This window comes from Homalodisca vitripennis, chromosome X (genome assembly GCF_021130785.1).
Source record: "Homalodisca vitripennis isolate AUS2020 chromosome X, UT_GWSS_2.1, whole genome shotgun sequence".
Lineage (NCBI taxonomy): Eukaryota > Metazoa > Arthropoda > Insecta > Hemiptera > Cicadellidae > Homalodisca > Homalodisca vitripennis.
Window position 1 is genome coordinate 142,563,711 of NC_060215.1, and position 72,089 is coordinate 142,635,799.

The following is a 72,089-nucleotide window of genomic DNA, read 5'->3' on the forward strand; positions in this document are numbered from 1 at the left end:
GTTCTATTATCTAAGAATATGTTCAATAAAGATATATTCTATTCTATTCTATAATTCCAGTTCTGTCTTCCTCTTGGGAGCCAATCATACATTTTAATGTAACATGGCTCAGAGTCAAAATTTCCTTGCCTGCTCACAAATTACAATTTTTTGATAAAATAACAACAAATATTTGAATTAAATTAATAAATACACTACCAAATCATGTAAAACAAGCAAATTAAAAAAATCATCAAAGCTAAGAATGGTTTCTTAACCCTCTAAGTGGCAGGCGACGTCTGAGACGTTCTATTTACGCCGCCATGACGTGGCAAGCAACGTCTTAGAAGTCGCTTCACATTGCCGCTTATTGCTAGGCAACCGATAATTATTTTTACGCCTAGTTTGCACAGTTGCGTTCACCACTAAATTTCAAATACATTTCATATAGTATCATCAACATCATGATGAAATAATCAATGGTACTAACTGAAATAATCCTAAGTTTTCTCCCGCGGTCATTGGCAAAACTAGCTGAGTAGGCCTACGTGACTGTTTCGTTTCTCTTGGCTTGTACATATAGCTATATATTTTCTTTATTATTATAACATTGTCTATCTTTTTGGTTTGTAATAAATTTAGCATTGTTTTACGATCTTGTGTTAGTTTGTTTATTCACTGTTCCCTGGTACCAAATTTCATTTTCAAGTTTGATCACAAACAAAAAATAATAATTTACTGTAATAAACTGATCTGGTAGATCAGTAGAAAAACTCTTTCTCTTCAAAATAAAATATAGATTCTACAGCATTTTTTACCAGTTTCAACAAAACATTTAGCAAAAAAAATTTATTTTAATTTTTTTCATTTATTTTATTTATTTTTTTATAATTTTCAAACTTTTTCCTTTGGTATTTGTATGTAATTATTGTTTCTACCTTTGGTATATAATGGATTTTCTGTAACTATGTTTTTATTATTTTTTTACAAAGTGTCAAAGTTACATTTTTAGTTCGGTCAATCAACATTTTTTGGTTTTTCACATGATAAGTCCAATTCATGTTTCAAGAAATCATTTTATTTTGTCATAATATGAAAATTCAACTCTTTCTGAAGAATCCAGTATGCAACATGACTAGGTTAGAGTAAAAAATATATTTTTGGTGAATTTCTAAAAAATACTCTGCAAAGTGCCCAAAAAGAGCTTGCCACTGTGGAAGTTTAGCATTGCCACTTCTAGGGTTAAAGTGGAATTTTTTGTAGAACTAACAGTTTAAAAAGTTATATGTAAATTAGACTGGTCAAAATTTTTGATGTGTCGTTAATGATGCCGTGCATTTTTAATTTAATCTACAGTATTAAGTTAACCCGTTAAAGCCTGAATAATTTTTTTTAATTTTTACAAATATGTTGATATGTATAGTATCTACAAGTGCAATTTAGGCTATTAACACCATTTTTAGCGATATGAGTAGGCAGTAGTTGCAGAACGGGGGTGGTACAACAATGTACCGCTAAGCTTCTCGGCTACTGCCTTTTTACATAACTTAAATGTACACTCCTTTTATATTTTACTGTGATTAATTTAATTAACAATTGGACTATTGGTTAAAATAACTAACAAAACATTTAATAAAAAGTTTTTTTATTTGCAATTAAATGAGTTTAAACAATTTATGCTAAGACCATTATGCTAATTATGACATTATGCTAACAATCCATTGGTCTTATCTACAACATGGAATCAGTGCTTTTGTGCATTTCATTCCAAACTAAACTAAATCTTAGATAAACAAACTATTTACTTGCAATGAAACGGCTTGAAGCAATTGACACACAGACCAACATTACATTTAATACGTTGATTTTGGACCGTTTTTGTGCAATTCATTCCTTGACACCTTCTTCTCTCCCCATTGGTTGGCACAATCAGATGGTCCACACAATCGTAACAGATGGCGTCAGACACTGGGCAGCTGCTGTTACTGAATCTTGACGCACTTAGTGTTCGGTCGGGACCCTTAGGAAGAACTTTATAGTTGGTCAAGTACGTCTTCACAATTTCTCGCCTGAATTGTAGTAGTGAGATATTAGATCCTGTTGACCTCATTAGAACCCAAGCGTTGTGGGCTGCAGCATCTATCATCCAAGTAAAAATGCACCACCACCATTTCTTTCCTCAGATATTCACCCTATAATTGGACACTCCCTGGTCCATTCTGTCCACTCCCCCCATTGCTCTGTTGTACTTCATTATCAAGTTAGGATGTGTTTTTTATGAGTTTGAGAGTACCTGTCTACTTTTCCGACTGGTTCTACACTGTAACAATTGGAAGCCACAGTGACAACAGAATTGTCCATCCACCTTACAATAATCAAGTTTTCTTTCTTACATAAACATAGTCATAGTAACAGCGAGATTGCTTTTTCATGTCAGATGGTGTTGTTAGATTAAAGTCTTTGTTGTTTGATGTCAGGCTATTATTTCTAATTTTCTTTGTGCCTGTAGCAGTGTAGTTCATTGTCTTGAGGCAACTAAGCAAATTGATTCCTGTGAACAGATTGTAAAAAAATATATCAAATAGTAAGTACTTGTACTTATATGGCATTTCAAACATCATCTTGACAAGAGGAGCAGCAGATTTTCACAAAATATTTTCGTCATCTTGGTGCAAGCCAGGAATGTTCGTTTGATAAGGTTCAAAGTTTATAAGATATCCTTTAGAGGTGCACAGAGACCAAAGTTTGTACCCAAATCTAATCGGTTTCCCTTTTATAAATTGTATGCATCCATGCTTCTCATAATATTCAATCATCGACTCATCATAACTCAGCTCCGTGTTACCTTTATATTTGTCCAAAAATCTCTTCTTTAAAATATTTAACATAGACCTTAGCTTTGAGTAACGATCATTAGCGTCCAACTTAGAGTTATCAGCACAATGCAGGTAGCGCATTATGTAAAAGAACCTGTCTCTTCTCATAGCCTCAGATACAAAAGAATTTTTTACATCTAATTCATTTTCCCAATAGTTTCTTTTGCTTGGCACTTGGTTGTAGCCACTGAGAAGCAGAATTGCTAAGAAACACTTCATTTCTTCATGACTTACAGAAATGTTATTGTTGTTTTTTTGGCTGCTATAAGTAATACTTTCTTTTACCAACAATTCAATAATATCATTACAGAAAAATAATTCAAAAAGTTCAGTTGGTGTTTTATTGTTTAACTCACTATAATTTGGTTCAGGTTTCAACCTGTGAACGTTTTTTATATCTTTTTTCCCACTTCATGTCTTTTTTATGAATACCATCAAATTTTAGCTTGCTAGTAATAAATTCTGTGGGCAAAGAGAACAAATTAGAGGTTTTTCTCCGTTTTAGATTAGGGGTGGTGGTAGCTTCATCGGTAAGTCTACCGATTCCAGAGATCCTGCTAGATATTGGTTCTTCAGTGAGATCACAAGTTGTGCTAAGCCTAGGCATACCTTGCTCTTCGTCATGTTCATCCCCCATTCTTGTGCCATCAGCCAAAACTGCTTCTCCGAAGCCAGCTAACTGAGTTTTCGGCAAATTGTCTAGTTTACCCCATCATCCTCATCTGCAGAATCTTCTGCAGATGTATCCCCATCGACTTCAGGTGGTTGGATGAATATCGGTTATACAGAAGGAAGTTCATCGTTCTCTTCAAGTAGAGTTGTTATTTCAGCAACAGTCAATCTGTATCGAAACCAAAACCATATAATAGGTAGGCCTATAAGAATTAACCAATGTATAATCTATAGTCTATATCCAAAGTACAACAACACATAAATACCAAGAAATAAGATAATCAGGCCATTTAGATACGATTTTATTATATGCACACATTAATTTCGCAGATCAGGTTATTGTGTTGACATGGTAGTGTGTTGTCGTAGTGGTACAATAACGCACAATCTAGGTTATGTCTAGTGTATATGTCAGAAAACCACTACCATTTGTGTAAATTAGACATATGTCTACTACATATAGTACTTTGATGATTTGATGATATGTTATGTGGTACATTAATGTACCGCTAGGCTTTAATGGGTTAATAAAGACTGTTTGGAAATTGTTTACAACTTGTTGTCTTTTTTACCTTGTCGATACGACTCCGTCAAGTATCCTCAAACACCATCGATGCGATTACCAAACTTCCTAATTCTAGAGGTATAGCACTAATTTATTACAAATATCGATAAGGTAAACAAACTCTTTTAACAGACACAAAGTAATGTCGCAATAGTGATACGATAATACCACGGATACTTTCAGTTGGGACTTTGTGTCTACGATGTCCCATTTACAATAGTATTTCTTTTTTGATGTTCAACGTTTTAATTAATAATTCATCGTCAGCTGAGGTTGGACGGAACTGAATCTATTACAGTGTTGACTCTTGATAGACTGAAATTTCCAATACGCTCAATAGTTCTGTGCCGAACAGTCATCAGTACATTATGTAAAAGCCGAATCATGTCGTGGTTTGTATTTTTTAGATTAACTATGTTTTTTAGATGAGTTAAAAAAAATGTTATACCTTTGTTAGTTGAAGTGAACAACATTGTACATTATAAATAGAATTTTCTTTACTTACATGTTTGAAATACAGCTAACTTTTGGTGGTCCAACGTTTTCCAAGATGGTGGTCCAAGATTTCACTGTACTATAATTTCATACAGACAGACCTGAATGTGTCTTTCCTCCCTCTCACATGTTTCCCATCCTTCCATAGTTTGTTTGGCCACCTCTTTTTTTATTTGGCGTTTCAAAAGATGTGCCAGATTCTTCTACTTTTTTCCTCTCGCTTTTAATCCTTGTCACTGTCCTTTCTGAAACTCCAGTGGCAGCACTTACTCTCGCATTAACTTTCTTAACGTCAATCAAAAACCGGTCAGCATCGGCTTCGGCTTTCATAAATTTTGCTACATTAGATACTATTTCTCGAGTATGGGTCTTTTTAACCTTATTCACTAATTTTGAACTAAATAGTTCGTTGCCTTGATCAGCCATCACTAATTGCTAAAATAATACAACGTACCGTCGCCAGGGTGTCCAGCAGCCTTGAAAATCGGGAAGAGCAGGAATTATGCTTGAATTTTACCTGCCTTGAATAGGGCGGGAATTATGCTTGTATTTTGTAGAAAACCGGGAGTTTTGATTTTTTTTAGACAACGTATTTTTATAAATATCTTGAGCTAAAACAGTTTACTCCATCTAACCTTTGTTTCGTTTTCGTGCGATTCACGAACAAAAGGCACAGACGTGGACGTTACTCAGTGACGAGAGAAAGTAGATGTCGTCATGGGCTATAGGGGAGGGTTGTTAGTCATGGGCTGTACGATTGAAATTGTTGCGTTCGGAATGGTTGGATTGTTTAAATCGTTCGAACTCGAGATTCGATATATCGAGTTGAATTAACATAGTCTGCCGCTGCCGTTACTAATGCACGGCGCCTACTAACTGCGGTCGGCCCGGCCTTCTTGTAAAGTCGAAATACACGCAATCAAATGGACACCCGCCCACTGCGGCCGGCCCAGCACAGCCCAGCCCGGCCCGATCTTTTTGTAAAGTCGAAATACACGCAATCAAATTATGGCCTACTATGCACTTTTTCAATCTCATTTGCGTTATGGCATAACCCTATGGGGTAACTCTTGTAATTCCGAAAAAGTTTTTGTATGGCAAAAAAAAGCTCTTAGGATAATAAAAAATGTTGAACCTAGGGCGTCGTGTGTAGACATTTTTAAAGAACTAGAAGTAATGACCCTTTATAATTTATATATATATATATATATATATATATATATATATATATATATATATATATATTTATTGCTGTTTAATTAGTGTTAAAGAGAGTCTTGAGTTGTTTAAAGTACGGCAGGAAGTACATAGATATCCAACTAGATCAAATTATTTCTTAGAATTGCCTGAAATAAAATTAGAGAAAACCAATAGAAGTCACATTAAAATGAAACTTAAATTTTTTAACAAATTACCTAAAAAGGCATGGACTGTACCCCTGCAAAGTTTTAAAAAAATAACAGAAAGGTGGTTTAAACAAAATGTTTTTTATTCAGTGAATGATTTTTTGAACTGTGATATTAGTAGCCTAAGATTTTAAATTATTTATTCATTTATTTGTGATATTTTTAACTGTGTGTAGATTCAACTTTTAAACCTTACATTAAATTTAGTAAATAATTTATGTACATAGTTTAGTTTATTTATTGACTTTCATATTTATTCAATTGACTTACATGAAAAATATGTGCCTAATATGTATTTTTTAAGGTTTATATGCTGTGATCATTGTAAATAATTAGCTATGACTTTGTCAATTGCATTTCTATGGATTGCCTAACGACAATAAAAATCTTGAATCTTGACACCCGCCCACTGCGGCCGGCTCGGCTCAGCCCAGCCCGGCACAGCCCAGCCCAGAACCGGTCGCAGTGGCCGGGTTTCCATTTGATCGTATGCATTTTGACAGAGTATAAAAGTCCGGGCTGGGCGCCGTGCTTAACGCGAATGAAGATATTGAAGCAACAGTTCGATTATGTTCACATTGATGTGAAATTGACAGAATACAAAGAAATTTGGAAGTAACTCGCTCTCATTGCAGTCGCCAAAAATGGCGTCAGTGTAGTAGGTTTGACGAGAGATGGTAGTTATATATGCTTGATGTTAAAGTAATTTGTTTTCAGTGCCGGTCAGTTGTGGGTTAGTAGATAGTTATTGTGGATATTTGTCATTAAGTTTTGAACAAGTGTAAAGTAAGTTATATGCAATTTTACGTATTATAAAACTAATTTTATTCTTGTCTTTGGAAATAAATGTTTATTAGAATTTTCTTCCGTTCTCAACCCAAGAGTGGCTAAATAACCTACGCGACTATATATTGTATTTATAATATTCGCCTGTTGAAGAGGTTGCCCAATTCTTTGAAACATAGTGATGAATATTAAATTTTTCAATTTAAGGTAATTGTTTACATTAACATTCTCATTGAAAACGTGATCATGTGATCAATTATGGTGTACAATTGGATGCCTATAGGATTTATTTTAAATTTATTTGAGATATATAATTAATACAACACTTTTTTAGTAATCTAGTTGTTTATTTACCCTTGTTATACTATTAAGGCTTGTTATCATTTAACTTATTGCCTTCTTATTTGTTTAAATTAAACCGCGACTATAGCCTTGAATTTTATAATTTTAAACCTTGAAAACCTTGAAATGTGCTTGAATTTTAGATTTGGTCATCACTGGACACCCTGCTGAAAACAAAACAATCACAATTGTCAGACACTACTAAACAGAACGACGCAGCAGAAGAGAGACTGAACGAAACGAATGGAACCTGTGACGACAATTCTTCTTGTACTTCATTACAGACTTTTTGTAACTCTTCTATTGTAATTTGTTTTGTTTGTAAATTGTTCTTTAAGTCAACCTTTATCTCCAGTAGTTCAGATATCTTATTAGTCTGGCTCTTGACGACAGACTGCAAATCCTTTTTCTCAATTTCAGTTGTTCTGTACAATATTTCCAGTTACGACACTTGAGACTCGTAGCAAGTTATAGCACTAATTTTCTCAGAAAACTTGTCCAATTCAGCTTGTTGATTGCTGACTTTATTGTTGGAATCAATTAAAGCAGACTCCAAGGTACTATTATTACCTATGTAATGACACCATTCTAATCTCAAAGATTATGAATAAAGCATATTGTCTATTGTCTATTATTGGATGACACTTAAGTTCTTCTTCTAATGCAGCTTTTAAACTCCTTATTTCATTTTCTTTGTTCTTCTGGTCATGTACTGTAGGTGAATTAAAGAAATCTTTCAGGAATCCAGACGATGAAGCTGGTGATAAAGAGCCCCTTGAACTAACAGATAAAGCTCCCAAAGATAAAACGTATTGCTTCATATAAATTTAGTTTTGTGAATCTTCCATCTCCAATTTCTATCATCTTTTCAAAAAACCTTGTCAGGACTATTTGGTTAGTTGAATCAATGAAGTTACAATTTCTATTACAAATATCAGAAATCTTGCATTTGATGCAGACAGAGTACATTATCAATGATAAAATAATTAAATTATTTTCTTCACTTTCAAGATTTGGCAAATCTCCTGGCATACATTCTGGAAAATAATCTTTTATGAATGTGTTACTAAGCTCATCAATATTTTTGAAGCAAGGCACCTCACGTTTTTCTGATTCATATATTTTTATTATTAGGGATGACAGGAACACAGAATATTTTACACAAGACAAGCTCAGAAAAGACTCAAAATCTTCTTGAAAAGAATTTACCCATGATAAAATAACAGAACACCACTTCTTTTTCCATTTACAATGCATTTTTCACTCCATATCTTTTGGGTTGTTGTTCAAATAAATTGTCAATACTAAGTTATAGCTTAGCTCCAGTTATAGCTTGTCCAATTCAGCTTGTTGATCGCTGTCTTTATTGTTGGCATCAATTAAAGCAGACTCCAAGGTACTATTATTGGATGACAATCTTGATTTTCTTCTTGAGATATTTGCAAATTGTTTTTGGCAGTTCTTGTTTGTTTTGGGTTCTTCTTGTTGACCCTTAGACATTGTTCATCTTATCATTTAGAACAGCTTGCAGTAATGACAGTTGATTTTAAGCTGTTCTATGAGCTCCTGTTTTTCCATCAGCTGTAAATCAATAACAGACTGGCCAAGGTTTTCTTCACAATACCAAGTTATGGTTTTAGCTCAAAACCAACTACATTAATTAATAGTCCTAGAACAGATCATGAGTGGATGAAAAGTTTTGTTACATAAACTGCATTTTAAATAATTTAATCTTAACAACTAATTTAATGTTCAAATCACAATTTACAATTTGCAGAGTAATAAATGCTCAAATGAAATGAAATTGCTAACGTGACAAATAATGCAATATGAAAACTAGACCGGTAATGTTTTTCCGGTGTCATATTGAATTGAGAACAAATAGCTGATTTTAGTGACATGTGTCTATTAGCCCACATCATGAATTAGTAAAATAATTTTTATTAGAATTCAAACAATCTTGATATATACAGTAAATTCATAATATATTTTTATATTGTATTTTTTGTAAAGAATGGTCAAACTGTTAGGTACGTTTTTCTTAGTAACACTATTAAGTATTATTAGAAAAATATAATGTTTATTTTACTTTCTTTAAACCACAATCAAAAATCACATTGGTGGTAAAAAATCTTATTTACTCATTGTTGTAATTGTAACTAGACAATTGTCTGTAAATGTAGATAATAGTATGATTTTTGTATATATGTACAGGGTGTAAGAAAAGTCCCACAGTGCTTGATAATTTCCAAAGGATTACAGGTAAGCAATAAAACTTAATACATCATTACTGTACCTATAAATGTACTTTTTGAAGTAACTACCATATTTTGGTCATGTCAGGGGGATGGCCCGATAGGTCGAGTACAATGCCGCAATCCGATCTCAAAGGGATGATGATAAATGATGCCAACAATACAGTTCATGATCAACAAGCAGAACTGGCCAAATATTCAGAGAAAGTTACTGAACTGGTATACTATCAACTGTATTGAATCCCAACTGTCTGATTTGAGAATTTTGAATAAAAGAACTGAAAATGAAAAAAATATTTGCAGTCCATCTTTCAGCATCAGGCTTCTAAAATGTCTGGACCACAAAGTACAAATATACACTTAAAGAAGAATTGAAATTAAAACAAAATTCAATTGAACAAATACAAACAATTTCTAAGGAGTTTAAAAGCTGCATGAGAAGAAGAACTTCATGAGAAACCAGAACTCTTAGAAAAAAATCAGTCATTGGAGAATGATCTTACGACACAACTGTTGCTGAATGGAAAAATTAAGGAAAACATCGCTCTAAAAGAAGAATTAGATCAGAGCTTAACAGGACCAATAGATCAGGAAAGAAAATGAAGAATTAAAAACTGAATGACAGAAAATGATTCTCTGATTAACCAAGAGGACCATTTAGAAAAGTGATTGGATGAAAAAGAGCACTAATCTTTAGAGGATTACAACAAGCTCATTATTATCCTTGAAAATATTCCTTTAAGAATGAAATTAACGAACTGGAGTAAATCATAGAACAACACAAGGAGGAACAGAACAAAACATTGGATTATTCTCTTGATATTTCTGCTCCTATATGTGAAGAAAACCTTGGCCAGTCTGTTATTGATTTACAGCTGATGGAAAAACAGGAGCTCATAGAACAGCTTAAAATCAACTGTCATTACTGCAAGCTGTTCTAAATGATAAGATGAACAATGTCTAAGGGTCAACAAGAAGAACCCAAAACAAACAAGAACTGCCAAAAACAATTTGCAAATATCTCAAGAAGAAAATCAAGATTGTCATCCAATAATAGTACCTTGGAGTCTGCTTTAATTGATGCCAACAATAAAGACAGCGATCAACAAGCTGAATTGGACAAGCTATAACTGGAGCTAAGCTATAACTTAGTATTGACAATTTATTTGAACAACAACCCAAAAGATATGGAGTGAAAAATGCATTGTAAATGGAAAAAGAAGTGGTGTTCTGTTATTTTATCATGGGTAAATTCTTTTCAAGAAGATTTTGAGTCTTTTCTGAGCTTGTCTTGTGTAAAATATTCTGTGTTCCTGTCATCCCTAATAATAAAAATATATGAATCAGAAAAACGTGAGGTGCCTTGCTTCAAAAATATTGATGAGCTTAGTAACACATTCATAAAAGATTATTTTCCAGAATGTATGCCAGGAGATTTGCCAAATCTTGAAAGTGAAGAAAATAATTTAATTATTTTATCATTGATAATGTACTCTGTCTGCATCAAATGCAAGATTTCTGATATTTGTAATAGAAATTGTAACTTCATTGATTCAACTAACCAAATAGTCCTGACAAGGTTTTTTGAAAAGATGATAGAAATTGGAGATGGAAGATTCACAAAACTAAATTTATATGAAGCAATACGTTTTATCTTTGGGAGCTTTATCTGTTAGTTCAAGGGGCTCTTTATCACCAGCTTCATCGTCTGGATTCCTGAAAGATTTCTTTAATTCACCTACAGTACATGACCAGAAGAATAAAGAAAATGAAATAAGGAGTTTAAAAGCTGCATTAGAAGAAGAACTTAAGTGTCATCCAATAATAGACAATAGACAATATGCTTTATTCATAATCTTTGAGATTAGAATGGTGTCATTACATAGGTAATAATAGTACCTTGGAGTCTGCTTTAATTGATTCCAACAATAAAGTCAGCAATCAACAAGCTGAATTGGACAAGTTTTCTGAGAAAATTAGTGCTATAACTTGCTACGAGTCTCAAGTGTCGTAACTGGAAATATTGTACAGAACAACTGAAATTGAGAAAAAGGATTTGCAGTCTGTCGTCAAGAGCCAGACTAATAAGATATCTGAACTACTGGAGATAAAGGTTGACTTAAAGAAAAATTTACAAACAAAACAAATTACAATAGAAGAGTTACAAAAAGTCTGTAATGAAGTACAAGAAGAATTGTCGTCACAGGTTCCATTCGTTTCGTTCAGTCTCTCTTCTGCTGCGTCGTTCTGTTTAGTAGTGTCTGACAATTGTGATTGTTTTGTTTATGTGCGACGGTACGTTGTATTATTTTAGCAGTTAGTGATGGCTGATCAAGGCAACGAACTATTTAGTTCAAAATTAGTGAATAAGGTTAAAAAGACCCATACTCGAGAAATAGTATCTAATGTAGCAAAATTTATGAAAGCCGAAGCCGATGCTGATGGGTTTTTGATTGACGTTAAGAAAGTTAATGTGAGAGTAAGTGCTGCCACTGGGGTTCCAGAAAGGACAGTGACAAGGATTAAAAGCGAGAGGAAAAAAGTAGAAGAATCTGGCACATCTTTCGAAACGCCAAATAAAAAAAGAATCTTACCTAAAAGAGTGACGGGGTTAGACGACTTATTTGGGTGTTGTCAGGCGTATTGTGGATAATGTTTACCTCATTGAAAAACAACTTCCTACTCTAAAAGGTATACAAGAAAAAATGCGATCAGACATTAATTTTACAGGATCTAAAAGCAGTGTAAGCCGCATCTTACGACGAATGGGGGCTACAAGTGGAGGAAAACCAAAACAAACAAAAAGATATTAATGGAGACTCAAGATATTTCCTACAAAAGATTTGTGTTTTTGAAAAAGATTTCTCAATACAGAGCTGAGGAACGTGCAATTAGGTTTTTGGCGGCACTGAGACGTTTGTACCATGAACGGTTGGTCGGGGCGGTACAAACGTCCTAGGGGTCTGTGGGTGTGGTGCTGGCATTGTGTGTGAGGAGTGTGAGTGAGACAAAACTGCATATATATTATTTATTTCAAAAATATTCTTATTATATATTTATAAATTATTGTTATTAGGTATTAATTATAGTTTTTGGTTCTTATTAAAAATGGAAGTTGTAATATTATTTTGTGTTATGATTGTATAATTATATTTTTATTTAGAAGTATCATATTTATAATGTTTTAGTATTTAGATTAATGTTTAATTTAATGTATTTAGTAAGGTAGATTAGTGTTAATATTAATTTGCTTCATCATCATCATCACCACCATCATCATCTGATGTTCCCGTTATCACAGGTCGTCGTACACAGCCTCCTCCACTTTTGTCTATCATTCCAGGTCTCCTCTTCCTCCACCTGCATTCTCTGTAGTCCCCTTCTCTCTATGTCTTTCCACACTTGGTCCTCCCATCTTCCTCTTGGTCTTCTTCCTCTTTCCTCTTTCTCCAGTGCTATTCTAGGCATTCTATTATCTCCCATCCTCTTCACATGCCCTATCCACTGTATTCTTCTTCTTTCCATTGTCTCTTGCAGTGAAACTATTTTCAATCTTTCTCTGTTTATTTCGTTCCTTATTCTATCTCTTCTTGTAGTCTTCTCTATCCCTCTTAAAAATCTCATTTCTGCAGCTTGCAATCTGCTTAAATCATTTTTAGTCCACGTCCACGTCTCTGCTCCATATAATAAAATTGGTTGGAAATAAGATTTATACATCAATACTTTTGATTCTTTCCCAATGTTCCAACTCCACACAATCTTCTTCACCATATTGAAAAACTTTCCACTCTTCCATATTCTGTTTCCTATCTCTTCTCTTATCGTGCCCCTATCTGTTATGATACTTCCTAAATAACAGAAATTCTTCACCTTTTCAAGTCTTTTTCCTTCAACCAACACGTCTTTGTTATTTCCTTCCCTTCTCTCTACTTCCATTACTTTACATTTTTGTATGTTCATCTCTAAACCATACTTCTTCGCCACTTTTGCCCATTTGTTCAACTCTTGTTCTAACTCTTCTTCCCTATTTTCCCATATCATTATGTCAACCGCATATGCTATCGTCTTAAGTTCTTCTGCTCCTCTGTTTCCTTGTACTTCTAGATTAATTTCATCCATTATAATATTGAAAAGGAAAGGTGACAATATGCTTCCCTGCCTTACTCCTCTCTCTGTTTTAAAAGTTTCCATATATTTTTCTTCAATTCTCACCCTGTTTTTACATATGCCGTACAGGTTCTTTATTCTTACTACTATTCCCTCACGCAATCCTCTCTTTCTCATACTCTCCCATATCCTTTCTCTCAGTACCTTATCATATGCCTTCTGTAGGTTTATAAAAGCTACCATTGTATCTTTTCCGTATTCCCACCTCTTTTCTAACACTTGTCTCATGACAAAAATAGCATCCACCGTTGACCTACCTTTACTAAAACCACATTGCTCCTCTCTTCCTGTTTCTTCCAGTACTGGTCTAATTTTCTGCAACAGTATTTTTTCATACATTTTTTGTGTATGGCACAACAAAGTTATTCCCCTATAATTCTCGCATTTTTGCTTATTGCCTTTCTTAAAAATCGGCACTATTATTCCCATTTTCCAGTCTTCTGGTATCTTCTTTTCCTTCCAAATCACTCTCATCACTCTGTACAACCATTGCATTCCTAATGGTCCCGCCGCCTTTGTCATCTCAGCCGTCAACTCGTCTATTCCCGCAGATTTCCCCTCTTTCATCTCTTTAACCGCTTTCTCCAATTCGCACATACTAAAATCCTCTTCATCTTCTGTCTCCTCTGTCATATCTCTTCAGAGACGGCTAACGGGGCTCTGGCGAAGCTACGTCAGGTCTAGCAAGCCGGTAGTGGATAAAACTTGCTTTCAAGAATAAGAACAGCCTCGGAAAGGATGGAAATTTACGGCAACGACCCGGCAATTGTTTAAGGTTAAGATTTGGTACAATAAATGTTGTGACGCTTAGGAACAAGTTAGAAGAGGTAGTAGAGATGATGAAGAGAAGAAGAATAAACATAATGGGAATCAGTGAAACAAAGTGGAAAGGTAGTGGAAGTAGAGAAGTGGGACAAGGATACTGGATTTGGTGGTCGGGAGGAGAAAATGGAAGAAGAAATGGAGTAGCTATAGTCATGGACAAAAAGATGACAAGCAGAGTGATGAAAGTGGATGTGGTAAGTGAAAGAATTATTAAGGCTACGGTCAGAATGGAGGGGAAGATAATGGACATAATACAGGTATACACACCACAAACGGGATGCACGGACGATGAGAAGAGAGAGTTTGAAGAGGATCTGGAAAGACATGTAAAAGAAGAGAGAACAATAATAATTGGGGATTTTAACGCACAAGTGGGTAAGTTTAGGCAAGGATATGAAGAGGTAATGGGATGTTATGGAGTAGGAAAAAGGAATTTAGAAGGAGAAAATTTACTGGATTTTTGTCTAAGGAATGATATAGTGATAGGGAACACCTGGAACAAGAAAAGGGATAGCCACAAATACACAAGATACAGTTGGAATGGTGAACAGCCAAGTTTAATAGATTATATATTAGTGAGGAAATGCCTGCAGCCATACATGGCAGATGTAAAAGTTATACCCAGTGAAAGTATGAGAGGAGATCACAGGCTGGTGGTAGCTGATTTTCAAAGAATGAGGTTTGGAAAGGATACATGCAAAAGATTAACAAGAATCAAGACATGGAAGTTAAAAGATACGAAAGTTAGAGAGGAGTTTGTAAATAACATTAGAGGAACAATACCCAAGGGGGAGGTCAAAACAGGAGAGGAGGAATGGACAAATTTCAAGAATGCTATAGTCAAAGCTGCAGAAGAAACATGTGGACGAACTTCAGGTAAAAGAAGGGATAAAGAGACTTGGTGGAATGAAAGAATTGCTGAAGCAGTTAAAAACAAAAATAGAGCTTGGCGAGAATGGTTTAAGGATAGGTCAAACGAAAAGAGGGACAAATGGAAGAGACTTGCAAGGGCATCAGCAAAGATGATGAGGGAGGCGAAGGAGAGGACATGGAAGGATTTTGAAGAAAAACTGAAATCAAACTTCCAAGGAAATAAGAAGATTTTTTATGGGGTGATAAGGAACAAGACGAAACCTAAAGAAATGTCGACTAAGGTGGTGGATGTTTCAGGGGAAATCAAATGGGAGGAGAAAGAGGTTTTGAAGACATGGAAAGAGTATTTTAAGGAACTACTGGAAGGAACAGAAAATGAAGAGGAAAGAAGAGATATTAATTTGCTTAATATTTGTTAATAATTATTGATCAGACAGGTTAAGTGTAAGAAAGGGCCATGAGGCCCTAACTTTGCCTGTTTAAATAAACGAATTTTCATTTCATTTCATTATTTATACAGATGAATCATATATTGATTCAACACACTTCTCCAAAAAAGGCTGGTCGGATGATTCCGCAGCGGGTTTAGCTGTCCCGTTAAGCAAAGGAAACCGCCTGATATTTTTACATGCCGAGGGTGAGATGGGTTTTATAAAAGACTGCTTAGTTATGTGGCAGGCAAATCACAAAAAAGGAGACTACCATGATAATATAAATCATGAAAATGATAGAAAATGGTTGACAGAAAAATTAATTCCAAACTTACCGCCTAGGAGCGTTCTAATAATTGACAACGCTTCCTATCACAACGTGGAGATTGACAAAAGTCCTACTTCAAATTCAAGGAAATGTGATATGCAAGCATGGTTACTTGAAAAAAATATTCCATATTCACACACTATGTTAAAGTTAGAACTTTATGAGATTATAAAAGCTAACAAACCAGCCTACAAAAGATATATTATTGATGAGCTTTTAGGTGAAAAAGGACATGTAGTCCTTAGACTACCTCCTTATCATCCAGAACTAAATGCCATAGAATTTATCTGGGCTGAAGTAAAAAATTGGGTTGGTGCTCACAATGTACGTTTTAAAATGGATGAAGTCATAAAATTGGTAAATGATAAGTTTGAGTCTATAACGGTTGATACATGGAAAAAATATGTGAACATGTAAAGCAAAAGGAATTAGAATTTATAGGGAATCAAGGACCAATTGAAAATGTTATCGAATCTTTCGTTATCAATCTTGGTGAGGATTCAAGTGAAGAAGACGACTTCGTGGAATCTGAGGACAGCAATGCCGCAGACGGAAATCTGTCCGGAATCGAAGAGCTGGGCGATTAAATTACATGGTATGATTTTATTATTGTATCACATAAATAACTGTAAATGTAAGCGATTAAGTAAAACGCTTAATTTACACTTTTATAAGCTTTTGTTTGATGTTTTATTGTTTTTAAATATCACATTTAATTAGTAAGAATGTGCTGTAAAATACATGGTTAAAACTTTAAATCATTACAAGGTTTTGCTAATGAAAACCGGTAGGCTAAAAAAAACCCTTTTGAGTGTAATTGAAACTATTTCTAGAATTATGGCTGAAAACCCTGTATCTAATAGTATGTGGAGTAAACAACAGTATACGTCAAATTATATTAAATTATCGCAGTTGTCAGAATTCAAGCGTAAGCTTGACTATAAGGAGTTTGGAACGGGCAAAGAACATAGTGGACTGTACATACGTCTTACCGCGACGGCACGGGAGGGGAAATGTAGGGGGAGAAGTCTGAGTCTCTCGCTCGCTTCCCTCCCTACGCGTCAAGCACGGTGCTACGGTGTGTACTCTACTAATAAAGACCTTTAATTTGATGTACTACTCGACCTATGCTCTCATTTAAGATTTCCTTCTGACTCTTTGCGGGCCATCCCCCTGACATGACCAAAATATGGTAGTTACTTCAAAAAGTACATTTATAGGTACAGTAATTATGTACCAAGTTTTATTGCTTTATCTGTAACATGACCAAAACATGGTAGTTACTTCAAAAAGTACATTTATAGGTACAGTAATTATGTACCAAGTTTTATTGCTTTATCTGTAACCCTTTGGAAATTATCAAGCCCTGTGGGCCATGTAATCTTTGTTATGTGTCGTGTTGGTTACCTGCTGTTTGTTTGTCTGTCATGTAGCAGTTCAACCACCTTAATTAAGAGTTTTGGATACAAAAAGAATTCAATTTACTTAAAAGTGGTTTGTGGTGAAGACATCTTGTCTTTGATTTTTGATTGTAATTACATACACTTTGATTCTGCTGTTAAGTTATACAGAGATATTCTTATAATATAGTAATAGTTTTATGTTTTGTAGACATGAAATAAATTTTCATAATTCTTTTGAGTAATATAGACTGGTTATGTAATTTACGTTTTGCTCTATTAATACAAAACTAGATTAGAACATGTAATTGTATCTTATGTTGTCAAATTTTACCATTCTTTTAATGCTACTTTTATTTACCTTGATTTATGTGTATTCTACTACTTGTATTGTTTTTATGTTGACAAAGTCTATTGTAACAGAATTGTTTCTAATGACAAATAAAGAATTTTGAATCTTGAAAAATGCCTTACTCAGTCAAAAAATGGATTTGGTTGTGTTATTGTTTTCAGGTTGATCAATAACGCAAACAATATTATTATTTTTTTTTGTATAGTATTGTGTTATTGTTGATGCTGCTTGTGATATGTTACACAATGATTTTGTGGATCCTATATAAAATCATATTGGTGAATTACTTTCTACCGAACTGTAGAAAAATCTTGTATAAAATAAAGAATGTAGGAATACAAACAAATAACACATGATCAAAAACAGGGTAAACGAATTTTACTCATTATTCAGTCAAACAAATTTTACAAAAATATCAAAAACATTCTATCAACGAACCTTGAACTTTCTTTATTTTGTTTGTTTTGTGATGGTTCAACCAAGACTGGATGGTAGGGGAGTGGGTTTCACTCCACCTAAGACGGTCAAGCAGACCCGAAGATACAGTTCTTAAAGCCGCAGTCACTTCTTCATTCACCACTTTAGCCCTCAGAGCTTCCACCTGTCAGGTAAATGCTATATGAGTGATTTTGAAGGAACCCGTGGGATTTTTTTAAACAGAAGTATTTTTTTTCCTGAGGACATTGCTATAAGATATTATTTCCATGCTGACTGTCACAAAAGCATGATTTTTAACCATCTACCCTATAAATTAGTCAACATATGGTAGAAAAACATGCAAACTATTACCATATTATAAAAATAAATCAAATTTTTACCTTTGCTAGTTGAGCATTAGTTGTTAGCAAACTTCCCACTCGTGTAAAGTATGTAGACGTATTTTTTGTACCAAATCTGTAACATTATTTGATTTGTTTTTAAATTACCTCACAAATACACGATTAAGTGTTCAAATCAATTCATTTTGAAACAAATTATGTATTTATTCTAAATTTCAAAACAAGTAGGAAACAGTTTATTATTACTTGCCAATTAAGTTATGGTAAGCTATTGGAAAACCTGCATCAAACGTTTTTTAATGACAAGAAACGGCCAGTAACATTTCTGATTATATTTGGCCTGGCATATGTTTATATCAAAATTTATGGGGCAATACAATAAAAGTGCTGATTCTTCCCAAAAAGCAGTTATGTAGACATATGGTGTTCAATTAGAATATAATTTTTTAATAGAATGGAAACTAATCATTAACGTAGCTATAGAAAGGTTGATTCAATGTGAATGTTGAGTTTAGCTCTAGTTCACCTTCCTCTTAGTGCAGTGTCTGAAACGTGACATTGTCACAGTCTTGACTCCTGGAATCTTGGAAGTCAAATTGCAATAGAAAAAAATAAGCCACTGATGAAGCTCAAAATTAACTGCTTACAAAATGAAGTTTCTGTCAGCTTCAGATTCTAGGCACTTACAGGAAGGTGGAGCTAAACTGAACATTCATATAATCATTATTATCAGTAATAATCCATACCGTTCAAGTAGAGTTGAGTATCGGTCTACCAGGAGGGTGAAGACGGTATCGACGTTGGGCAGCCGGCTCACAGCTGCCATCAGCTTGGCTTCCCAATCGGCAGCCGAGTCCCCCATCAGGCTTGTAGTCAGATACCTGCACGAGCATTCCACATCCATTCAAGCTGTCTTGGAGTCAGTCACCTACCCGTACAGTTCAGCTAGTAGAGTGACTGAATTACCGCAAATGAAATCACAAATGTCTTGTTTGTGGTTATAGATCATATCTATGATTTGTACATTCTTATTAACACGTCACTGTAAAAAAAACTGTGTTCTCGCTGTGTTAGGTCGTACCTGGTCTGTTACATATTACTCAGCCTTCTGCGACCAGTTGTTGAGTTGGCTAAAAAGTCGAATATACATTTCCAAAAGTTTGTACACACAAAAAGTATGAAAATTGACAGCACATAGAACAATATACAACCTAGGAATCCTCACAGTAGTGGCTCCCTACATACTTGAAAGCATGTAGATGAAATAAACTCTATATGAAACCATGATCTACACCACTATAACACTCGTCATGGCTCCAAGCTGGTCCTTCTAGTACATCGAACTACTTTCTGCGAGAATAAACATTTTTATGCAGGCTGTAAACTGAGGAACCACCTACCAGACTGCCTGAGAGACCTGACTGGCAATAAGCTGCACCAGGAGCTAAAGAAGAGGTTAATCAAAAGACTCATTAAAGGAATTTTTTGAAAATACAGGAAAAGTCCAGTTCCAATCTGTATTAGTACTAAATAAATAATAATCACAATGATAATAAATTAGAAATGGTGTATAAAAATGACAAGATAATAATTTAAAAAGACAGAAATTAAATAAATAATAACAATTTTGTAGTTTACAAGTAAATTAAAATATAATATTTAACTATGACCACACAACATATAGAATTTTATTGCTTTTTTCGGAATTATAAAATACTAGTATTTTATTATTTTATTTATTTATTTTATTAAATACTAGCATATATTTAAATAAAATATGGTAAGAACATAAAATTTGAAAATGGACAAATTGAAATTAAATTATCACAGAGATGTTGCTGCATTGTTTTAGCTATACGTACTAGTCACTAACTTTATTGGTAATGTTGGCAGCTTCAATGGGTAGCAGTAGGTGAACACACAAGCACTCTTTTGCATATACAGAGTGCAAAAAGTATTATGGTTATGAGGGAGCTATGATTCTGTCCATTTTAACATCATGCACATCACTTCCAATAACAAAAAATGATCAGTTTCTTTGCTAAATCACAATAATGTGACAATTATTGAAGTTTATTATAATTTTGTTGTGACACATTGACTGCAGGAGGCATCTTACGATGTACTCACAGTGGGACAACTCAAGATCATTTGGTATAGAGCCGCAGTGAAGGTTTTAATGGAAATTAGTTATTTGTTCAAACTGGCTCAGTAGGCCTATTTAATGTGTTAAATACATTAACTTTACAAACCTTCGTTTGATATAAAAATACAAAGTTGACTTTTACTGAAATGGAGTTTATTAAAATACAATATGTTTCGCACAATCCTTGAATACCGTATTCGGGTGATTACTGCAATTTTGCCACATTGCGTAACTTACTTCCCATGTGCTGAAATAGATGCCATTACATAACTTGTAACTTAATACGCAAGTCTGTGTTGTACTTTCCTGATCCAAGCAACTTACAAAAATGGACCATTGATTTATGTGGATTCTTGCAGGATGTACCAAAATGTTTTCCTGGCGACACAATAAGGTTTTCGCTATCCTCACAGAAGATGTAAGCCTTTCTACTACAAGAGCTAAGAGAAACCAGAATCTCCTGGTGACACGTCTTTGTTGATCCTTATTAGAGAGTAAAAGCAATGACAAAGGTTATTCCATTCAGGCTTCTGTGGATTTGATCATCTTTATTGATGCAAGAGATGGATTTATGAGTCCTACTACCTGACCTTGTTTCCTAATCCAGTAATCCACCATTTGGTGGTTATTGGTGACCTAACTGTTCTTTAGGATTCAGTATCTCAAAGCAACACCTGTTCAAGTTGAATAAGTATCTTTGCCCAAGTGACAAAATGGTTTCATGTCACTTTGATACTGTGGAAGTGGGAGTCAGGGAGTGAGTCCATAAAATTGTTCCAGGAGTTGGGATTGTGAAAAGAGAGTAAAAACAACTTTCAAGGGTGTATCTCTAAGGCCTTGTTGGAGGCATACTTTTGTTTTTAGGCAAAAGATCTAGCTCTTAGGAAGGGTGGTGAGGGGAGTGTTGAAGCTACATAAAAGTATTTGAACCCTCTCTGCCAGATCTCCAGTCCTGGCCCATTGTCTCTTCCTCATTGGTGGGCCCCTAATCATCAAGGGTTGAGTCTGCCATTTCAGAGCTTAATAATTTTCTAAAGTCTAGTTGTAAAAGCTACATGACAAAATAAATTAAGATGTTGCAAGTAGGGAAAATTATTAACTTTACTTATGACATAAAACAATGTAATCAGAAGTAATGGTACTTCACTAAGTGAGTTACACTAGAAGCAATTGTTTTTGTCTTTTGTCTGAGGAATAAAATAGAAAATTGGTGAGGAACTTAATGGTTGTACATTCTCACCTGATCAGTAAAGTCTTATTTGAAGTACAGGGCATGGCTCTGAGCTGGTCGTTTGGCCCCCAGACCGTCAGCTGATGGAACAAGTCGTCTGGGGACACTCCAGTCTCCAGCACTGAGCACAGTTGGACAAATTCCAGCCCTGCAGCTATCCTGAAAATTTGAATTTTATTTTAATAGAAGAATTCATACTTTGCATATGAAATGTGACTAATCAAAATTTGTAAATGTCTCACCATGGCTTAATTCTTTTGTTATATCAGTTTACAAAGAATTACAGCACTCGTCAAAAGTGAAATATTGAATTGTAACTTACTCAGGTGTTTTGTTTTGACTGATGAATTGTTCTTGCCGTCGTGCCTCAGTGATGCAAGACGGAAGACCTACAGAACAAGCTAGGGTGACCACTTGTACCCTGTGCATCTGGAGAAGGTGAGGATCTGACGGTCTCAGATAGAAACCCACAGAATCGTACGTTGGAGCAATCAGTTCTCTGAGGTACTCCTGTCACAAAGCATCTATGTATTACTGGGTTTTCAAATTAGATTTTAACTTATGTGAAAGTTAAATTGGAATAAGTTTTTGGGGAATTGATTTCTTTAATATCCCTTCATCCCATCAAACCTTACCTGTCTAGTTTTTATCTTCTATTTTTTAAAATATGTTTGATCATTTCCGTTGGCTAGACTAAAGGGACATGTACAGAATTATTTATACTGCTAAGACTGTCATACTAGTGCAAACAACTACTCACATTAAAAGGTCTGTTCGAAAGAAGTGTTTTATAGAGGAGTGTGATTAGCCAACTTCCAATAATTTACTCAACGTAAAACTAATCTTAAAATTTACCAGAACTTTGGTGGGCAGATTGCAAGTACCATCAGTGCAAAGTTAAAATCTTTAAAATGTTTTACTCTTCAAGTTTTATCTTCCCACTTTCATTAACAGTGCCAACTTACCCTAAAATCATTGTAGGTGGGAAGTCCGTTGAGTCTACTCAGCAGAAAATTGACGGAAGGTAAAACGGCGGCCCAAGGTAAGTAGCAGCCTTCACGTGCCATGTACTCCATTAGTCTAAGAGGCACTGTGTAGGACAACCGTCCAGCGCGCGCTAGAGACAGACTGTCATCCAACAACTGCACTCGGTTCAGCTCGTGAATACCAGCAGGGTCAGAGTGGAGTGCGTCAATCAGTTTCTGCCAGTTTTCGTGGTCGTAGTTTACTCGGTAAAAACCTTCCAATATAGAAAACACCATTTATAAACTTATTTAAAAAATTCATTGATACTACAGTAATAATTGCCCAAGGAGGGTTCTTTAACAGAATAATATTCTTTTGTGTTTTTATTTTCACACAGTACATACTAGATTAAGTGCTGGTAGTTTTAAACTGTTAAAAACGTGAATCACTAAAAATTCAAAATACAAAATTAGTATTCCCGTTGTGTGTAATGAAGAAACAGAATGTTTTTTTTTTTGTGAACCTTGGCCATTAATGGTGAGTTCCGTTTCATTTGTATTGGAGCAGAGCAAAACTGAGTACCGGTAGGTAATTGTAGGGGAGTGCCGATGGCCGAACGGTCTAAGACATTGGACTTAGGGTCTGAGTGCAGGTTCAAATCCTTGCACTTTTTATCAGTACCATTGTACTGTATTGACTCTCTCCCTCATTCTGTTTGATAAGACCATCACACAGGCCAGTGGTCCATGAGGACGGGCAGAACAAGGCTTAAAAGAGGATCGGTTCTCCTTAAAAAAAGTGATTTCTAGTTTGTGGCTGGCAACATTAAGGAGAAAGAAACTTTTATTTAAAATTGGCTGTATTGCTTGTGTATACAATATGTACCCGATGGTTCTCAGATGTACCTGTTATCTGATTTGTGAAGCATTCTTAAATACTTTGCCTTTGTTATTCATGACTAAGGTTTTGTAAATTTTTATTTCAAAAATTAAAATTTAATTCAAGATTTATTGCACTAAAATGGGTGGATTTAAGAAGCTACGTTAAACTCATGTTTCAAAATGTGAAACACAACTGCTTCTAGCATCTAAACATTTCATTCGTTTATTTTTATTAATTAATATTTTGAGAAGAATATTTCTTTATTTTGTATTTTAAACATGGTTATTCTTACTACAGATCTAATTATTGAGATTGGAAGTGGTTGCCATGCCTCTTGAAAGATTAGTCGAGCAGTACTTAGATTGTAATAAAGAGAATTTTGCGTATATGGAACTATTCGAAAAGTATAAACTGAATTTAGCAGTTCTGTTCAAGTTCTGTCATCTTCAAGTAATTTCTCCAATCATTTGGTTCTTTTGACGCAATTCTTTTGAGCCTCACATGGAAAAACTTGCTTCATTTCGGAGGCCAGGATCTGTAACACCACGTTCTCGGTTTTCATATTTTCAGGTTAACTATTCTAGCTAAGCAAACAGCATATGCAGACAACAACACCTCCTCCATTTTGTTCAAAACTAGGTACTGGATACTGCAAATCAATATGAGGGTTTTAGTTAAGTATTGGAAGAGTCCAATTTAAACCTCTTGCACGAATTTTATTAGTACAATCAGATCGTTCATCCAAATTGGAGCATGTAAACGGACCTTAAGAACGATTAAGTTTTGCCATGGAGACTACTGTTTATAGTAATGGTGGACATAACTTTCAATCTGCTTTCATTTTTTGTCATAAAATATGATACCTAAATTAGAGAATTTCGGTCACAAATACCTATGTGTCGGACGTTGAAGATCAGCCAAGAATCGATCCGAGGGCCCAATTTTACCGTGGTAATTGGTTTCCAAGGAGAGAGCCACAACCGTGTGGGAGCATTTGTGAAGTTTGGTCTCAGTCCAGTCGTATACGTGATCGGAATCCACCACAGATGTGAGTCGCTGGATACTCCTTCTGTGAGGAACCTTTCCTAGATGAAGCAAACAAGAATGTCACAGTGTCCAGTTGACATCTACAACATCTGGAGTAGGATTAATGTTTCATGAGTGTTCATAGCAACACTGCTAATAAGCCACTTTATACAGTGTATTTTTTTGAATGAAGTAGCAAAAAAATCAGATGTAGTCAAGAGGACAGACAATATATCAATATCAATATCTGTATCAAGGCAATGAGTAATTTATTATACAGAGTGTTCAGTAAAAGTGCTCCAATGCTTTGGGACTTTGTTCTACACATAAAAATTAGCAAAAACGTTCATACGAAGGTATGTCCTAAAACCTTTAGTTTTAGTTCTATCAATCTCTATGTGTTTATCATCAAAAAAATTACATCTTTTGAACCAGTAAAGATAAAGTTATAAAACTTGAGAATTGTATGAACCTTTCTGAAAATTAAATATTAACAAATCCTTTTACCCGTTTCAAAATGGCAGACGTTTAAATTATTCCATCAAAATAACTCAAAACAGATTTGTATACCTTCATATGAACTTTGTAGAACAAAATCCCAAAGTATCAAAACACTTTTACTGAACACACTGTACACATTAACTGCATTAATTTTCCTATTATTGTATACAATGAATCCTCCAAGAAAAGGGGCTTGGGAATATTCCCTCCGGAAATTGTTGAGCTTTAAGACCCCATAAATGTGTTCTAGCTTAAACAAAACTTTTCGGTGCAATTTTAATGTTTGTCTTTCAAACCTTTAGGGGGGGGGCTACTTTAGCCTCCTGACCTCCCTTAGATACCTACATGCCCATGACCTCAATGGTGCTGCCTCAAAATATTTTTTCTCTCTAGCAATGTTATTAAGCATATTTTTATTAAGCATGGTTTTTATCTCGTAAATTATTATCAAATGATTGGTAATGATGAAACAACCCTATGTTATGTGTCACGAGTTATCCTTGGATAATCCATATTGTCTACTACTACACAAAACAATCTGCACTTAATTCTAAAACGCTCTGTAATGTGGACTGCTCTTAATAAAAATAGATATTTAACTCAATACCATAATAAAAAATGAATTAATTTTAAATATTTCATAAAGATAATCCAAAAATTGGCAACGTCCCAAGCATTTGTTTGCTACACTACCTGCCTCAACGTAACAGAACCGTCTGATCAGTTCGCCACAGCAGTGAACAAGGGGTACCCTGGTTGGTCTGTCCACGTTCCCATGATAGTTGCCATGTCTGCCGGTAAATCTTCAGCTTTCCGATCATAAATCCGCCACAGGTCTGAAGGATCAATGGTCTCATACTTCCTGGACAAACCAAATTGACAAAAAATTGTATTGTGCCAAGGAGCAAAATACTAACCTGCTTAAGGATTATTTTTTCGAAATATTCAGTTGCGTTTTAAAATACGGCTACGCTTTAAAGCAGTTAAAATGGAGTAATTTTTTTACTTTTCCACATTCAAAAATGCAGTGTAGTTTGTCCTACTAGTTTACCGTACTAGAGTAAACAACAATGATTCCATATTTACTATGTAGACTCGGTTACTGTGCTTTAATAGTTTAGCACAGTATATCATATAACAGTTTTGTAATAAATGTTGTTTAGAAATGGACATTGTCTTGTTTGGTTGTGAATTGATTAAACCAAATTGATTTTTAAAAATTTATTAAAAATTTTTCTGTAAACTGTTTTGAGATAGATCCAGCTTGTAGTAATGTCTCAGTGACTGACAGAAACGGTAAACGTTCACTTGAATATTGAACTGAACGTTAATATGAACACAAGTAATAGGTTTACTACGTTCTTAACAAATATCCTGTAGAAGACTTTTATGGAAGCTCCTTAAAAATTCAGAAACTGGATACTTGTGTGTTACAATTAATTTTAGACTTTCTTACATAAAAAAATCAATTAAATAATATCGAAGTTTACAGAAAAATTGTCTCAAAAACTTTTAACTTGAGTAAGACCTGATAAAAGTCCTCTGGATATCTCTACATGATCATTTGGTCTGATATTGTATATCTCTCTACTTGCTTATCTAATGCTAGGCAAGTTCAGCTTACTTCTCCTGTAGAAGTAACCTCAAGGCTTTCTCAGCTCGCGAGGGTGTCATGAAATTGTTGATCATATGAATTAGAGCTGGACCTGTAATCAGATATAATTTGTTATTTCCTCGTGGAGAAATTAAAAAATAACTTATAAGATAAGTAAGAAAGATGCATTTTGGTACTAGATACTACAAACATTGAACGTAAATTTTTCAATACTTTGTCATTAATAACTGGTCCAGACAAGTATATATATAGGCTGATAATTATTTAGTTAGTGTGTGTGTGTTATTACTTTTTACTTAGTATTTGTAAAACTATTATTGTCCTTGCAAGTACCATGCTGAAGTAGTCACTAATATTTCACCCTTAGGCATTATTACCCACATTTTAACTGAAAAGGATTTTATTGCTCTATATTTTGCTTTATTTTAGTCATAATTTCAGAGATTTTTTACGTGTCCTGACGCTATTAGATTTAAAGTTTTCAGCCATACTGAAAATTGATCAGATTTTGTTGTGAATTTTTAGAATGCTATGGTAATTCATCATCGCCCAGGGGTCAATATAACCATATAATCTCCAGTAACGCCCCTTGGGAGACAGGGGTCTTAATCTGAATATGACACTATTGGACAAATGATCACACACCTTTGGTGTAAATGACCCCTGAGAACTTGGCCAAGATCTCTTGGTTGGAGGACACCCTGGTAGTTAGTGGCCTCGAGCTGTTGAATGAATCTTCCAGGAGTCCAGGGATATACAGCTCAACAATCATTTGATCCAGCATTCTCCAGGAAGGCTCTATCTACAGGAGAGAGATGAGTTAAGATCAGAGGTTTGAGTTAAGTGCAGGTCCAGCTCAAGGTATGTGTGACATGAGAAACCTACACCGTACATTTCAAACATGAAAATAATGAAAGCACTCTGAGTAAAAAACGTGAAAGTAAAAGAGGCCGTACACATTATCAACAACCTTCAAGGGAACATTTATGCATTAATGTTCGGTGCATAAATGGGAAATTAATCTAAAATCAAACGTTTAAAACCTCTTTGTGGAACACTCAGTACTTTACTCCACATTATTAAAATAGGAGAAGTATTAAAACAATACAGAACGTTCATTTTTATACTCTTTATCCTCAAATTCCTCAATCAGGTTTTTGTCTTAAAGAACCCACTCAAAATTACTACGTCCGCCTACCTTCAGCTAACCTCACAGTATATATTTCAAATTTTGATTTTTTTCTGGGTTTACTATTTCTCTACTGGGGGAACAAAGAATGAGGTCACCTTAGAAGGAAGGTAGTATTCGTAATACATGGCGTACATCTCCGATATCCAGAGCCAGTCCCACCACTGCAGCCTGACGAGATTTCCCACCCAGTGATGGCACACCTCATGAGCAGTAAAGCGTGGAATGTCCTGTCTCGCTTTTGGTGCAGAACGTCCTTCCTCATAAAGCATATTCACCTCCCTGTAACATTATTAAATATTTCGGTGTGATGCCATTTCCATTTTCAGACTAGCTGACAGAGGTTTTGAGACTGAAACAATTTTTTGTTCTCTTAGGACAAGAAGATTATAAATTGCACTTAGTCGTGTAAGAATCTTAGTGTTACTTCCGGAGTGACAGGATATTCAGGACGGGTAAGGTTAGGGGGTAGGGGCCGCCTTCTATCGAGATCCATGAGGAAGAATTAGGGCACTAATCTCAAGGTCATGTCCCCCCAGAAGAAGGGGAGGGCCAGCTCTGAACCAGCCTATCCAGTCAAAGCAGGCAGGGGGTGGCATACCCTTGTTGAGGTTAGCAAGAATCTCTGATAGGGAACGAACCCCAAAAAACTCCAACAGTCATCTCCCGCAGTAGACTAGACCTATCGAACTGCCCTTGCACCCCAGAATCTCGACATTTGCGGTTAGTGATGTGCTGCTCCTGGACATCCATAGGGTTGCCCAGATTTAAGTGACACAACGGGTTTTTGCTGTGCCCAGTAGTAGGTTCAACTGGAAGGTATAAACCAGCCAGAAGTGATCTCTGTCGGGTTAGTCTACAGAGTTATTCGTTACACGTTTACAGATCTATTTGAACGGAGGGATTCAAGCTGTTTGCCAGACTCACCTGTAAGTATTCAGTCCCCAGTTCTCCATTGCCACTGGGGTTGAGTTGAGGAAGAGCGAGTTGATCAAGTTTTGGCATCGGAAATGCTGACCAGCAATAGACTCCATAGCCTCTACCAAGGCAGCGACTCTCCGGTGTCCATTAGAGTCATGTTCACTTTGGAAGGGATGGCCCAGGATGAGAACTTTTTGATAGGAGATGTGGAAGAGAAGTCAAATACTGCCAGAGCGATGAGGAACGTTGGCATCGGAGGTGTCTCTGCAAACGTGTCCAGAACACAGCCTGAGAGCAGACTGAAAGATATATACAATATATAATTATACAATATATAATTACAAATGTCTGAAATTATATTATCCTTTTTGCATCCATTATAGCTATAGTTCTCATTTAAATATTGATTTTAATTTATCTGATCACACCTGCTTTGTTAATCCCTCTTCCCAATTTCCAAACCTAAGGTTTTGTCTTTCCAAACCCTTTTCCCCAAAACATATAGTTTTTTTTTTATAAAAATTAAAAGATATCTTGGAAACTATTGAGCTATCTGATGATATGAATATTGTGTATGCGAACACTTTAATAATAATTACAGTTTAAAAAATAAATTTTAATCACTTCACAAAATATTGTGGGTATTTAAGGGGAGCGGGAAAGGCAAAAAATTGAACTTTTTTTAGTTTTCTGTTTTTTTTTTTCATTTTTTGTTACTCAGACTTGTACAGTTTCAGAAAATATAACACTTTTTGTTGCAAGATTATCCTAAGTACGCAAAAAAATTATTTACGAAGTAACTACCGGCGCTTTTGACATGAAATTTTACTCCACACTGTGAACAACTTTCATATAGTACAACCTTTGTTGTTACTGATGCAGTATTGATTGGTATTTTTTGACTTCTTTGTCGGCTAACCTGTAAATATGACAGCTGATGATTCTTGAGATGTTGTGGTGTGTACAGTGTTGTTTACAACTATTGTTTTGTTTACATTTAAGTGAATTTGTTGAAGAGTGAAATAAAGTAGGCCTACTTTATCACTTTGGTTGAGTGCAGTTTTAGTTGTGAAAAATAACTTTTAGATTAGTGGGTTACTAGTGTTAACTTGTAATAATGCCAAGGGCAAAGATTACCTACAAAACCAAGCGACACTTTTGTGGCAATCAATATACTAAAACCTAGGCTTACTTCTAGTGTTGTGTCTGATGAAAGTCAGTTTAGGCCTAGGATAGAGAAGACTTCTCCAAACAGCTCTTCTTCCAAAAAGCTATCTTTTGATAAAATTTGACAAAATACCAGTCTTCATAAAATGGTAACTGCATTTTTGATGTGAATATTCTAAGTACTAACCTAAAAAAGTTTGTAAAATGTAAATTTTGTAACGGTGAGGATTGCATCGATCTCCTTGTGTTACGGATAAAACCAAGCATGGACTGGCAGTAAACGTTGAGATGAAATGCTGCCTTTGTTCTGAGTCTACAAAATTTTTAATTCAACCTGTACACCAAGTGGAAAGTATGATTATAAAACTTAAAATTTGTTTATGCCCTAAGATCGATAGGTAAAGGCCTGGCAGCGGGTAATGTGTTTTGCGCTCTTTTAGATTTGCCTTCACCACCGCAAAAATTTGAGCCCTACAACAAAATACTTTGTAAAGGAGTTGAAGAATGTGCCAACAAATCAATGATATTGGCCACCAATGAAGCTGTAGCTGACAACTTAGACGAAGAAATGCCTAAAACTGACTTGGCTGTATGCTTGGACGGTTCTTGGCAAAAAAGGGGTCACTCGTCACTAAACGGATTTGTAAGTGTGTGTTCATTCGACACTGCCAAAATATTAGACGTAGCGGTGATGTCTAAGTATTGCCAGGAGTGTACAACAGCTACTGATAAAAACAAGATAGAACAACACAACTGCACTCAGAATTATACAGGCTCTTCTGGAGCCATGGAAGTAGCCGGAGCCTTGCAAGTCTTTCGCAACTCCAATGCGCGGGGTGTAAGGTACGTGAAGTACTTGGGCGACGGAGACAGTAATGGTTTCAAGAAGGTGAGTGATGACAAACCCTATGGTGATGATGTGAATGTTTTAAAACTGGAATGTGTCAACCATGTGAAAAAAAGAATGGGTTCAAGACTAAGAGAACTGAAGAAAAAATGTGGAAACCAAACGCTTGAAGACGGTAAGACATTAGGCGGAAGAAATAGGCCCTATGTCTAATAAACTAATAAAGAAATCAATAAACTACAGGAGTACTACGGATTGGCCATTAGAAGAGGTGGGTCGAATCTGGAAGATATGAAAAGAAATGTGAGGGCTACTTTCTTCCATAAACTTTCAAGTGACTCGGAACCGCAACACGGTTTATGCCCAAAGGGTGCCGACTCTTGGTGCGGTTATAACAAAGGGTTAGCTCTAAATCAGCCCTACAAACATAAGCACTTTTTACCAAGTGAGATAATGGCCACAATTAAACAAATTTATAAGGATTTAGCAAACCCCGAACTTCTAAAAAAGTGCCTTCACCAAAAAACTCCAAATCCTAACGAAAGTTTTAATAAGGTAGTGTGGAATAAAGTCCCCAAAAATGTGTTTGTGAGACTGAACACTTTGAAGTTAGGTGTGCTGGATGCAGTGCTAAGTTTCAATGATGGATTTGCCAGTAAGTTGGATATCTACAATGAATTAGGCCTAACTTTGAGTAAAAACTCAGTGCTCGCGCTTCGTGGTTTTGATGTTTTGCGACTCAAGAAAGCCGACAAAGCTGCACAACTAATGACCAAGGAAGCCAGAACAGCTAGAAAAATGAGAAGACTGGTTCTAGAGGAGGATCAGGAGTATGCTGGTGGCCCTGCCTATGGTGCTGGGATGTTCTAAGCTAGCTAAAGTAAGTACAGTACCTAGTTTTAAATATAACCGTCGTTTCCCGAAAACTGTGTTTTTTTAAAACAAAGGTACATTTTTCTCAAAAACCAATGGAGGTATGGCAACAAATTTTTTTTCACTTATAAAACACCTAATTACCTAACCATGGAAGCAGAATAGATAGTGTACCACAACACACTAGCTTAAAAAAAATATTTTTCTAAAAAAAACTAGAAATTTTAAATAACTTTAAAAAAAATCTCAATTATCTATTAATTTATTTAAAATTTTTACCATTGTGCTTCTTTAGTTAGATAAATATCATAACAATACACACACAAAATTGTAGGCCTATAGCAGAATAGATAGTGTACCACAACACACTAGCTTAAAAAAAAATATTTTTCTAAAAAAACTAGAAATTTTAAATAACTTAAAAAAAAATCTAAATTATCTATTAATTTATTTAAAATTTTTACCATTGTGCTTCTTTAGTTAGATAAATATCATAACAATACACACACAAAATTGTAGGCCTATAGATTTAATGGTTCCTGAGAAAAGTGTACCTAAATTTGTAGAATTTAACATGGTCGGTATAGGGCCTTCCCGCTCCCCTTAAAGTGGGAATTTAGGGCAATTTGTAGCCAAGGCCAAGGAAACACTTTTAAAAATGATTTAGATAAGGTTATGTTGATTATATGTGTATTAAGTGTTATATTTGTGATTATCACAACAAATAATCATTTATATATATAATCCTGGAACTGGCAAAGTCATAATTTACAATGGATTGTTTCCCGCCGTGAACTGGCAGAGTCGTAAATTGTGGTGCATTAAATATAATATCCTAATCTCGTCAGCTTTCAAACAAACTTCATTTAAATCGTAATTTTAGTTATACCTTTTTAATCAGCAGATTCTACACTTTCTTTTAATAAACTCACTTTTATACATAAAACGATTATTTATATTTTACTGGCCGCTAAAATCTACAGATGTTTGATGTGTTATGCAATTTTGAGAGCTGTTGCTGTTCCAAGTCAGCTGGATTCTTATCCATTTATTTTTATGTTGTTGTTATTTTGTAATTAGACATTTTCTTGATCACCGTACAAACCGGATATTGTGGATTTTTAAGTTGAAGGTGTTTAGTGATTTATATGGTTTGCACAAGATTTGATAAGTGTTTGTGTTTGATAAGTATAACACCATACAGGAATCTGAAATTATTATACAATATATAATTACAAATGTCTGAAATTATATTATCCTTTTTCCATCTATTATAGCTATAGTTCTCTTTTAAATATTGATTTTAATTTATCTGATCACAATGCTTTGTTAATCACTCTTCTAATTTCCAAACCTAAGGTTTGTCTTTCCAAACCCATTTTCACAAAACATAAATATAGTTTTTTTTATAAAAATTAAAAAATATCTTGGCAACTGTTGAGCTATCTGATGGTATGAATATTGTGTATGTGAATACTTTAATGATAATTACAATTTTAAAAATAATTTTTAATCACTCCACAAAATATTGTGGGCATTGAAAGTGGGAATTTAGGGCAATTTGTAGTCAAGGCCAAAGAAAATATTTTTAAAATAATGATTTATATATGATTATGTTGATTTTATGTGTATTGTGTATTTTATGATTATTCAGTGTATATAATTATACTCCAGGGAATTGTACGTTTTTTAGTGATTTATTAGTTGAGGAAATGACATTGTTATAACAAACTACAGTTTAAGAAAGTGGCATGTTTCAAAATAAAATATTACTTAATCCTGGAACTGGCAAAGTCATAATTTACAAAGGATTTTTTCCCGTGAACTGGCAGAGTCGTAAAATGTGGTGCACTAAACATAATATCTTAATTTCGTCAGCTTTTGAAAAATCTTCATTTTTCGTAATCGTAACAAAACTTATATTATTGTAATCAGCAGATTCCACACTTTCTTTTAATAAACTCACTTTTATACATAAACGATTACAGTATTTATATTTTAGTGGCCTCTGAAATCTACAGATGTTTGGTGTGTTATGCAATTTTGAGAGCTTTGGCTGTTCAAGTCAGCTGTATTCCGGTCCATCTACTTTTATGTTGTTGTTGTTCTTTTCTAATTAGACATTTTCTTGATCACCATACAAACCCGGATATTTATGATTTTAAAATTGATATAATAATATAATATATGGTTTGCACAAGATTAGATAAGTGTCTGTAGAAAATAAAAGTTACGACTACAGAGCTCGTAAGTCCATGAATGTAAAAGTAAACCCAAATTTTATTTCTTTTATAATAAAATGTATTTTATTATGAATAAATTGATACGTAACACTTGATGTTTTGAATAATAATTGATTTTACAGTTAACTTTTCTTTAATTCTGTGTAAGAGGTTAAAAAGCTGTGCCGTTAAGCCTAAAATGCATGCCAGTCCTAGGGTCAGGGAAACTGCATTTTTCATATATAACATATAAACATATTTTAATCCATTTGTCATCTTTCATATACAAACTGTGAAAAGTTCTAAGTTAATTTCAACTCATTAATTGGTTTTCTATGTTTCACAATACTCAAGTTACTACTTTTAAAGGTCAAAAGTTTGTCATAGAATAATCGTGTTCATAAATTTTTGTTGTACTTTTTCTATCTTTAGAAAAAAAAAGGAGGGGCTGTGACTAAAGATTGTTTTATGGTTGCTTCTAGACACAAACAATATTAATGCTGACTGATTTGATTGATTTTCTCATGCATTTATTTTCCAACCATTTTCTCTCCAAACTAGTTAGGAGTAAAATTTAAAAATAAATATTAAGAATTGGAATCAGTGTTGAAAACACAATAGAGACCGATGTTACCCAGCAACAATCATACAACCCTCGTGGTAAAGTCACAGCTCGTAACTCTTCTATAACAAACATTATTATTTTATTTTGTCTAGTCTTTTGTCTACTGTAAGTTTTGAACAAATTAAGTTTATTGAGTACATGTGACTGTAATTAAACAGGTATCCGGGGAATACGCCATGATATACCACGCAGCAAAAGCCGGGAGCTTCAGTCTCGAGGATGGGGTACGGGAAACATTAACATCGTTTCGCAGAGCAGGTGAGTTAAACGAAAATCTCATTAGAGCATTTGGTTGCGAACAAATTGACCATCTGCCGTAAAGTTTGGACTTGGTGCCGAGCGACTTACATTTTGTTTCGCTATTTCAAGCATTATTGGGGTCTTTTCTCAGAAGAAATTAAGGTGATATTACTCAAGCTTTGTAGTTATTAAAAATTTAACAGAATTTTTTGATGTTTAGCCAATCTGTTTGTATTTTTACAATAGTGCTTGTGTTTTAGTACAATTACACTAATTTTGAATCAACTAGAATAATTGTATTTCAGAGAAGCTTGTGGTTTGAAGAACAAATTGGAATTAATGTTTTGAAATAACTACATTAGTTCATGAAAACTAGTAATTTTAAAACAAATTCTGATGATCTTGTTCTCTGAAATAATTATTGTGAATTTGCGATTTCAAAAGCACATTTGTTACAGGTGCTGACTGCGTAATAACGTACTTTGCACCTCAGATCTTAGACTGGCTGGCTGAAGGAAAGTTGTAGGTTAATTTTTACAGGTTGTAGTATTATTTAAAATATGGTGATTAATTAAATAGGCAGCTAATCACTGTGATTGGTTAATAACACTGATGTGAATAGTGTAAGCTCAAACCGAGAAGCACAGAGTACACCGAGAAGTTGGGTCTTTACACGGTTTTTACATGTGTTTAACAATACACATTTCATGTACCTTTAATACTAGGCTTATTAAGATAGTTATTCTTATACATGTTTAAGACACTTCAGCCATCGTTCAGTGATACTAAATAATCAGTAACATTACGTTTCGAGATCTGCAATCTGATCTCTTCTTCAGGTACATAACTAACCTAACACATAATTGCAAACTAGGTTAAAATAAACAAATCATACCAGAGTGTTGTGACACACATAAGTCAGGAATCACAACCACCGTGTTGTTTGTCAACTTCAATAACTCTTAAACATACTTAATAAAACAAAACACAACACTATAGGCAATAGACAATAATTCTTTATTTACATAATTCATTGAGAACACTAAATGTGTCACCAAAACCACTACAAGTCAGGAATCACAACCACCGTGTTGTTTGTCAACTTCAATAACTCTTAAACATGCACTTAATAAAAACAAAACACAACACTATAGACAATAGACAATAATTATTTATTTACATAATTCATTGAGAACACTAAATGTGTCACCAAAACCACTACAAGTCAGGAATCACAACCACCGTGTTGTTTGTCAACTTCAATAACTCTTAAACATGCACTTAATAAAAACAAAACACAACACTATAGACAATAGACAATAATTCTTTATTTACATCATTCATTGAGAACAGTAAATGTGTCACCAAAACCACTACAAATATTCAAAAGTCTTTCTCCGGTTTTCAAATTCGTCCACTGTGTAGAAAGGGCACTGTTGTAGCCATGCTATGATGTTTCATCTCAACTTCTTCTCGCAGTAGGTGTTTTTCACTTGTTCCGGCAGGATGTTGAGGAATTTTGCTCCCAGATATGTCGGTTGTTTTTCATAGAGTGTGAGATGATGGATCGGAAGTACTATGCTGTTGGCTCTTCTAGTATTATAATTGTGTATATCAGTTCCTCTCTGCAGGTTTTATTTTTTAGCATGTAAGGCAGTTTCTAGGATGAAAAGGCTCACTACATTTATCGATAGATTATTAGTTTTCCAAAAAGAACCTTTTACTAAGTTGAATTGGCAACAGTCTGCTAAATAACCTTTTAAACGTCTTGACATAATGACTATCTATAGTCTTTATATATATCACTCCAGTTCTGTCTTCCTCTTGGGACCCAATCAAACATTTTAATGTAACATGGCTCAGAGGCAAAATTTCCTTGCCTGCTCACAAATTACAATTTTTTGATAAAATAACAACAAATATTTGAATTAAATTAATAAATACACTACCAAATCATGTAAAACAAGCAAATTTAAAAAATCATCAAAGCTAAGAATGGTTTCTTAAAGTGGAATTTTTTTTGTAGAACTATCAGTTTAAAAAGTTATATGTAAATTAGACTGGTCAAAATTTTTGATGTGTCGTTAATGATGCCGTGCATTTTTAATTTAATCTACAGTATTAAGTTAAACCATTAAAGCCTGAATAATTTTTTTTAAATTTTTACAAATATGTTGATATGTATAGTATCTACAAGTGCAATTTAGGCTATTGACACCATTTTTAGCGATATGAGTAGGCAGTAGTTGCAGAACGGGGGTGGTACAATAATGTACCGCTAAGCTTCTCGGCTACTGCCTTTTTACATAACTTAAATGTACACTCCTTTTTAATATTATGGGTACCATCATGATCGAGAAAGTACCTCAGGTCTAAACATTAAACCGAAAAAGTACTACACTGAGGTCCTGGCCAAGCTGAGAGAAAAAGTGATGAAGAGACTTGTGTGGAAAAACACACCAAGAGTACTGCATTGAGGATATTCATAAGTCTATAATGCGCTTTGTCTGAAGCGGTTATGATTTTCTGTACCTTTTGCTTTGAGCAATAGAGACTTTGCTTGCAGCTGTGCTTAAATATAAAAAGGGAAGATATGTTGAAGGGATCAACTGTCTTTTATCATCAGGGATCCGTTGACACACTTTGTATTTGATGTTTGCTTTATTGTTTTTTTTTTTTTTAATAACGTTAAAAAACAACAAAGGTTGCTTAATCATATAACCTTATGTTTTAATTAACTACCACAAAAATAGGTAATGTAAAAATTGTGTTTTGTTGAGACAATAAATGTATAAACACTAGACTATTTTTTTCTGTAAAAACTGCCAAGTGGACCTAAAGGAAGGATTTACGCATTGTGTAATATGGAAATTACATTTATTTGCATAAAATCTTTTGTTTATCAATGGACAACTTAAGAAGTACTACGCATAAGTAAAACCCTTGTTCTCCTTTTCCAGAGATGTGGAAGACGCAAAGGTAGAAATAGACAGTATGCCAGGAGTATATAGATACGGAGTAAACAGAATCGTACCTGAACTAAAACCTTTAGTGGACAAGGGTTTAAAAAGTGTTCTGCTTTTTGGAGTAATAACAGGGCTCTCTAAGGTATGTGGAATAATTAATTTACAGTATTCTAATTAAAGTTAATATAAAATAAGACGACTTATTACATATGTCTACCAATACTGACATCACAATCTCTATGGTGCCTTAAAGGGAAAAAATAAATCCCAACGAAAATGAATAGCAGCGATTTTTATGTATGAAATGAGACCAAGTACAATGCCATATGTCAAAATTAAATAATAGGATAGTAAATATTTGAAAAGCTTATCTATTCGGCCCTCAGCACTTTCAAACATTCTTGGTGACAAACTAAATTGACTCTTGGCACTCTAAAGGATATACTTCATCAAGAACAGGTTTGGAAAGTTTTAGACATATGTGGTTAGATTCCAGCATGTACCAGGTAGAAAAACATTTTGATACTCTTGACTGTCCAGGCCACAGCGAAAATGTTAAATACAAAATATTGAAGATTCAAAACTGAATTTCTTAGCATTATATTTTTCTATAACCTTAACTTGTGAATAACGCAAATTCACAAAGTATTTCAAAAATATGTGTTGTTGAATTATACATTAAGTTATTTTAAATCAAATTAGTTAATGAACAAAGTCGTGAATTTTATAATGCTCAAAATATGTGTATTATTTAGGATGCGATTGGAATCAGTGCTGATTCACAGAATAATCCAGTTGTCCAAGCTGTACCGCTTCTACGGTCTGCTTTCCCAGGTACCTCATCATAGCTTGTGACGTAAGTATATTTTATACTACTTGTTACATAATACATACTATAATTACAGTACTCTTAAAACCTGTTAGCAGTCTAATTTCAATAACATCCTATACACTAACATAAATGTTCAGAAAGTAAATTTTTGTAATTATGGTACACTAGGAACATGTTACAAATGCTATTCCAATAAAACCTTATACATTAATCTAAGGAATGTTCTAAGAATACGTTACCATAATTATGGTACATTTTAAACATGTGGGAATATTGGAGATCTTTAACATTTACATAAAGAATGCGGAAAAAATAAGTTAATGATTTATTTGTTTGAACAGTTAAGTATGTGTGTTCGCAGGTTTGCCTGTGTGCATATACAACACACGGCCTTTGTGGGTTTTTGAGGGACAATGGCATATAAACAATGATTTGTTGGTTGGTACAGTTAAGTGCATGTGTTCGCAGGTTTGCCTGTGTGCATATACAACACACGACCATTGTGGGATCTTGAGGGATGATGGCATATAAACAATGATTTGTTTGTTGGTACAGTTAAGTGCATGTGTTCGCAGGTTTGCCTGTGTGCATATACAACACACGACCATTGTGGGATCTTGAGGGATGATGGCATATAAACAATGATTTGTTTGTTGGTACAGTTAAGTGCATGTGTTCGCAGGTTTGCCTGTGTGCATATACAACACACGACCATTGTGGGATCTTGAGGGATGATGGCATATAAACAATGATTTGTTTGTTGGTACAGTTAAGTGTATGTGTTCGCAGGTTTGCCTGTGTGCATATACAACACATGACCATTGTGGGATCTTGAGGGATGATGGCATATAAACAATGATTTGTTTGTTGGTATAGTTAAGTGTATGTGTTCGCAGGTTTGCCTCTGCGCATATACAACACACGGCCATAGTGGGTTTTTGAGGGACAATGGCAGTATAAGTAATGATTTGTTTGTTGGAACAGTTAAGTGCGTGTGTTCACAGGTTTGCCTCTGCGCATATACAACACACGGCCATTGTGGGATCTTGAGGGATGATGGCATATAAACAATGATTTGTTTGTTGGTACAGTTAAGTGTATGTGTTCGCAGGTTTGCCTGTGTGCATATACAACACATGACCATTGTGGGATCTTGAGGGATGATGGCATATAAACAATGATTTGTTTGTTGGTACAGTTAAGTGTATGTGTTCGCAGGTTTGCCTGTGTGCATATACAACACATGACCATTGTGGGATCTTGAGGGATGATGGCATATAAACAATGATTTGTTTGTTGGTACAGTTAAGTGTATGTGTTCGCAGGTTTGCCTGTGTGCATATACAACACACGGCCATTGTGGGATCTTGAGGGATGATGGCATATAAACAATGATTTGTTTGTTGGTACAGTTAAGTGCATGTGTTTACAGGTTTGCCTGTGTGCATATACAACACACAGCCATTGTGGGTTTTTGAGGGACAATGGCAGTATAAGTAATGATTTGTTTGTTGGTACAGTTAAGCGTATGTGTTCGCAGGTTTGCCTGTGTGCATATACAACACACGGCCATTGTGGGATCTTGAGGGATGATGGCATATAAACAATGATTTGTTTGTTGGTACAGTTAAGTGCATGTGTTCGCAGGTTTGCCTGTGTGCATATACAACACACAGCCATTGTGGGTTTTTGAGGGACAATGGCAGTATAAGTAATGATTTGTTTGTTGGTACAGTTAAGTGCGTGTGTTCGCAGGTTTGCCTGTGCGCATATACAACACACGGCCATTGTGAAATCTTGAGGGATGATGGCAGTATAAATAACGAATTAAGCATTCAAAGAATAGCAGAGGTTGCGGTCTCGTACGCCAAAGCTGGTTAGTACCATTAGGTTGTACTGTGAGACAGTTAATGTTGCGGACATGATGATAGAAATCTGGTTTATCTCTCGTTGACACACAAACTAGAATTAGTTCAACATAATTTTTCTCTTTTTGTGGATGTTTAAAAAAATGTTATTATTAATATTCTTGTGCTGTCTGTCACTAATATTATCTGACTGGGCAAAAAAAATTCCTTTTTATCTGGTTAATAATAATTTCTAACACACTATCAGATGTAGAATCGTGGACTAACGGCTGAATAATTTGAAATTGACATAATAAAAATGTTTTTTGAATCGAATAACAACTCTAAATAGAGATAAATTCCTTGTTTTGAAATTAGGTTGTGGAATAAAACAGTTTTTTCTTATTCAATTCAATTTGTTATTTTTTAAGTCTGGGATTACTAAGTTCTAAAAGACACATCATTAAGACCTAATTACTCTACCACATTTCATACAATTTCTAAAAAGTTTGCTTTACACATGAATTTGTTTTGTTAAATTTTCTCATTTCATCCAGTAAAAAATATACTTTTCATAATAACCTAATATATTCAATACTAAAAATAATTTTCAGCAATTTCAAAGAAGCCAAGGATTAAGGTTAAAAAAAATAGATTAAGATTGAGTGTGATAACTTTTGCAGTTTTGTTACTATTAAAGATCAATTCGATCTTAGAAAAGAGCAATAGTTTAAACTTAGGCGCAAATAACTCAGATATAGACTAGAATTTTGTAGAATTGGCCAGACTGGTCAGGAACACTTTACTTAGATCACTAAAATATACATGGTCTCTTTTTATATACATTGCACCATTTTTTTGCTAGATATTAGACATGCTTACTTTATATAAGCAATGGGACAAACTGCGAAAAGTATTTTTTGTATTTTTGAGAGAATGGTTAATGTTTTAACAAAATACGGAGATACTTTTACAAATAATGAGTTAGTTATAATCTAGTATTGTTCAATTTATATTTCAAAGCTTTGGTTCGTTAATTAGTTGTTTGCAAAAAGTTATGTTTTTCTTTTGTAATACAGTAGTGATTTTGTTATTATATTAAACTTTCTTAATAGGCAGTAAGCACACTTATTAATTGTGACGTTAGCTGATTTTAAATGCGTATAAATAAACAGTTTTGCTCCGAGCTCTGACAACTTTAAGATTTTATTTCTGATTAATGAAGGAACCCGTAATCAGGTTAATAGTAATACTAGGGGTCCTTTATTTTTTCTCAATTTGTGTATTATTATTTTTATTTAGTAAATGTCTTGCAAGGAGTTTAAAATTTAAATTAGTTATATATGTCAGCCTGTGTAAAAATGTACATTTTTGAAAAGTATTGATTTTTGACTTGTCATACATAACATTGTTTTACAATGTGTTCTGAGGAAAATACAGAATTTGATTTTGATATAGTACTAGTGCATTAAGAACTGTCAATAAATACTTTTTCTGCATATCCATTTAAAACAAGCTTAAAAGAACAAAAACCATTTTAATTTTAGAAAATTAAAATAGAATATGTTTACAATGTCCTTTCACAGGCTTTTTAAATACATTTTTCTAGGACATTTTTGAATAAGAAATATTCTATTTGAAATTTTTTAAAGTTGAACTTCCTCAAATTAAACAATCCATAAAGTAAAACACTGAAACAAAGCAAAGTATAAATTTCTAGTTATTTAAAATCTAGGAGACTCTGATAATATTTCTAGCAGAAAACATAATGAGTTCAGTTCCTTTACAATTTTGTCACAATGCTTTGAAAAATTAAGTTTTAAATCCAAGATAAATAATGAGGAACTTTACATCGTTCTCATCTCCGTAGATCTATTTTATTTCACCTCAATAAAGAAATCTTTTGCTAATGTATTTTTTCATAAAAATTTCCACTATTTGAAAATAGAACAATTAGGCTTCTTTGTTCATTTAGCTTTAGACCATTTATCATAGACCAAGAACTTGGACTGTCAACACAATATTTAATGTGTAAAATTAACGTAAGAGCATATCCTTCCTCATGATAATTGCTGATGTTACTTTAGTGAAAATAGTTGCAAAGTTGCATGTCATTATAATTAACTGGGCTTGAATTGACAGGGTGCCATGTAGTAGCTCCGTCTGACATGATGGACGGAAGAGTACTAGCAATCAAAAACGGCCTTCGGAAAGTTCACCTGGATTCTACTGTTTCGCTACTGTCGTACTCAATAAAGTACGCGTCCGCATTCTACGGTCCATTCCGTGATGCGGCCAAGTCATGTCCAGCCTTCGGTGACAGGAAAGCCTACCAACTACCCATCGGTAGTGCGGGACTGGCGGCTAGGGCAGCGGTTAGTAAATGCAATCATTTTTCTAAGATTCATATAACCTCTGTGATTTAGAATGTTGTACAGTTGATATTAGAGTAGAATAATTTGTATTCTTAAAATTGACAACAGCAGGAAGCAAACAGAATAAAAGGATTCAGAGAAAATAAATCTAACTAGTATATTCATATGGTTCAAAATTTCAGACTTCAGTAATGTACAATGAAACTGTCAGTGTCATGAATAAAATAAAATATTTTGAAAAATAATAGGGTTATTTTTCTGAATTTTCTAGATGCCGCATTGTACATTACTGTTGGCTTTTGTTTTTGTTTTTGTAATGTTAAATCAATTAAGTTTGTATAGTTTAGAAAGCTGAGTTTACTTTGCCTATTCAATATAAAATTGACAACGGCAATACAATTCTTGATTCTGATACAAATAACAATATTTCAGCGTAAATACCGTCAGTTCGGCCTATTTTTAGCCTAGACGAAAGGAATAATTTGAAAACCCCCAAACTTCCTGAAGGACTCAAAATTAAGCAAAAATATTAAAATGGTTCAATATTATATTCTTAAAACCATCAGTTAGGAATTGAAAATCCAGGATGCTAAACCGGATTGGCCTGTAATAAAAACAAAATATCTAATATAGGTACATAATTAGCAAAACCTTAGACTAGATATAAAGGTATTGCCGGATTTTATGTACTCGTGAGTAAAATCTAAAAATTTATTACTCTTGGGCAGTTAATTCTTTAACAGTTAACCCTTTTAGTGCTAAGGGGTCTGGCGCATTGCCATACCCAAGAGTGCTAAGCATTTTAGTGCATAAATGCAGAGTTTTAGTAAATTCCTTACTATTTCCTTATTTGAGGTCATATCTTATTACTTTTTTTGTTGTATTGAAGATAAATAAACAGTAAACAGAAATAAATACAAAAAAATACATTTGTACATATTTGGATTGTTATAATAAAACATTTTCTTTATAATGTAAATGTTTTTTATAATTGTTTTTCACTTTGGCATACAATTTTAGTAGGTAAACAATTTTATATTATTTTTCTGAGGCTACCATCGGAAAGAGCAACTAAAACTAAACAAATTACATATATTTGATTTTATTTTTACACAACAAATAAGAAGTGTGGATTAAAAATATAATATGTTGTCCGCGCCAAATTTTGCCCTACGGATAGGCCTAATGTTTGAAACGCTCAAGAGAAAAAGTAATACACTTACTATTATTAGCATAAATGCTTTAATAACTTTATTATTATTTATAAAAGAAGAAATTCAAGCACAGTTAACACCTTTTTTACCTAAATAATTGTTTTATTCAGTAATAAAACTATAAAAAAAGGTGAAGCAACTCATCATAACCTGCAATGTTCTTATTAGACATTGTAACTTAGTAAAATGTAATACACACGGAAAACACAAATGAAAAATGAAGTAATGCAATGATTTGGAATACTAATGAAGTAGTATTTGACAATTATAACACAATTTAATGGATAAAATAAGATAAAACAGAGTAAACAAAGCACAGCGTCAGTTCGCTCACAACGTAAACATCCGAACTGACCTTTTATTTCACTTCAATGACGTAAAACAGCTGGTCGTCGACAATTAAATATACAAATATCATTACTCTATGGCTTTTGGATGAACTGTCATCGTTTGCAGCCAGTAACTTGCATAAACTGAACCAATATATATATAAATTGTATATGTAACATGACAGACTCTTCATTTTCATTATTATTAAAGCTATTTATTTTATTACTCACAGCACAAACTTAGATGCTAGCACTTTTCGACATAAACGCAGCGTCTACGACGTAGACGCTATAGCACTAAAGTGGTTAACAATGTTAACTGTTAATTGAATATATCTTTTTAGTGATGTTCCATATGCTGCGTATTATTACAATTATTTTAAAGATTGGAACAGTTAAGAACTAAACAATTTGTACTTCTTATATCAAAGGAGTGGTAAATGGGCTGTAGAAACCCCATTATTTTATCACAAGTTATTTTTTATAGCACTCACACAACTCACTAAATTATACACAACCATCTGTGGAAATATGTTATAACTCTCTTGCATTCATGAATTGCAATATTAAATTGAAAAAGAAAAGGATTCTTCTATATGAATGAAGGTGTAATAAAAAGTATTTTAATTAGTTCGATTATTTCCAACCGGCCATTGTATGGTAAAGTTTGTACTGTGAGTAATAAAATAAATAGCTTTAATAATAATGAAAATGAAGAGTCTGTCATGTTATATATACAATTTTATTTTAATAAAGAATGGATAAAAAAAATACTTGCTCCACCGGGATTTGAACCCAGGTCTCTCACTTGCCGCGTGAATGTGTTATCACTACACCACAGAGCCCTTACTTTTTATGATTAAATTATTTTGTATTTGGCTGTTCCTGTCACATATGTGTTTAAATAACCAAACAAACATATGATTGGAAGTCTAAATACCTGTCAAACAACTTTTAAACATTTATTAAATTTGTGTAAACGGCAATAGCCTAATTAAATTTCAATAAAGATTGAATCACAAAAAGTACTTTCTCCTCCGGGACTCAAACCTGGGTCTCTTACTTGCTGGGTGAGTGTGATATCACTACACCACAACGCTTTTACTTTTTATGATTCAATTATTATGTTGATTTTCAGTCTCATTATCTTTTTGGCTGATATACCTTTCATTTAAATATCCAATAGTTGGTTTTAAATGTGTCAAGCTAAAAAATGTCATTTATGAAAACAATTCAGCGTGTGGTATTTTAACCCTTTATTACCCACTTATTTTGGCCTCCATCAATTCTTGCATGGACGATGATCAATTTCTCCATCAGGGAAAACTAATCTATCGATTTCATGAAAAATTACGTTTTGTTCTTTTTTTTGCTATGCATATCGGTTCTCTCTTCTCTGACTATTAATTCAATTTTCCCGACTACCGTTTTGAGGCAATTGTCGAGGACATTTATTGAGATGGGGAGAAAAAGTAATTGCAGAAAATAAATTTGAATCCGTTTTTGAGATATAGAATAATCCAATTTGGAGGAAATATTTACTAAAATACTAGAGCATATTTAGTTCCACTGTTTAATTATTTAGATATGATGAGATTGGAACAGATTTATGGCTTTTGGTATATTGTAAGAAAGAACCTATTGTAGAGAAAGTGAATCACAACTATTAATCTTAAATACTTTCACATACAAGAGGGATATATATATAGTCAGCATAGGTAATTTCTACTGTTTTATTTAAAAGTGTGTAATACTATTATTTTCACCAGTAATACCAATTGAATTATGTGTGAATCGTAACATAAGTCATTAGTCATAAGTCATTTATTAGTAAATAACATTTATACAATATTAAAATTTTCAATACAAAACGGATGCCTCATAATAACATAAACTTACTAACTACAGATTAAAACATATAGTGAAAACAACATTAAAGCAAACAATTTAAAATATTTACATGTTTTGAAAATTGGCTGAATATACAAAACATGCATTTACTGAATAATGAGGCTTATGTAAGAGTATGTTTATAAATATGTTTGAGAATTCTGATATGAAACATTTTTAAAAGATTTTGGTAATGAATCGAAAAGCTTAATTCCTACAATGGTGTTTGCTTAAATAATTTTATCCTATGAATTGTAATAATTGAAACCATATATCTATATCTTGTATTATAACCATGGGGAATGACTGTCTCTATTATACTCATCATATTTTACAACACCTCAAAAACATAAAGTGACATTGCTGTAAATATCTGTAGCCTTTGAACAAAAAGTTGTGCATAATGTTTTGGAGCCGGATTTAATTAATATGCCTATGCGTACTGATTAAACAAATTTTAATACTCACTGTGATTTATGTGAGCATCCCCATAGTATAATACCATACTTCATTATGGAGGGGAAATACCTGTAATATATCATTTTTAAAACTGTAAAATTTACTGTATTTTGTAAAAACATTAATTCATAGCAAGCAGAACCGAGTTCTTTTTTCTAAATTTCAATATGGGAATTCCATCTTAAATGTTCATTCAATTTTATGCCCAAGAAGAAATAGTTAAGGTTTTCTCTCATGTAATTTTATTTAACCCTTTGCATGCCAGCCCATTTTCCAAAAGTACTACCCAGAAACGCCAAGGGCATTTTCAGCAGTTTTGCAAGCTTTCACTAAATGTATCATAACTTTTTTTATTTTTTAACAGATATTGATGATTTTGTTACCATTATTTTGCTTATGAAATGCCCTTGTTCTGTTGGTAAATTTTAGTTGCATAAATGTAATTTAAACTTATAAAAAAGTTAAAAATTAAGAAAAAAAAAATTAAAATTTCCAAAAAAACATTTTTTTAGCACAAATAAGTGGTTTAAAAAAAGTATGCTGATTTCCTGTTATATCCTAGTAAACTATATCTAACCCTTAACCTAATTACAACATTTCAAAAGCCTACCTTATATAGAAGTCCAGTTATGATTTTTTTCACTAAATGTGACACGGGCACAGTTTTTGTAATTTGCATGGACGTTGTATGTAATGTTACACTATATTCACAAATCAATATTTGACACTATACAATTCGGTACTTTGGGATTATACCAACCACACCAGTATGAAGAACACAAAAATATAAATTTATAGATATATTATAAACAAACATTGTAGAACGAAAAAACAACTTTTTAATTACAAAATTACAAACTTACAAAGATTATCAATTGTTAATGAGGTCAGATTCGCTTGAACTTTTTTCAATGAACTTAGAACGTTATAAAACGATGTATTTGAGTAACAGAACTAACATTCCATCAATCAACAAGCATTTCCAGGTATTGTGATCGGTATTGTGGTCGCTGTTATCTTATCTTTCTCGAGAATCCCGATTACTGCAGGCCGCGCGGCATCACATGATTATTTAAGTTTTTTGCACGGTACATAATTGCCTTACCATTACAATTCAATTTATATTTCTGATCAGCCCCTCTAGAATTATATTTACTGATAGATACTATCTCGAGGGATGTTTTTCTTTCGTTGACATCAGCGCGAGTTTCGGAAGCACCTTCGGCCGGAGGCACTCGCATTTTGGGTGGCGGAGTTTGATCAAGAATAATAACAAGTTTTGTGTGGTTTTTTTTCAATAAAGAGTTTAGTTTTTGTTTGGTAATGTTTGTTTTTGTTGAAGTTTTGTGTTTGGAGAAATGTAGGGGTAAAATACGAAAGTACAACAAAGCGAACGGGCGGCGAGACTCTGCAATCACGTTATCTACTACACCGCTCGACTTTGACCTCTGTCTGAGGATGGGGAGGGGTTTGCGATAAGACAATTCCTGTTTTATACTGACGAAATATTGTTCTACGCTAATCTAGTAATCAGTAGAAGCTAAATGTCAACTGTCTGAGGATGGGGAGGGGTTTGCGATAAGACAATTCCTGTTTTATATCGACAAAATATTGTTCTACGCTAATCTATTAATCAGTTGAAGCTAAATGTCAAATAACGATTCATGTCTGGGTGTGGTCTGTATAATCCCAATGTACCAATGAATATAATAAAAGGGGCATAGTAAAAATGCCCTAACAACAAAAGTAATGAGAGAATTACAAACGTAAACAACGCATAGCAACACGAACGTAACCTCAATCTCGACCAAACAATTCAACAGCTGCGAAGCTCAAATACGACCAAACAAACAGTCCGTAAAGTAATTAACTACTTTGTGGTTGCAAAGCAACTAATCGACTATCGATTAGTCAAAATTTCGCGGCAATAAGATGAACTATAAGAAAATTACAGGCGAAAAACGTGACGTACCTATATTACGGCCATTGGCGATTTTCAGTTGAGTAGCCGACGGCCGTAATACCGGTACGTTGGCATGCAAAGGGTTTAAAATAGCTCAAATCATTTTCATTTGGAAATGTTTTGCATTTTTAATTTGTACACCATTGGAATTGAACCATTCATTTCATTTTGACAATGTTTCTATAATTTTATTTTAAAAAAGGCATGTTTGGTTCTTTAAGAATTACGGATATGTCATCTGCATATAAAAGTTAAATTAATGTCAATTTTTTTATATGAACTAAAAACAAAGCAGGGACCAAAATAGAGCCTTGTGGCACACCTAACTCAATCTGCTTCCAATCAGATTCATATTTTTATGTTATTGGTAAACCAGTTCAAGTTGTTTCCCTATATGCTATAAAAATCTAGTTTTTGTAAAAGAATGTGATGTACAACTTACTAATAAGTTATATCATTTTTAGTCCAGAGATATCAGTGAAGGCTGTGATATGTTGATGGTCAAACCCGGCCTGGCCTATCTAGACATTGTTCATCAAACCAAGCAAGCACACCCAGATTTGCCTCTTTTCGTCTACCAGGTATGTCCTCATTTGTCATTTGCACTGTATTGTACAGATAACCTAGTAGAGATGTTATTGTTGGATGTTACTGTTGTACTAAACCAAATTTCCATTTAGTTTCCAACTTTAGTCTTTGTCATAAAACATTATTGGTTAGCTTCGTAAACTAAGTCTTGTTAAAACAGTAATAAGAGAAAGATTTTTGTAGAAAATATATATTAATTTATGCGTTGTAATTATGAATTGTGTTTGAAATTGTGATCTATTGATGTATTATACTGTATTGCTACTGATTTCAAGTATTTGTGCAAAGCACTGCTATCTGTAAATAAAGCAATACTTCTAAATAAATTTGTAATAGCTATATTTACAATGTGGGTTGAACACAAATCTGATTCTATCAGTAGTTTCATTTTTTGTCTCTGAAATAATTGATTGGCTTATTATACGAGGGCTATTCCAAAAGTAACCACCATATGGTTATTAAAAAAAAAAAAACAAATCAGATAAACATATTTTAATATATATATACATTTGAAAGTTACAAATTTCTGGATTTTTCTACATAATTACAATTAAGATGTAAGCACTTATCATATATTAATTAGTGTAACTAAGAACTGCCTTCTTCAAAGAATTCTACCATCTGAGTTTTTAGCCAGCAGTGACTGCATCTTTGAGTTCATTGTTGTCATCTAAACACCATGCCAAGATCAAAGCCACTTTTTCATGTTCATGTCCTGGAAATTTATCCGAAAGCTCAGTGATTATGAAACGTTGATATTTTCTAACTGTTTCGTTGATCTTGTCAACACATTCTTCACTCACCACTGATGGTCTGCCACTCCTTTCTCCGTTGTAGATTTTTGTTCGTCCAGTTTTAAACAAACAAACCCATTCATGTACACTCCCTTCGCCCATAAATGGCTCAAAGTTCTCTATGAATATCTTCCATTGAATTTATATTTTTCTGTAAAACGTCTACTTATAGCATGCACTTTTTGCATTTGGCAGGAAACTCAATTGCAGCACACTTTTTGCAAAGCTATAGAAAATGAAGGTTTCTATTAGCTGGTTTAATCCGCATCTAGTTCATCATGTTTGGATAATATTCTAACTTGCATCAATTCTTTGTTGATTTGTCATTGACGATAGATAAAGAAAGGATAATATGGTGTAGAACATTTGTCATCAATATATGCTACAAAAAGTATAACACCATACAGGAATCTGAAATTATTATACAATATATAATTACAAATGTCTGAAATTATATTATTTTTTTTGCATCTATTATAGCTATAGTTCTCTTTTAAATATTGATTTTAATTTATCTGATCACAATGCTTTGTTAATCACTCTTCTAATTTCCAAACCTAAGGTTTGTCTTTCCAAACCCATTTTCACAAAACATAAATATAGTTTTTTTTTATAAAAATTAAAAAATATCTTGGCAACTGTTGAGCTATCTGATGGTATGAATATTGTGTATGTGAATACTTTAATGATAATTACAATTTTAAAAATAATTTTTAATCACTCCACAAAATATTGTGGGCATTGAAAGTGGGAATTTAGGGCAATTTGTAGTCAAGGCCAAAGAAAATTTTTTTTTTAAAATAATGATTTATATATGATTATGTTGATTTTATGTGTATTGTGTATTTTATGATTATTCAGTGTATATAATTATACTCCAGGGAATTGTACGTTTTTTAGTGATTTATTAGTTGAGGAAATGACATTGTTATAACAAACTACAGTTTAAGAAAGTGGCATGTTTCAAAATAAAATATTACTTAATCCTGGAACTGGCAAAGTCATAATTTACAAAGGATTTTTTCCCGTGAACTGGCAGAGTCGTAAAATGTGGTGCACTAAACATAATATCTTAATTTCGTCAGCTTTTGAAAAATCTTCATTTTTCGTAATCGTAACAAAACTTATATTATTGTAATCAGCAGATTCCACACTTTCTTTTAATAAACTCACTTTTATACATAAACGATTACAGTATTTATATTTTAGTGGCCTCTGAAATCTACAGATGTTTGGTGTGTTATGCAATTTTGAGAGCTTTGGCTGTTCAAGTCAGCTGTATTCCGGTCCATCTACTTTTATGTTGTTGTTGTTCTTTTCTAATTAGACATTTTCTTGATCACCATACAAACCCGGATATTTATGATTTTAAAATTGATATATATGGTTTGCACAAGATTAGATAAGTGTTTGTAGAAAATAAAAGTTACGACTACAGAGCTCGTAAGTCCATGAATGTAAAAGTAAACCCAAATTTTATTTCTTTTATAATAAAATGTATTTTATTATGAATAAATTGATACGTAACACTTGATGTTTTGAATAATAATTGATTTTACAGTTAACTTTTCTTTAATTCTGCGTAAGAGGTTAAAAAGCTGTGCCGTTAAGCCTAAAATGCATGCCAGTCCTAGGGTCAGGGAAACTGCATTTTTCATATATAACATATAAACATATTTTAATCCATTTGTCATCTTTCATATACAAACTGTGAAAAGTTCTAAGTTAATTTCAGCTCATCAATCGGTTTTCTATGTTTCACAATACCCAAGTTACTACTTTTAAAGGTCAAAAGTTTGTCATAGAATAATCGTGTTCATAAATTTTTGTTGTAGTTTTTCTATCTTTAGAAAAAAGGTATCTAAGGAAGGGCTCTGACTAAAGATTTTTTGTATGGTTGCTTCTAGACACAAAAAATATTAATGCTGACTGTTTTGATTGATTTTCTAATGCATTTATTTTCCAACCATTTTCTCTCCAAACTAGTTAGGAGTATAATTTAAAAATAAATATTAAGAATTGGAATCAGTGTTGAAAACATAATAGGGAACGATGTTACCCAGCAACAATCATACAACCCTCGTGGTATAGTCACAGCTCGTAACTCTTCTATAACAAACATTATTATTTTATTTTGTCTAGTCTTTTATCTACTGTAAGTTTTGAACAAATTAAAGTTTATTGAGTACATGTGACTGTAATTAAACAGGTATCCGGGGAATACGCCATGATATACCACGCAGCAAAAGCCGGGAGCTTCAGTCTCGAGGATGGGGTACGGGAAACATTAACATCGTTTCGCAGAGCAGGTGAGTTAAATAAAAATCTCATTAGAGCATTTGGTTGGGAACAAATTGACCACCTGCCGTAAAGTTTGGACTTGGTGCCGAGCGACTTACGTTTTGTTTCGCTATTTAAAGCATTATTGGGAAACAAAATGCTAACAATTATCATCCTCCATGAATAAATAAACAGTAAAAATATGGACTAAACTAAGTTTTGTTAAAACAGTAACAACAGTAGGTTCTTGTTGTGTTTTGTAATTTTTATGTGGGTAGAAAGAATTTTTTTTAATCTCAGAAGAAATTAAGGTGATATTACTCAAGTTTTGTAATTATTAAAATTTTAACAGAATTTTTTTAATGTTTAGCTAATCTGTTTGTATTTTTACAATATTGCTTGTGTTTTAGTACAATTACACTAATTTTGAATCAACTAGGGTTGTATTTCAGAGAAGCTTGTGGTTTGAAGAACAAATTGGAATTAATGTTTTGAAATAACTACATTAGTTCATGAAAACTAGTAATTTTTAAACAAATTCTGACGATCTTGTTCTCTGAAATAATTATTGTGAATTTGCGATTTCAAGAGCACATTTGTTACAGGTGCTGACTGCATAATAACATACTTTGCACCTCAGATCTTAGACTGGCTGGCTGAAGGAAAGTTGTAGGTTAATTTTTACAGGTTGTAGTGTTATTTAAAATATGGTGATTAATTAAATAGGCAGCTAATCACTGTGATTGGTTAATAACACTGATGTGAATAGTGTAAGCTCAAACCGAGAAGCACAGAGTACACCGAGAAGTTGGGTCTTTACACGGTTTTACATGTGTTTAACAATACACATTTCATGTACCTGTTAAGCAAAATCTACTAGGCTTATTAAGATAGTTATTCCTATACATGTTGAAGACACTTTAAGGTGTTAACTAATGTACCCACTTTTATTAAAAAATAAAAAAAAAATTTTTTAAATACTACTAGTTTTAACACGTTAGCTGCCACGTCGGGCCAAATGGACCGACACTCTACGTCTTTAAGAGATTGCACGTCGGGTAAAGTGGCCCGACATTTTGATTACCTTCGTGCCTGTGCTGCACCCTGACGACTCTAACTGAAACTGATTGAACTATGAAGAGTTCTGCTATTAATAGAACGTTGTTTGTTGTGTTTATTTTCGTTATTAGTGATATGAATGAGATTGCTACATTGGACATTTTCGTCGGGCCACATTGCCTGACGGGTATTTTTATAAGTGTTAGAATATAAAATAATAAGGTTTTAGCCTTATTATTGCTACCAGGAAGAATAAAATATATGATTTGTTATTTTACTGTAAAAAGAGATTTATTTCATAAGTTTCACAAAAAGTAAATGTAGTAAATAAAAAGTTGTATCTTATTTATTTTCATTTTTTTTTGCTTTCCTTACTATTCAAATAATTCAATTCTTATAAGTAAAGAAAAATAAGTAAATACAAAATTATCCTATACAAAAGATGAATGAAGATATACTATTTGTGTATAATTTTGAAACATGTTTCACACAAAAATGGTTTTTCAGGACATTCACTGCAAAACGTAGTTACTTGTGTCAAATTTCTTGCTACCTTACGTCGTTTTTCCTCTGATACATTTTTGTAGCACAACTTGCACACCTTTCTGTGTCGGCGTTTTTGTACTCCTCCACCAACAAAAGCAGATGACGTCAGGTAGTGGTGCCCTGTAGTGGTCACATTTGGAATGCGTGGCTCTTCCTGCACGTTCATCCTCACTCCACACTGTCATCATCACTCCACACTGTCATCATCACTCCACACTGTCATCATCACTTATACCGGCAAATATATCACCCGGGGAAGACGGATTCTCAATCATACGTTCGATTTCATCCGTAAGAAGATTATCGCCACTCATTTTTACTGATCACTAGTACACACGCACAACTATCGAAACATTACTTATAAAAAACACAATGTAGGATTCGAGTAACAAAACGCGTCAATTAGCACTCAGCTATGTGGAAAAGGCAGGTTAGAAGTAAGCTGATGCAATTGCAGACAGAGAACTAAAGCTCGGGAATTATTGAGGCTGCACATCAACAAAACTGAATATCCCTGAATCAGGCGTCTGGCGTATAGGCCCGACGGCAAATGATTTATGTAATATATCGCATTGTAAAAAACTCTGTCGGGCCAATGTGCACGACGCTTTATAAACGTAATAAATATACATAAATCATAAAATCATGTTTATTAGTAACCAAAGAAGAGAAAAATAACAAAAGGTTACAACAATTTATCTTTTAAAAATTTGGCACTTTAGCGCTAAAACGTAATTTTCGGGGTTGGCAGCTAACGTGTTAAAAGAAAGCTAAAAGAGTATTTTGTTTGAAGTTTGTTTTTGACGATGGAAGGATTGTGAAGGAAACAGGATTTTTCCGGACATTTGCCATCGTTCAGTGATACAAAATAATCAGTAACATTACGTTTCGAGATCTGCAATCTGATCTCTTCTTCAGGTACATAAGTAACCTAAAACATAATTGCAAACTAGGTTCAAATAAACAAATCATACCAGAGTGTTGTGACACACATAAGTCAGGAATCACAACCACTATGTTGTTTGTCAACTTCAATAACTCTTAAACATGCACTTAATAAAAACAAAACACAACACTATAGACAATAGACAATAATTCTTTATTTACATCATTCATTGAGAACACTAAATGTGTCACCAAAACCACTACAAATATTCAAAAGTCTTTCTCCGGTTTTCAAATTCGTCCACTGTGTAGAAAGGGCACTGTTGTAGCCATGCTATGATGTTTCATCTCAACTTCTTCTCGCAGTAGGCGTTTTTCACTTGTTCCGGCAGGATGTTGAGGAATTTTGCTCCCAGATATGTCGGTTGTTTTTCATAGAGTGTGAGATGATGGATCGGAAGTACTATGCTGTTGGCTCTTCTAGTATTATAATTGTGTATATCAGTTCCTCTCTGCAGGTTTTATTTTTTAGCATGTAAGGCAGTTTCTAGGATGAAAAGGCTCACTACATTTATCGATAGATTATTAGTTTTCCAAAAAGAACCTTTTACTAAGTTGAATTGGCAACAGTCTGCTAAATAACCGTTTAAACGTCTTGACATAATGACTATCTATAGTCTTTATATCTTTCATTCTATTCTTTTCACATAGTAGAATTTACTCTATTACTTAATTCACATACACTGACTCATACACTGATTGTGACATAAACACTGACCTTTGTTCTATTCTCTAAGAATATGTTCAATAGAGATATATTCTATTCTATTCTATAATTCCAGTTCTGTCTTCCTCTTGGGAGCCAATCATACATTTTAATGTAACATGGCTCAGACGCAAAATTTCCTTGCCTGCTCACAAATTACAATTTTTTGATAAAATAACAACAAATATTTGAATTAAATTAATAAATACACTACCAAATCATGTAAAACAAGCAAATTAAAAAAATCATCAAAGCTAAGAATGGTTTCTTAAAGTGGAATTTTTTGTAGAACTAACAGTTTAAAAAGTTATATGTAAATTAGACTGGTCAAAATTTGTGATGTGTTAATGATGCCGTGCATTTTTAATTTAATCTACAGTATTAAGTTAACCCGTTAAAGCCTTAATAATTTTTTTAATTTTTACAAATATGTTGATATGTATAGTATCTACAAGTGCAATTTAGGCTATTAACACCATTTTTAGCGATATGAGTAGGCCAGTAGTTGCAGAACGGGGGTGGTACAACAATGTACCGCTAAGCTTCTCGGCTACTGCCTTTTTACATAACTTAAATGTACACTCCTTTTATATTTTACTGTGATTAATTTAATTAACAAATTGGACTATTGGTTAAAATAACTAACAAAACATTTAATAAAAAGTTTTTTTATTTGCAAATTGAATGAGTTTAAACAATTTATGCTAAGACCATTATGCTAATTATGACATTATGCTAAACAATCCATTGGTCTTATCTACAACATGGAATCAGTGCTTTTGTGCATTTCATTCCAAACTAAACTAAATCTTAGATAAACAAACTATTTACTTGCAATGAAACGGCTGAAGCAATTGACACACACAGAACCAACATTACATTTAATACGTTGATTTTGGACCGTTTTTGTGCAATTCATTCCTTGACACCTTCTTCTCTCCCCATTGGTTGGCACAATCAGATGGTCCACACAATCGTAACAGATGGCGTCAGACACTGGGCAGCTGCTGTTACTGAATCTTGAGGCACTTAGTGTTCGGCCGGGACCCTTGGGAAGAACTTAATAGTTGGTCAAAGTACGTCTTCACAATTTCTCGTCTGAATTGTAGTAGTGAGATATTAGATCCTGTTGACCTCATAGAACCCAAGCGTTGTGGGCTGCAGCATCTATCATCCAAGTAAAAATGCACCACCACCCATTTCTTTCCTCAGATATTCACCCTATAATTGGACACTCCCTGGTCCATTCTGTCCACCTCCCCCCATTGCTCTGTTGTACTTCATTATCAAGTTAGGATGTGTTTTTTATGAGTTTGAGAGTACCTGTCTACTTTTCCGACTGGTTCTACACTGTAACAATTGGAAGCCACAGTGACAACAGAATTGTCCATCCACCTTACAATAATCAAGTTCTCTTTCTTACATAAACATAGTCATAGTAACAGCGAGATTGCTTTTTCATGTCAGATGGTGTTGTTAGATTAAAGTCTTTGTTGTTTGATGTCAGGCTATTATTTCTAAATTTCTTTGTGCTTGTAGCAGTGTAGTTCATTGTCTTGAGGCAACTAAGCAAATTGATTCCTGTGAACAGATTGTAAAAAAATATATCAAATAGTAAGTACTTGTACTTATATGGCATTTCAAACATCATCTTGACAAGAGGAGCAGCAGATTTTCACAAAATATTTTTGTCATCTTGGTGCAAGCCAGGAATGTTCGTATTGATAAGGTTCAAAGTTTTATAAGATATCCTTTAGAGGTGCACAGAAACCAAAGTTTGTACCCAAATCTAATCGGTTTCCCTTTTATAAATTGTATGCATCCATGCTTCTCATAATATTCAATCATCGACTCATCATAACTCAGCTCCGTGTTACCTTTATATTTGTCCAAAAATCACCTTCTTTAAAATATTTAACATAGACCTTAGCTTTGAGTAACGATCATTAGCGTCCAACTTAGAGTTATCAGCACAATGCAGGTAGTGCATTATGTAAAAGAATCTGTCTCTTCTCATAGCCTCAGATACAAAAGAATTTTTTACATCTAATTCATTTTCCCAATAGTTTTCTTTTGCTTGGCACTTGGTTGTAGCCACTGAGAAGCAGAATTGCTAAGAAACTCTTCATTTCTTCATAACTTACAGAAATGTTATTGTTGTTTTTTTTTGGGCTGCTATAAGTAATACTTTTTTTTTACCAACAATTCAATAATATCATTACAGAAAAATAATTCAAAAAGTTCAGTTGGTGTTTTATTGTTTAACTCACTATAATTTGGTTCAGGTTTCAACCTGTGAACGTTTTTTTATATTTTTTTTTCCCACTTCATGTCTTTTTTATGAATGCCATCAAATTTTAGCTTGCTAGTAATAGAATTCTGTGGGCAAAGAGAGCAAATTAGAGGTTTTTTCTCCGTTTAGATTAGGGGTGGTGGTAGCTAGCTTCATCGGTAAGTCTACCGATTCCAGAGATTCCGCTAGATATTGGTTCTTCAGTGAAGATCACAGGTTGTGCTAAGCCTAGGCATACCTTGCTCTTCGTCATGTTCATCCCCCATTCTTGTGCCATCAGCCAGAACTGCTTCTCCGAAGCCCAGCTAACTGAGTTTTCGGCAAATTGTCTAGTTTACCCCCCATCATCCTCATCTGCAGAATCTTCTGCAGATGTATCCCCATCGACTTCAGGTGGTTGGATGAATATCGGTTTATACAGAAGGAAGTTCATCGTTCTCTTCAAGTAGAGTTGTTATTTTCAGCAACAGTCAATCTGTATCGAAACCAAAACCATATAATAGGTAAGGCCTATAAGAATTAAACCAATGTATAATCTATAGTCTATATCCAAAGTACAACAACACATAAATACCAAGAAATAAGATAATCAGGCCATTTAGATACGATTTTATTATATGCACACATTAATTTCGCAGATCAGGTTATTGTGTTGGACATGGTAGTGTGTTGTCCTAGTGGTACAATAACGCACAATCTAGGTTATGTCTAGTGTATATGTCAGAAAATCACTACCATTTGTGTAAATTAGACATATGTCTACTACATATAGTACTTTGATGATATGTTTATGTGGTACATTAATGTACCGCTAGGCTTTAATGGGTTAATAAAGACTGTTTGGAAATTGTTTACGACTTGTTGTCTTTTTTACCTTGTCGATACGACTCCGTCAAGTATCCTCAAACACCATCGATGCGATTACCAAACTTCCTAATTCTAGAGGTATAGCACTAATTTATTACAAATATCGATAAGGTAAACAAACTCTTTTAACAGACACAAAGTAATGTCGCAATAGTGATACGATAATACCACGGATACTTTCAGTTGGGACTTTGTGTCTACGATGTCCCATTTACAATAGTATTTCTTTTTTGATGTTCAACGTTTTAATTAATAATTCATCGTCAGCTGAGGTTGGACGGAACTGAATCTATTACAGTGTTGACTCTTGATAGACTGAAATTTCCAATACGCTCAATAGTTCTGTGCGAACAGTCATCAGTACATTATGTAAAAGCCGAATCATGTCGTGGTTTGTATTTTTTAGATTAACTATGTTTTTTAGATGAGTTAAAAAAAATGTTATACCTTTGTTAGTTGAAGTGAACAACATTGTACATTATAAATAGAATTTTCTTTACTTACATGTTTGAAATACAGCTAACTTTTGGTGGTCCAACGTTTTCCAAGATGGTGGTCCAAGATTTCACTGTACTATAATTTCATACAGACAGACCTGAATGTGTCTTTCCTCCCTCTCACATGTTTCCCATCCTTCCATAGTTTGTTTGGCCACCTCTTTTTTTATTTGGCGTTTCAAAAGATGTGCCAGATTCTTCTACTTTTTTCCTCTCGCTTTTAATCCTTGTCACTGTCCTTTCTGAAACTCCAGTGGCAGCACTTACTCTCGCATTAACTTTCTTAACGTCAATCAAAAACCGGTCAGCATCGGCTTCGGCTTTCATAAATTTTGCTACATTAGATACTATTTCTCGAGTATGGGTCTTTTTAACCTTATTCACTAATTTTGAACTAAATAGTTCGTTGCCTTGATCAGCCATCACTAATTGCTAAAATAATACAACGTACCGTCGCCAGGGTGTCCAGCAGCCTTGAAAATCGGGAAGAGCAGGAATTATGCTTGAATTTTACCTGCCTTGAATAGGGCGGGAATTATGCTTGTATTTTGTAGAAAACCGGGAGTTTTGATTTTTTTAGACAACGTATTTTTATAAATATCTTGAGCTAAAACAGTTTACTCCATCTAACCTTTGTTTCGTTTTCGTGCGATTCACGAACAAAAGGCACAGACGTGGACGTTACTCAGTGACGAGAGAAAGTAGATGTCGTCATGGGCTATAGGGGAGGGTTGTTAGTCATGGGCTGTACGATTGAAATTGTTGCGTTCGGAATGGTTGGATTGTTTAAATCGTTCGAACTCGAGATTCGATATATCGAGTTGAATTAACATAGTCTGCCGCTGCCGTTACTAATGCACGGCGCCTACTAACTGCGGTCGGCCCGGCCTTCTTGTAAAGTCGAAATACACGCAATCAAATGGACACCCGCCCACTGCGGCCGGCCCAGCACAGCCCAGCCCGGTCCGATCTTTTTGTAAAGTCGAAATACACGCAATCAAATTATGGCCTACTATGCACTTTTTCAATCTCATTTGCGTTATGGCATAACCCTATGGGGTAACTCTTGTAATTCCGAAAAAGTTTTTGTATGGCAAAAAAAAGCTCTTAGGATAATAAAAAATGTTGAACCTAGGGCGTCGTGTGTAGACATTTTTAAAGAACTAGAAGTAATGACCCTTTATAATTTATATATATATATATATATATATATATATATATATATATATATATATATATATATATTGCTGTTTAATTAGTGTTAAAGAGAGTCTTGAGTTGTTTAAAGTACGGCAGGAAGTACATAGATATCCAACTAGATCAAATTATTTCTTAGAATTGCCTGAAATAAAATTAGAGAAAACCAATAGAAGTCACATTAAAATGAAACTTAAATTTTTTAACAAATTACCTAAAAAGGCATGGACTGTACCCCTGCAAAGTTTTAAAAAAATAACAGAAAGGTGGTTTAAACAAAATGTTTTTTATTCAGTGAATGATTTTTTGAACTGTGATATTAGTAGCCTAAGATTTTAAATTATTTATTCATTTATTTGTGATATTTTTAACTGTGTGTAGATTCAACTTTTAAACCTTACATTAAATTTAGTAAATAATTTATGTACATAGTTTAGTTTATTTATTGACTTTCATATTTATTCAATTGACTTACATGAAAAATATGTGCCTAATATGTATTTTTTAAGGTTTATATGCTGTGATCATTGTAAATAATTAGCTATGACTTTGTCAATTGCATTTCTATGGATTGCCTAACGACAATAAAAATCTTGAATCTTGACACCCGCCCACTGCGGCCGGCTCGGCACAGCCCAGCCCGGCACAGCCCAGCCCAGAACCGGTCGCAGTGGCCGGGTTTCCATTTGATCGTATGCATTTTGACAGAGTATAAAAGTCCGGGCTGGGCGCCGTGCTTAACGCGAATGAAGATATTGAAGCAACAGTTCGATTATGTTCACATTGATGTGAAATTGACAGAATACAAAGAAATTTGGAAGTAACTCGCTCTCATTGCAGTCGCCAAAAATGGCGTCAGTGTAGTAGGTTTGACGAGAGATGGTAGTTATATATGCTTGATGTTAAAGTAATTTGTTTTCAGTGCCGGTCAGTTGTGGGTTAGTAGATAGTTATTGTGGATATTTGTCATTAAGTTTTGAACAAGTGTAAAGTAAGTTATATGCAATTTTACGTATTATAAAACTAATTTTATTCTTGTCTTTGGAAATAAATGTTTATTAGAATTTTCTTCCGTTCTCAACCCAAGAGTGGCTAAATAACCTACGCGACTATATATTGTATTTATAATATTCGCCTGTTGAAGAGGTTGCCCAATTCTTTGAAACATAGTGATGAATATTAAATTTTTCAATTTAAGGTAATTGTTTACATTAACATTCTCATTGAAAACGTGATCATGTGATCAATTATGGTGTACAATTGGATGCCTATAGGATTTATTTTAAATTTATTTGAGATATATAATTAATACAACACTTTTTTAGTAATCTAGTTGTTTATTTACCCTTGTTATACTATTAAGGCTTGTTATCATTTAACTTATTGCCTTCTTATTTGTTTAAATTAAACCGCGACTATAGCCTTGAATTTTATAATTTTAAACCTTGAAAACCTTGAAATGTGCTTGAATTTTAGATTTGGTCATCACTGGACACCCTGCTGAAAACAAAACAATCACAATTGTCAGACACTACTAAACAGAACGACGCAGCAGAAGAGAGACTGAACGAAACGAATGGAACCTGTGACGACAATTCTTCTTGTACTTCATTACAGACTTTTTGTAACTCTTCTATTGTAATTTGTTTTGTTTGTAAATTGTTCTTTAAGTCAACCTTTATCTCCAGTAGTTCAGATATCTTATTAGTCTGGCTCTTGACGACAGACTGCAAATCCTTTTTCTCAATTTCAGTTGTTCTGTACAATATTTCCAGTTACGACACTTGAGACTCGTAGCAAGTTATAGCACTAATTTTCTCAGAAAACTTGTCCAATTCAGCTTGTTGATTGCTGACTTTATTGTTGGAATCAATTAAAGCAGACTCCAAGGTACTATTATTACCTATGTAATGACACCATTCTAATCTCAAATATTATGAATAAAGCATATTGTCTATTGTCTATTATTGGATGACACTTAAGTTCTTCTTCTAATGCAGCTTTTAAACTCCTTATTTCATTTTCTTTGTTCTTCTGGTCATGTACTGTAGGTGAATTAAAGAAATCTTTCAGGAATCCAGACGATGAAGCTGGTGATAAAGAGCCCCTTGAACTAACAGATAAAGCTCCCAAAGATAAAACGTATTGCTTCATATAAATTTAGTTTTGTGAATCTTCCATCTCCAATTTCTATCATCTTTTCAAAAAACCTTGTCAGGACTATTTGGTTAGTTGAATCAATGAAGTTACAATTTCTATTACAAATATCAGAAATCTTGCATTTGATGCAGACAGAGTACATTATCAATGATAAAATAATTAAATTATTTTCTTCACTTTCAAGATTTGGCAAATCTCCTGGCATACATTCTGGAAAATAATCTTTTATGAATGTGTTACTAAGCTCATCAATATTTTTGAAGCAAGGCACCTCACGTTTTTCTGATTCATATATTTTTATTATTAGGGATGACAGGAACACAGAATATTTTACACAAGACAAGCTCAGAAAAGACTCAAAATCTTCTTGAAAAGAATTTACCCATGATAAAATAACAGAACACCACTTCTTTTTCCATTTACAATGCATTTTTCACTCCATATCTTTTGGGTTGTTGTTCAAATAAATTGTCAATACTAAGTTATAGCTTAGCTCCAGTTATAGCTTGTCCAATTCAGCTTGTTGATCGCTGTCTTTATTGTTGGCATCAATTAAAGCAGACTCCAAGGTACTATTATTGGATGACAATCTTGATTTTCTTCTTGAGATATTTGCAAATTGTTTTTGGCAGTTCTTGTTTGTTTTGGGTTCTTCTTGTTGACCCTTAGACATTGTTCATCTTATCATTTAGAACAGCTTGCAGTAATGACAGTTGATTTTAAGCTGTTCTATGAGCTCCTGTTTTTCCATCAGCTGTAAATCAATAACAGACTGGCCAAGGTTTTCTTCACAATACCAAGTTATGGTTTTAGCTCAAAACCAACTACATTAATTAATAGTCCTAGAACAGATCATGAGTGGATGAAAAGTTTTGTTACATAAACTGCATTTTAAATAATTTAATCTTAACAACTAATTTAATGTTCAAATCACAATTTACAATTTGCAGAGTAATAAATGCTCAAATGAAATGAAATTGCTAACGTGACAAATAATGCAATATGAAAACTAGACCGGTAATGTTTTTCCGGTGTCATATTGAATTGAGAACAAATAGCTGATTTTAGTGACATGTGTCTATTAGCCCACATCATGAATTAGTAAAATAATTTTTATTAGAATTCAAACAATCTTGATATATACAGTAAATTCATAATATATTTTTATATTGTATTTTTTGTAAAGAATGGTCAAACTGTTAGGTACGTTTTTCTTAGTAACACTATTAAGTATTATTAGAAAAATATAATGTTTATTTTACTTTCTTTAAACCACAATCAAAAATCACATTGGTGGTAAAAAATCTTATTTACTCATTGTTGTAATTGTAACTAGACAATTGTCTGTAAATGTAGATAATAGTATGATTTTTGTATATATGTACAGGGTGTAAGAAAAGTCCCACAGTGCTTGATAATTTCCAAAGGATTACAGGTAAGCAATAAAACTTAATACATCATTACTGTACCTATAAATGTACTTTTTGAAGTAACTACCATATTTTGGTCATGTCAGGGGGATGGCCCGATAGGTCGAGTACAATGCCGCAATCCGATCTCAAAGGGATGATGATAAATGATGCCAACAATACAGTTCATGATCAACAAGCAGAACTGGCCAAATATTCAGAGAAAGTTACTGAACTGGTATACTATCAACTGTATTGAATCCCAACTGTCTGATTTGAGAATTTTGAATAAAAGAACTGAAAATGAAAAAAATATTTGCAGTCCATCTTTCAGCATCAGGCTTCTAAAATGTCTGGACCACAAAGTACAAATATACACTTAAAGAAGAATTGAAATTAAAACAAAATTCAATTGAACAAATACAAACAATTTCTAAGGAGTTTAAAAGCTGCATGAGAAGAAGAACTTCATGAGAAACCAGAACTCTTAGAAAAAAATCAGTCATTGGAGAATGATCTTACGACACAACTGTTGCTGAATGGAAAAATTAAGGAAAACATCGCTCTAAAAGAAGAATTAGATCAGAGCTTAACAGGACCAATAGATCAGGAAAGAAAATGAAGAATTAAAAACTGAATTACAGAAAATGATTCTCTGATTAACCAAGAGGACCATTTAGAAAAGTGATTGGATGAAAAAGAGCACCAATCTTTAGAGGATTACAACAAGCTCATTATTATCCTTGAAAATATTCCTTTAAGAATGAAATTAACGAACTGGAGTAAATCATAGAACAACACAAGGAGGAACAGAACAAAACATTGGATTATTCTCTTGATATTTCTGCTCCTATATGTGAAGAAAACCTTGGCCAGTCTGTTATTGATTTACAGCTGATGGAAAAACAGGAGCTCATAGAACAGCTTAAAATCAACTGTCATTACTGCAAGCTGTTCTAAATGATAAGATGAACAATGTCTAAGGGTCAACAAGAAGAACCCAAAACAAACAAGAACTGCCAAAAACAATTTGCAAATATCTCAAGAAGGAAAACTCAAGATTGTCATCCAATAATAGTACCTTGGAGTCTGCTTTAATTGATGCCAACAATAAAGACAGCGATCAACAAGCTGAATTGGACAAGCTATAACTGGAGCTAAGCTATAACTTAGTATTGACAATTTATTTGAACAACAACCCAAAAGATATGGAGTGAAAAATGCATTGTAAATGGAAAAAGAAGTGGTGTTCTGTTATTTTATCATGGGTAAATTCTTTTCAAGAAGATTTTGAGTCTTTTCTGAGCTTGTCTTGTGTAAAATATTCTGTGTTCCTGTCATCCCTAATAATAAAAATATATGAATCAGAAAAACGTGAGGTGCCTTGCTTCAAAAATATTGATGAGCTTAGTAACACATTCATAAAAGATTATTTTCCAGAATGTATGCCAGGAGATTTGCCAAATCTTGAAAGTGAAGAAAATAATTTAATTATTTTATCATTGATAATGTACTCTGTCTGCATCAAATGCAAGATTTCTGATATTTGTAATAGAAATTGTAACTTCATTGATTCAACTAACCAAATAGTCCTGACAAGGTTTTTTGAAAAGATGATAGAAATTGGAGATGGAAGATTCACAAAACTAAATTTATATGAAGCAATAAGTTTTATCTTTGGGAGCTTTATCTGTTAGTTCAAGGGGCTCTTTATCACCAGCTTCATCGTCTGGATTCCTGAAAGATTTCTTTAATTCACCTACAGTACATGACCAGAAGAACAAAGAAAATGAAATAAGGAGTTTAAAAGCTGCATTAGAAGAAGAACTTAAGTGTCATCCAATAATAGACAATAGACAATATGCTTTATTCATAATCTTTGAGATTAGAATGGTGTCATTACATAGGTAATAATAGTACCTTGGAGTCTGCTTTAATTGATGCCAACAATAAAGTCAGCAATCAACAAGCTGAATTGGACAAGTTTTCTGAGAAAATTAGTGCTATAACTTGCTACGAGTCTCAAGTGTCGTAACTGGAAATATTGTACAGAACAACTGAAATTGAGAAAAAGGATTTGCAGTCTGTCGTCAAGAGCCAGACTAATAAGATATCTGAACTACTGGAGATAAAGGTTGACTTAAAGAACAATTTACAAACAAAACAAATTACAATAGAAGAGTTACAAAAAGTCTGTAATGAAGTACAAGAAGAATTGTCGTCACAGGTTCCATTCGTTTCGTTCAGTCTCTCTTCTGCTGCGCCGTTCTGTTTAGTAGTGTCTGACAATTGTGATTGTTTTGTTTATGTGCGACAGTACGTTGTATTATTTTAGCAGTTAGTGATGGCTGATCAAGGCAACGAACTATTTAGTTCAAAATTAGTGAATAAGGTTAAAAAGACCCATACTCGAGAAATAGTATCTAATGTAGCAAAATTTATGAAAGCCGAAGCCGATGCTAACCGGTTTTTGATTGACGTTAAGAAAGTTAATGCGAGAGTAAGTGTTGCCACTGGGGTTTCAGAAAGGACAGTGACAAGGATTAAAAGCAAGAGGAAAAAAGTAGAAGAATCTGACACATCTTTCGAAACGCCAAATAAAAAAAGAATCTTATCTAAAAGAGTGACGGGGTTAGACGACTTATTTGGGTGTTGTCAGGCGTATTGTGGATAATGTTTACCTCATTGAAAAACAACTTCCTACTCTAAAAGGTATACAAGAAAAAATGCGATCAGACATTAATTTTACAGGATCTAAAAGCAGTGTAAGCCGCATCTTACGACGAATGGGCTACAAGTGGAGGAAAACCAAAACAAACAAAAAGATATTAATGGAGACTCAAGATATTTCCTACAAAAGATTTGTGTTTTTGAAAAAGATTTCTCAATACAGAGCTGAGGAACGTGCAATTAGGTTTGTGGCGGCACTGAGACGTTTGTACCATGAACGGTTGGTCGGGGCGGTACAAACGTCCTAGGGGTCTGTGGGTGTCGTGCTGGCATTGTGTGTGAGGAGTGTGAGTGAGACAAAACTGCATGTATATTCTTTATTTCAAAAATATTCTTATTATATATTTATAAATTATTGTTATTAGGTATTAATTATAGTTTTTGGTTCTTATTAAAAATGGAAGTTGTAATATTATTTTGTGTTATGATTGTATAATTATATTTTTATTTAGAAGTATCATATTTATAATTTTTTAGTGTTTAGATTAATGTTTAATTTAATATATTTAATGTATTTATTAAGGTAGATTAGTGTTAATATTAATTTGCTTCATCATCATCATCATCTGACGTTTCCGTTATCACGGGTCGTCGTACACAGCCTCCTCCACTTTTGTCTATCATTCCAGGTCTCCTCTTCCTCCACCTGCATTCTCTGAAGTCCCCTTCTCTCTATGTCTTTCCACACTTGGTCCTCCCATCTTCCTCTCGGTCTTCCTCTTGGTCTTCTTCCTCTTTCCTCTTTCTCCAGTGCTATTCTAGGCATTCTATTATCTCTCATCCTCTTCACATGCCCTATCCACTGTATTCTTCTTCTTTCCATTGTCTCTTGCAGTAAAACTACCTTCAATCTTTCTCTGTTTATTTCGTTCCTTATTCTATCTCTTCTGGTAGTCTTCTCTATCCCTCTTAAAAATCTCATTTCTGCAGCTTGCAATCTGCTTAAATCATTTTTAGTCCACGTCCACGTCTCTGCTCCATATAATAAAATTGGTTGGAAATAAGATTTATACATCAATACTTTTGATTCTTTCCCAATGTTCCAACTCCACACAATCTTCTTCACCATATTGAAAAACTTTCCACTCTTCCATATTCTGTTTCCTATCTCTTCTCTTATCGTGCCCCTATCTGTTATGATACTTCCTAAATAACAGAAATTCTTCACCTTTTCAAGTCTTTTTCCTTCAACCAACACGTCTTTGTTATTTCCTTCCCTTCTCTCTACTTTCATTACTTTACATTTTTGTATGTTCATCTCTAAACCATACTTCTTCGCCACTTTTGCCCATTTGTTCAACTCTCGTTCTAACTCTTCTTCCCTATTTTCCCATATCATTATGTCATCCGCATATGCTATCGTCTTAAGTTCTTCTGCTCCTCTGTTTCCTTGTACTTCTAGATTAATTTCATCCATTATAATATTGAAAAGGAAAGGTGACAATATGCTTCCCTGCCTTACTCCTCTCTCTGTTTTAAAAGTTTCCGTATATTTTTCTTCAATTCTCACCCTGTTTTTACATGTGCCGTACAGGTTCTTTATTCTTACTACTATTCCCTCACTCAATCCTCTCTTTCTCATACTCTCCCATATCCTTTCTCTCAGTACCTTATCATATGCCTTCTGTAGGTCTATAAAAGCTACCATTGTATCTTTTCCGTATTCCCACCTCTTTTCTAACACTTGTCTCATGACAAAAATAGCATCCACCGTTGACCTAACTTTACTAAAACCACATTGCTCCTCTCTTCCTGTTTCTTCCAGTACTGGTCTAATTTTCTGCAACAGTATTTTTTCATAAATTTTTTGTGTATGGCACAACAAAGTTATTCCCCTATATAATTCTCGCATTTTTGCTTATAGACAATAGACAATAGACAATATACTTTATTGACATGTTCTTTGAGAACAGTACATAGCGTCAGTTATATAAGGTAACAATTTTCAGCTGTTTGTAAATTCTTCTTCTGTGTAAAAAGGTCTCTCTTGGAGCCACAGAGTCAGTTGTTTCTTGAAGCGGTGAGGTGGTTGGTCCTTTAAGTGCTCTGGAAGGTGGTTGAAGTAGGCGGCTCCTTTATAGGATGGTTTCTTCTTGTATAGGCTCAGATGGTGTGGGGGCAATTCGAAGTCCGAGGCATGTCTAGTGTTGTGCTGGTGCAGATCTGAGTGTCTTGGCTGTGATGTTTTTACAGTGTACTTCTCTTATGTAGAGTGATACGACTGTCAATATTTTTAAATTTTTGAAGTGTTCTCGGCAGCAGTCACGGTAGTTAAGGCCTGCGAGGCATCTAATTGACCTCTTCTGGTTGATCAGAACTCTCTCAAGGTTGGTTTTGGATGTTCCTCCCCAAGTGGCAATGCCATATCTCAGGTGTGATTCGAAGAGAGCAAAGTAAGCTACCTTGGCCGTGTCTGTGCCACTTATTTGTTTTATTCTACATATAACATAGTTTCCTGCAGATAGTTTTTTGCACAGTTGATCTATTTGTGGCTTCCATGACAGTTTATCATCAATTATGATACCAAGGTGTCTGGTGGTGTTTTTTATTTCTAGGTCTGGGAGCGTCAAGTTAAGGTCTCTGCGTAGATTGCTGAAGGTCATCTGAACTGTGTTTTTATTATTTAAGACAAGGTCATTTCTGGTACAGAATAGTTTTGTTTTATTGAAAGTGGCAGTTGTGTTTCTCTGGAGTATTGCTATTGATTTATTTGCTATTGTTAGTGCTGTGTCGTCTGCATACATGACGGTATGACAGATGTCTCCTAGCCAGTTTCCGTTTTTGTACTTTGGGTAGACTTTAGCTATTTTTAATTGGTTGGGGAAAATTCTTTGTGAAAGAGATTTGTTAGTTATAAGGGTGAGTGGTCTTAACAGTTCGTTTTTACATGCTTTTACAAGTTTAGCTGATATGTGATCTGCTCCAGATGAGGTTTTTGGTTTTAGGGAGTCTATGATTTTTAAGATTTCATTAGTTGTTGCTGGTTTGAAGTGTAAGTTCTGCTTTATAGGTGGAGGTAGTTCATAGTCATCTGGGTCTGGTTTCGGATTAAGATCAGAGTTTTGGAGTGTTCTGTGTGCCACAGTTGAGAAAAATGTGTTGAAACAGTTTGCCACTTCTGCTGGTTGTGTTATTATGGAGTTGTCCATGAGGAGGAGCAATTCTGTGTTGTTGTCAGTTTTAGCCTTACGCTGGTTATTTACCACTTGCCATAACACTCTGGACCTGTTGTCAGCTTTGTTTATATATTCTGCCATATGTTCTTTACGTAGCGATTTTAGTTTAGTGTCGTAACTCTTTTTCCTTGCAGCCGTCTCCATTTTGTCTTCGGCTCTTCCTGTGCATTGTTCCTTTTCCAAAGCTTTTATGTATTCACTTTTTAATTTGGCACATTCCGTGTCCCAGCACTGCCTTAAGCCTTTGTTATGTCTGGTTGTGCAGGTTTTTAATGGGCAGGTTTCATTTAGAATAGATTGTGTGATAGTGTGGAAGGTGTCATACAAGTCGTTTATGTCCTCTTGAGCATGGTGAATGACCCAGTTTTGGGTTTGCAGTCTGGATTTGAAAAGTTGTATTGTTTTCTTGCTGAAAATTCTTTTTCTTTCCTTGAAGTTTTATTTTATTTTTGATGTGATTATTGTGGCTGATTGGGCTGTATGGTCAGAAAGTCCAGATGAGATAACCGATGTGTTTATCAATTGTTGGTCAATGTTAGTGCATATCCAGTCTATTGATTTAGAGGTATCTCTGGTGATACGTGTGGGTGGTAGGTTCATTCTTGTTATCTGATAAGATGTTAGGAGCTCTTCGAGTTTGGATTTGTCATTGCTTTCAGTCAGGCTGTCCACATTGATGTCTCCTACAAGCACGATCTTTTTGTGTGAGTCTAGAGATCTGTCGAGTTGTTCTGTAAGTATGTCAATACCTTGGTCTAAGTTTGCGTTGGGAGATCTGTAGACTCCGAGTATTCGTAGGCTTGTTTTCTTTGTTTTTATCTCGAAGAGAGCTGTCTCGCAAATAAGCTCGCTCTCATCTCCACTTGTGCATATGAGATTAGTGTGCTGTTTGAGGTCATCTTTTATGTATCCTGCCACCCCTCCTTTGATATGGTTTTTCCTGGCAAAGCCACCTACAAGTGTATAGCCATCAATGCGGGTGTTTTCCAGGTTTTCTTTGGTCAAGCCGTGTTCTGTTACTATTATAAGGTCCGGGTTTTCCTCGCTTATGAAATGAGTAAGTCTGTCAATTTTGTTGGATAGCCGATTTTTAATTTTGTGTTTTGTATAAGGTGCTAAATTTTCCTCGATGTTGAGTTCTGTGTCTTTGTGGGTTGTTAGTTCTGTACATGTTGCTATTTTCTTTTCCTTTCGGAGTTTATGAACGTCCTTGTTACAAAAATGGTTTTTTCTTTGTCCCTTGTCCTTCAAGTGCAATCTAAAAAAGAGGTTTTGTTCGGGTTAATTTGCAGGGTTGCGTGTCTCTGTTTAGTGTCCTTATCGTTTGTAATATTTCCAGTCTCTGAGGATTTATCCGAGTGGTCTTTAAGTTCCAATAAATGATCTGGTTCTGGGGAGGCTTGATTATGATATTCAGGTATTTCTATTTCATTGGGATCCTCTACTTGGGTTTTCATCTCCCTTACAGGAAACTTCCTTTTCAAGAAGACTGGAAGCTCTGGTTCGCTTCCATCATCGTATTTGTGTATTTCAGGTAATACTATTATGTTGTTTGAGCTGTTTGTTTGGAATGGCGATGTCGGATGTGGCGGAAGCGTGGTGTTGCAGACTTTTGAGTGGGACTCTTCTGGTTCCTTCAGGTTCATGGTTGAAATGAAATGAAATGAAATGAAATGAAATGAAAAATGGCTTTATTTGCAGAGGCGAAGTTAGGACTTAAAAGTCCTCTCTACCACTTAACCTCTAAACAAAACAAACAAATTAAAATATAATCATACCTATTACAACATTGTAACTGTCACTTAAACTAAATCACTTTAATAATTAATTACATATTGGATGTAACATAATAATGTATATATATATAAATTATAATTAAAATTAACCATTTTTAAACTCTAACATAAATCTCTACAACAGGCAACTAATAAAACTATCCTATCCTAATCAGCTTTCATTCCCCATCCACGCCCCTTACATACAGT

At 33.9% G+C, this 72,089-nt stretch overlaps 1 protein-coding gene and 1 pseudogene across 1 annotated transcript; one reads left to right on the forward strand and one right to left on the reverse strand.

Moving 5' to 3' along the window:
• Window positions 1–18,108: 18,108 nt before the first annotated feature.
• Window positions 18,109–29,226, reverse strand: LOC124369648 (aminopeptidase N-like; the record flags this gene model as incomplete). The annotated part of the gene is given in 14 exon segments (XM_046827700.1): window positions 18,109–18,353; window positions 18,571–18,646; window positions 19,278–19,412; window positions 21,918–22,067; window positions 22,231–22,418; window positions 22,874–23,148; window positions 24,649–24,841; window positions 26,007–26,145; window positions 26,908–26,989; window positions 27,544–27,700; window positions 28,186–28,369; window positions 29,015–29,052; window positions 29,054–29,103; window positions 29,106–29,226. Coding segments are annotated over 14 exon segments (1,974 nt in total), but the record flags the coding sequence as incomplete, so codon positions are not given.
• A 3,961-nt stretch (window positions 29,227–33,187) lies between these two features.
• Window positions 33,188–53,256, forward strand: LOC124369947 (annotated as a pseudogene).
• The last annotated feature ends 18,833 nt before the right edge of the window (window positions 53,257–72,089 follow it).